The 72,089-nt window shown below is 40.2% G+C and overlaps 1 protein-coding gene, 3 long non-coding RNA genes and 1 pseudogene across 4 annotated transcripts; all 5 read left to right on the top strand.

Moving 5' to 3' along the window:
- The first annotated feature begins 39,850 nt into the window (after positions 1-39,850).
- On the top strand, positions 39,851-40,473 carry LOC145094637 (uncharacterized). The gene is made up of 3 exons (XR_013703454.1): positions 39,851-39,947; positions 40,050-40,125; positions 40,407-40,473. It is a non-coding gene; the product is annotated as an uncharacterized LOC145094637 (long non-coding RNA).
- LOC145094636 (uncharacterized) lies at positions 40,473-41,803 on the top strand. Its single transcript, XR_013703453.1, has 6 exons — positions 40,473-40,732; positions 40,946-41,164; positions 41,245-41,317; positions 41,393-41,473; positions 41,564-41,627; positions 41,717-41,803. It is a non-coding gene; the product is annotated as an uncharacterized LOC145094636 (long non-coding RNA).
- On the top strand, positions 41,064-41,808 carry LOC145095640 (uncharacterized). Its single transcript, XM_079033484.1, has 5 exons — positions 41,064-41,164; positions 41,245-41,317; positions 41,393-41,473; positions 41,564-41,627; positions 41,717-41,808. Exons 1-5 carry the CDS (start codon positions 41,064-41,066, stop codon positions 41,806-41,808), a joined length of 411 nt encoding a protein of 136 aa, XP_078889610.1.
- Positions 41,809-41,859: 51 nt separating this feature from the next.
- On the top strand, positions 41,860-44,610 carry LOC145094635 (uncharacterized). Its single transcript, XR_013703452.1, has 6 exons — positions 41,860-41,938; positions 42,390-42,469; positions 42,828-42,990; positions 43,086-43,196; positions 43,362-43,433; positions 43,708-44,610. It is a non-coding gene; the product is annotated as an uncharacterized LOC145094635 (long non-coding RNA).
- Positions 44,611-55,926: 11,316 nt separating this feature from the next.
- LOC145095639 (hypersensitive-induced response protein 4-like) lies at positions 55,927-68,682 on the top strand (annotated as a pseudogene).
- The last annotated feature ends 3,407 nt before the right edge of the window (positions 68,683-72,089 follow it).

The following is a 72,089-nucleotide window of genomic DNA, read 5'->3' as shown; positions in this document are numbered from 1 at the left end:
ATGGTCCTATGTACCTTGGACTCAGTTTGTCTCGCTTTCCAAAGTGTATCATGCCCTTCCAGGGTGAGACCTTTAACAAAACGCGGTCACCAACCTGGAATTCCAAGGGTTTTCTCCTTTTGTCAACGTAGCTTTTTTGTCTATCTCTGGAAGATTTAAGTCGCTCCCGAATTTGTACGATCCTCTCGGTAGATTCTTGAATAATTTCTAGACTAGTGAGAGCACTGTCAGGAGTTTGACCTCTAGCTAGCTGCGTGTCACCAACTTCAGCCCAACACAGAGGGGATCAGCACTTGCGGCCATAGAGGGCTTCGAATGGAGCACCTTTTATGCTGGTGAGATAACTGTTGTTATAAGAGAACTCAACAAGGGGTAAATGAATATCCCATGCATTTCGAAAGTCTATCATGCAAGCTCGTAACATATCTTCTAATGTTTGAATCGTCCTCTCACTTTGTCCGTCGGCTTGTGGATGGTAGGTCGTACTCATGTCCAGCCTAGTTCCCAAAGAGTTTTGTAAAGACTGCCAAAAACGAGAGGTGAATCCACTATCTTGGTCCGAAATAATAGATAGTGGCACACCATGCAGTCTAACAATCTCCTTGAGGTATGTTCTTGTTAGCTTCTCCATCTTGTCAGTCTCCTTGATTGGTAAGAAGTGTGCGGATTTGGTTAATATATCGACGATTAACCAAATAGTATCATAACCACTCGATGTCTTGGGTAACTTTGTTATGAAATCCATTGTAATCCGCTCCTACTTCCATTCATGGATTTCAGGTTGTTGTAATAAACCTGAAGGTTTCTGGTACTCTACCTTAACTTTGGCGCAAGTAAGGAACTTGCCCACAAAGGTAGCGATTTCAGCCTTCATGCTAGGCCACCAGTATAGTTTCTTAAGGTCCAAATACATCTTGTATGAACCTGGGTGGATGGAGTATCGAGTTTTGTGTGCTTCATTCATAACCACATCTCTGTAACCACCGAACTTTGGTGTCCAGATCCGGTTCATGAAATAATAGACTCCATCATCCCTGACTTCGAAGTTCTTATCCATTCCTCTCAGGGTTTCACTTGACATGTTTTCGGGTTTCAAGGCTTCAAGTTGAGCTTCCTTGATCTGCATGGACAGATGCGAATGGATTGTCATGGTCAACGACTTTACCCGATGTCCCAAGTATTCTTTTCTACTAAGGGCGTCAGCTACTATGTTTGCTTTACCAGGGTAATAAAGAATTTCACATTTGTAGTCATTAAGTAGCTCCATCCATCGTCGTTGTCTCATGTTCAACTCTTTTTGATCGAAGATGTGCTGGAGACTTTTATGGTCCATGAATAATGTGCATTTCATTCCATATAAGTAATGTCTCCAAATCTTCAAAGCAAACACCACTGCTCCTAGTTCAAGGTCATGTGTTGTATAGTTGACTTCATGTGTCTTTAGTTGTCTTGAGGCATAGGATATAACCTTTCCTCTTTGCATAAGAACACATCCAAGCCCTTGATTAGAAGCATCACAGTACACTACGATATCCTCTGTTCCTTCAGGGAGAGACAGGATCGGTGCACTACACAAAGCTTGCTTCAGCGTTTGGAACGCTTTTTCTTGCTTTTCTCCCCAGCTAAAGGTTACACCCTTTTGGATCAGGGTAGTAAGAGGCTTAGCTATTCGAGAGAAATCTTGAATGAATCTGCGATAATAGCCAGTAAGACCTAAAAATTGACGGGTTTCTGTAGGTGTTTTGGGTGCTGACCAGTTTTCAATTGCCTTTATTTTGGAAGGGTCGACATGTATTCCTTATGAACTAACCATGTGACCTAGGAAATCTACCTTCCTAATCCAAAATTCACACTTTGAAAACTTCGCATAGAGCTTCTCTAATCTAAGAGTTTGTAATATTTGACGAAGATGTTGGCCATGTTCCTCTTTGATTTTTGAGTAGATAAGGATGTCGTCAATGAAGACTATAACGAATTTGTCCAAGAATGGATGACACACTTTGTTCATTAGGTCCATGAACACTACAGGTGCATTCGTCAATCCAAATGGCATCACTATAAACTCCTAATGACCATAACGAGTTCTGAACGCGGTTTTGGGAACGTCTTCCTCCAAAATCCGTAACTGGTGATACCTGGATCTTAAGTCTATCTTCGAGAAGTAGATCGCACCTTGAAGTTGGTCGAACAGGTCGTCAATGCGAGGCAGAGGGTATTGATTCTTGATGGTAAGTTTATTCAGCTCGCGGTAGTCAATACACATGTGGAATGATCCATCCTTCTTCTTTACGAACAAAACCGGTGCTCCCCAAGGTGACAAGCTTGGTCTTATGAAACCTTTGCTTAGGAGTTCGTTACGCTGGCTGGATAATTCCTGCATCTCAGAAGGTGCAAGACGATAGGGGGGATTTGGCTACAGGGGTAGCTCCAGGGATTAAGTCAATTCGGAATTTGACTTGTCGTTCGGGAGGCACCCCTGGAAGATCATCGGGAAATACATTAGGAAAGTTGCAAACCTCGGGAATCCTTGCGATGTATTTCACTTCTTGCTTTTTGTCTACCACGTGAGCTAAGAATGCACAGTATTCCTTGCGAAGGTATTTATGTGCCTTGATGCAAGAAATGATCTGAAGGTTCGTTCCGGGTTTTTCGTCGTAAATAACAAGAGTTTCATTAGTTGGTAAGTTCAAGCGAATAGCTCTTTCATAGCATAGGATGTCGGCATGGTTGGGGCATAACCAATCCATTCCTATTATGACATCAAAACTTTTGATAGAGATCGGCATAAGGTTTGTTGGGAAAGACAAGTCATTTAAGGTAAGGGTACATCCTATGTATATATCATTGGTGGATTCAGATTTCCCGTTAGCCATTTCTACTGTAAAACTTTCATTTAGTGGTTGGGATTTCTGATTTAGTAGATGTTTAAAGTTATGGCTCACGAAACTCCTCTCAGCACCACAATAAAAAAGAATGCATGCATAAGTATTGTTGAGAAGGAACATACCCGTGACCACCGCAGGGTCTGCCACCGCTTCTTCGTGACCTAGTGCTAGAATTCTCCCAACCCCATCGGCATTTCCAGCTTTTGGACAATCTCTCTTGAAATTCCCCACATCACCGCATTGGTAGCATGCTCGACCTACTCCAACGGCAGGTACTTGGTTAAGGGGTTGAGGTGGTGTTCTACAGAATCGGGCGGTATGACCTTTCCTGTTGCAGTTACAGCACTACATTTCTGGGTAATTTCCGGTGTGGTGAAAATTGCACTTGTTGCATTTAGGGAGGCTACCAGCATAGGGTTAGTTGGTGTTGGGTTGTTAGGGGCAACAACAGGCAAAGCAGCAGGTGTGGTAGCAGGTACAGTAGTGGCATGGACTGCCACTATTTGTTGCTTCTTTGAAGGTTCCAGAGGAGATTTGCCCTTCCTTTTGTTCCAACCCTTCTTCTTGCTGTTGTTGTTGTTGTTGTTCTCCCTAGGTTGTTTTGGGGCAATAACCACAGAGTTTTGACGAATTCCATGGTCAATAAGTGACCGTGCCAGTTCCTTGGCACTGTCAAAGGTAACGGGCCTAGATGCAATGACACTTGCCTGTATCTGGGGCGACAGTCCCCAAATATACCTTTCAATCTTTTTGCTCTCTAGAGAAACCCTTCCTTATATGAAACCTCAAGACTCGAAATAGTTCTAACTCCCTGACAGACCACCTTTACTAAACCAATGCTAAATCCATGACACTTATCCATCAAACTATCTATTCATCTCCTGATGATAACAATTCCATGAATACAAAGAGATACATGACATAATTTTCCTTAACTGTCAGAACGATACGCGGCTGCTATAATCCTGAAAACCCCAAAACCTGCCCAACCTTCATACCGATAGAACCATCCCTGAGCACAAACGCATGAACTAACTACTGATTTTCCAGCTGATGCCTTTGATAAACCGATCCTATAACTCACATATCCCTGAATTACAGTCCTTGCATGGATACACTCATGATTCTCAACGCGAGTTCCACCATAAGCCATCCCGAAATGACCATCCATAAAATTCCACATAAGTTCTTCCCTAAGGCTGATGAGCGTCCATTCATGAATCCACCCTAGTCCCTGATTGAAGATACCACAAAACATGCAGAAAAGATCCTCAAAACAAGTCGATAGAAAACTGCTCCCAATCTGAATCCATATAATGTACCAAAACCTTAAAATAGCCTTTGACTCTCTGCCATGCCTGTACCAACCTCCGACCGGACGAGAAAAGATGATCAATCCAATAATTTCCGCATTTCATCCAATCTCTAACAACAACTTGCGAACAAAAGGAAATACGATGTATACACTGCACAGATACTTTCTCATACTGACTGATACCCCCAACAACCCTTGACCGCTCCATATCCAAACCAACTGATTTATGGGTCTTCTGATCCCCCATCAACACGTCAAAACTGAGAGTATCACAAACAGAAGAAATGAATAATCATTTCCATTAGGCCCACAACCTATTACTAGAATACCCCCACTAGGTCCTCAGCATAGATCTAGATTGCCTCCGAGCCCACAACATGAATCTAGAATGCCTACCCTGACCCTCAGCCCATGACTCGAATCCTCCCGATCACATATTGACCTTGTCGGCATCACATTGCTTGCCCAACACTTCGGGCCTAAAGATACTCACCTCTTTTCATTGCCTTGAAGGGACCTAATCAACGTCCCACACAACACCAAACGAGCACAACAATGTTGCAACCCTACAATGCATAAACACTTATAGAAAAACTGCTACCCAAGAAAAACCTTATGAAACCATGGTCGCACACGACCCGAGGATAGGGGAAAGATCGAAATCTTGATCCAATTTGAAGGCTATAACCAAACCGAACCATGCACATAAGTCGAACCAAACTTCAATTCTACCTTTCACAACCCACAGATACACACAAAGAATTACCACCATGCACATTCTTAAGGCACCACTAACCTCATGATTGGTCGAAGCAAGATCCCGTACTTGATTGAGGCTGAACTGATTCTACCAACACGAAACTAACTCGAGAAGACTTCCAAGGCGATCCCGAAAGTTGACAAAACCTAAGTCTGCTACGAATCGGAATTCCACTACACCATTGAGGGTAACATACCCAAAGACTGAGGGAACATAAACACATTGCATAGGAGGGTAGCTGACGCAGTCCATAATCTTTAACTGTCACCACTTAAATTCTTTTAAGAATTCCTGCTGAATGACGAACTCAACAACCAACGGTCTATGACACCTTGACACCTAAACCATAGAAACCACAACCCACCTGGAGCTAAACATACCCGCTTCTGGAAAGGGGTTCACCGATCAATATTCGACCAACAATCTAAAAGCAACAATCTGAACAGCGAACTTACAAAACCCTCAATGACTGAAACTCAAACAGAGAATCCTAGTTCTCCCCCACCTAGAAGTCGAACCAACACCCGCTAGTGGTGAAACCAAAACATAACCCAACCAGCCCAACCAGGCACAACCACACCTGACCATTGAATAAACTCCATACACAGAATAGTCCTCCAGATACAGATCAAAGGAACCCCAAGAGAACCTGAATTTCAGCTAAAGACCTCTGAATTTCCTAGTTATAACCACTTACAAAGCATAAGCAACTGCCGATTTACAATCCATATATACCTTCCTTGCTTGCAACCCAACTACAATCCGACACTTAGCTTTCCCATCTCCCAAGAATATGGTCCCTTGCTTGCATCGCTAAGGTACTCATGCCACATTAATCAATTTGTGCAAAACGGCGCTGACATACGGTTGTCAACCACTACGACCAACAGACCCCAAGCTGAGAGTCCAACCTAACTCGGGAGGTCACAAGCCTTCCCACTCCTTCTAACATGGAAAAATTGAAGAGCAAGATCCTTTCCATTGGTAATGACAATCCAATCTGACAATCTACCACTTAAATCCCAGATACGATTTCCAAGCCGATCATATCAACCACTTCTTCCCCGTGCCTCAAGGCCCGAGGCACGACCTCTAATAAAACCCTTGATACTTCCAACCAACATACTCATCTAGGTCTGAACCACTCAAACCACATCAATATTTCCACAGGGGCCTGGACAAACACCAAACCCATCCTCGCCTAAGTGAACCAAGCCAAAAGATCGACAAATTCGGAACCACTGCGTCGAACCATGGTATCCAACCATGCTATCTTTTTTGACCAGTCCTTAGAATCCCCAAAAATTTTCTTGAAGCGAGTATGGATCCTGTGCTTCCAGTAGTACGGGCCCAATATTACCTTCCACACCTATCTATACTTTCCTCAAGAATCATATTGGGTCCTCTAAGACATAGTCACAAAATACTCCTGAAACCTACTCAACAGCGAAACAACTGCACTAGAATACTGTCTAGGCTATATTAGGATCCCACACTTCTCTACCATCAGCTATTGAAGAGCTCCTCACAATGTCAATTAGTTATTCCATGGATACAATCACATGCAACAAAGCTCATATAATCCTTCGAGTAACAAAATCATCCCTACAACGGTTAGACTCAAACGAGAGTTGTGCAGCTGGGTCAAATCCGTTACTCTAAGATTATCCAACCTTTCTCACATGTGACTTGACATATTCACTTAATAGCAAGCTCGCATCACTTATGATTTATACAAAACACAAAGCAAGCAGCATTCGTGCTGAGGAGCCGACTGGTACTAAAATGCAATAAAATCATGAAGATCCTCATATGAAATTCTCGATATTCCACTCCACGCACCACATGTGCTCCTTTTCCCTGCTCTCACTCTCCCCGAAGTGGCTAATCATTCCTCCCACTAACTCGTTAAACACTGCACCCAATCATGAAACTTCCACTAACCCTGCAACAATCGTGTATGCTAGCCATACATAACACTAGATCATATACGCACTCGAATACCTGATCCTACCCTAAGCCTTTCATCAAACAAGAACAAGAAATAAGGCTAAACCAAACATTCACATGTTATAGAATCTTAGTTGTGTGCAACTATGATGCATACACTAAGCAACTATAGTAATGATGTCAATTTCATAAAAAACTAAAGAATCCTAGGTTATCAGGCATCATATAATCAGGCAAATCCATAATGCAATTCCTAAAGATCCCTAGCCTATCATTAGCATGTTGTTCTACCATAACATAACATAATCTCAAATAATTGTGTGGTATTTTGGGGTCAACTTATTGGCTCCGGCTGATCGTACACATCGCATCTTCCTTGATTATTTTGAAAACCATTTGAAAATTGTTTTAAAAACCTTTTTCCTTAGTTTGAGACTGGATTCACACGAGTGTTCCTCCAATTCACTCAAACCAATGCTCTAATACCAACTTGTAACATCACGTAAATCTCACAAAATTTAAACTATTTAAAACAACCCTTTTTATAAAGTAGTATTTACAAAACTATTATTTCCAAAACATCACCTTAAAATCAAAATTGCTTTCAACATAGTTTTCAAAACATTCACATTATCAGAGTTTCCTAGAATTCGTAAGTCCAAAATGTGGGGATGTATACGGTCACGCCTTCACTTTGACATGATCCACAAAAGTACCTGAAACCATAAACCAAAACTATAAGCACGAAGCTTAGTGAGTTCCCCCAAAAAACCAATCACACAAACAATCACATATATAAAATAGCAGCATGCAATGGGTCCACAACTAAAAGAATTGATTACCCCTGAGCCTAACGTATGAGTCTGGCTTGCCTATTAGGCCCATAGTTCACATTTGGCATGCTCCTGAGCCCACATCATAAGTCTTGCTTGCCCTCAGAGCCCACAACTTATGTCTAGCTTGCTCCCTGTACTGCTCCCTGTACTGATCAGTCATCGAACTGAATTATCAATGTTCAGCCCTTAATACAACTCTGCCATACCAACCAAGTACTCAACTCGTATCTGGAATGTTATTGAGCCCTCAATATGAGTCTGGTATGCCTTACCCGGCCTTCAACTCATATTAGGATTGCTCCAATACCCTCAAGCCCTTAGTACGAGTCTGGCATACCAACCAGGTCCTCAGCTTGTATCTGGAATGCTATTGAGCCCTCAGTATAAGTCTGGCATGCCCTATCCGGTCCTCAACTCATATTAGGAATGCCCCAGGGTTTGTTGTCTACAACACGAATTAGTACAACCTCAACCCAATACAATATACTGACAGATAGTAACATGCGCTGATAATCATGCAAACAGAATCATAGGTAGTCCTATAGATCTACTAGACTAGCATATCAATAACTAGCATACTCATACATATCTATTCTATACTCGGCATATCAGTAATATCAGGTTATCACACCAAAGGGGCGGACTTGGTGCCTTCGACCCGAAAGTACAGTGAGGAAAACTCACCTCACAATGCCAAATCATACTGAAAACCTCTGACTGTTGGCTCACGAAAATCCCGAACTAACACAAAAAAACAAACATCCCATTAACAATTTGATTATCATCCTTGACTAATTATCCATACTTAGGGTAAATTTCAATTTTACCCTTTCCCTATTGGTCCAAGACCTAATGCTAATTCTTGATCCAAAAGGAACAGATTATCCAAAGGTCTGATCCTCTAATTAGCCAAAAACACACTTATCCAGATAGTCCATAAGGGCCTAAGCATCAAAGCCCAACAGAGGGCCCAATACCCAAAGCTCAAAGTCTGAATCCAAACAAAAGGCGTACGTAGGGCGTACCCCTTTGGTACGATGGGCATACCTTGCATCGCATTGACCACCTATGGGGTGGTTGACTCAGTACGCGGGGCTTACATCAACCTACACGAAGCGTACCCTCACAAGGCTTAAAAATTCCATAAGTGCTTAATGGATTAAGCACTTGAGCTTAAACTTCAGATCCATGATCCAATAGCACTCTAGAACTATAAAGTCTGAAATTTAAGACTTTGGTCGACCAAAAAGGGATTAATACATGGTCTTAATCCATTAATACCTCCTAAAAAGAACAAGGGACCAAACTAGCTCAAGAGAACTCATTTTTATGCCTTAGGACCCATCCTAGGGTCATAAAGGACACCCCAACACGACCAAAACAAAGCATGCACAATATTGGGACTCTTGGGACAAGAAGAATACCAAAAAAGATCTAAACAATCCAAGCGTAAAGGTAGAAGCTTTATAGGTTCTGAAGCTTCCCAAGAAGATGATAATCCCAGATCTACAAGTGTGCTTCCTTCGTTGACTCCTTTGATGCACTAACTTCTCCTTTTAGCACACAATAATCACACTATAAGCTCAAGATGCTCACTTATCGGGTTAGGGTTTACTTAAAACGGCTTGAGGACTTGGAGGCTGAAAGAGTGGGTGAAAAAAGATCCATAATGGTGATAATGTGTACATATCTATAGTATTGATTTACTTGAGAGATAGGTAGACCTTGTATCTGAAGTAAATCGGTGTGTGTATGACGCGGTTTTTCAACTGAGCCTTTTTGTCATGATAATGCTTGGGAACGCTTCGTAGAGTAGAGGAGATGTACCGAACATAAGACATGGTAGCTAAGAAGCGTGGTCTCGTCGTCCAATCTTTGGTTCTGCTATTCGATATGGTTGTTGCGTCGATATCCGAAGTCCATAGATAAATGCAGCTTGCTTGGTCTGTGGTTGCCGCAGTCTAGTCACGGTCGAAAATTGTCCATAGAAACACTATTGGAGGAGATCCGTACGCGCATTGATGATAGGGATGAGATTCGTAGCTAGTACCGGGTAGAGGATTATATTTCTATGCCCATTGGGGGAAACTTTAGGTGGCTGGTCAGTAGTGAACACTCCACGAGTTCCCTACAATGCTCTACTGACCGAGCTTTACACCATGAGCTTATCGTCAGCGCATTCTGAGTGTCGTGGCGCTGGAGGGGTTATCTTGAAAATACGACACACTCATGTTTGATAGTTAGCATGTTTTATCGAAATCATAGATTGATTAAGATTTTGATCGCTACGAAGCGTTTCAAGGAGGAGTAGTAGTAAAGTATTGCTCTTCTCCCTTCCTGTTTTGGAAAAAAAAACATAGGGCGTTGTATCGCAACGTATATTCTGAATTCATGTTTTGTCGAGCGAAGCTTGTGGTATTTGAGTGCCGAGTAGCTGACTCTTAACTTGTAATATGGGAACTTTTGTTGTTGAGCTAACCCATTAAAAATGTAATTTAATGGGAGCGCAGAAAACTGTTGGAGCTCAAAAACTGTTGAGCTCAAAAAAAGAATTGTTCAGCCCACTTGAAAGAGCCCAAGATAAAATATAAGGAACCTAAAATGAGTTCTTAGATCCCATTTAAAATACTTGACCGAATTATTCTTTTTTTTGGAATTGTCGAGTGAAACTAGTCCACAATATGTATTCTAAAAACATATGTTGTTGATATGAGCTTGCGGCACGCGAGCATAAATGGTTTATTTTTTTGCAATATGGCTCATGTTTTTGCTAGGCTAGCCCTTTGAAAAAGTGATTTAATGGGTGTCCAGAAAACTGTTAGAGCCCAAAATGGAAATGCGTAGTCCATTTGGAGGAGCCCAAGATAAAATGTGGGGAGTCCAAAACATATTTGGTGCAGCCCATCTTATCATAACTGAAGTCCATGATGAGAGTGGCAGCCCATGATCAAATTGTGAGCCCACATGTGAATGATCAGCCCAAGTTAATATGTGGTGGCCCATTTATGACTTGTAAACCCTAGTCACTTTCCTCTTCTTTTTTCTGGTTGACCTGATCGTAGACCAAGAGATACAAAGTACAAGCATGTGGACCAAATCAAAATATTATAGTTGTACTTTACTCTCATGCTACTCCAAATGTATAACCAAAATGAAATCACTGGGAATTGGTTATTTGGGAGTTCACCACCCGTAGAGGGGATTTGGAGATGCGATTTCACCGGCGGATTGGGCCGTGATACTGAAAATGACCGGTGGCGTCATCAATGAACGCCAATGATGGAACCGTTTTTGCCATATGGTCGTCGCTGAGGGTGTTTTGTTGAAGTCGAAGGTGTCGATCGGTGGTGCTGACAACGATTGTTGAAGTTGTCGCTGCAAGGGATCGTCGGAGCCGACGTTATCGAGTATCCACGAGTAGTCTGGCGGGGTAGCAAGCTGGTACATTTGAAGGTGCTTCTTCGGAGCTCAGAAGAGATCACCGATGGTCATGCTCTAGTCGTTGGTGGTATGTTGAGATAAAGGGAAGCGGAGACCGACGAACGTTGTTTCGTTGGAATTGCTTTATTAAAGAGTTGGTTGGTGGTCGTTGTAGGTGGCGACAATAGAAGTCGTAGTTGGTCCAGCGGAGGGGAAGTCATTGACCGGTGATGTGCTAGGAGGAGGAAACATCTCTCGCCATCTTCCTTGTCGGTTTCCTCCAGTCGGACGCCGATGGAGGGAACGGTTAGTAGTGGCACCGACGGAGGAGCTTCGTCGTCGTTTGGAGGTGATCTTAGGTTCGCAGGTGCTTGGTTCGCTGGGTTGCTTCGGTCGACCAGTGACAGTGCCAACAAAATCGCCGACGAGAGATTATTGGAACAGTTGCCAATGAGGATTCGCAAAGAAGACAACTGGGATGAATCGGGTGGAGCCCTCCTTTGGTCACATGAATCAAACACCCTCGTAATTTTTTTCCTTTTTGTTTGTCGGATCAGATGAAGCACTAGTACACTAGGGATTGTATCTTCTTACACGATTTGTACAACTATCTTTAACATATGTGTAATTTTTGAGATATGATGCTCTCATTTATTTATTTATTTTGGTCGAAAAGACTTGTGTACACTATTCTTGTACATTTTATTACCCTTTGTATAACTATTGAGTTGTAAAATTGTCCAACTTTTGAGGTTGGGTTCGATCGGATGGGTTTTTCAAATATCAAAACACCATCGCTTTGTGTATAAGCAATAGTTTCAAAGAATGAGACTAGCTGCTCTCTTCTTTTTTGTTTTGCTTTTATCTATTGAAATGAGACAAACATATGAACTTTTATGGTATTCTTAATAAATTTTGTACAACATGGAAGTTGTAATTTTCGAGCTTCGTTTCTTTGAGATGCATTTTGGTGAAAATGATGAATATGAACATGGTTCTTGGGGTTTTGCTAAGTTTGATGTATTTACAAGCTTTAGAGATGTGTGTACAAATAACAACTTCAATGAATGAAGTTTTACACAGAAAATCACCAGCTAAAAAGGATTTTCTTAGTAAAATTGTCACACCTGAACCAGACGGCGGAAACATCCGACGGCTATTGTGACTCAATTGAATACCATCACAATGATTATACATGAATCATAACATCATTCATCACCATGCATTGAAATATATAACTGATATTGTTTACATATAGTACATTGTTTTAAACATTACATTTCCATAACATAAACCGTTCGACACTAATTTAAACAAAACACCATGACATCACTGGATACATATTCTTCGATTTACCTGTTACCTGAGAATACAAGTATTTTGGAAAAACGTCAACATATGAAATGTTGGTGAGTTCATAAGTAATGTTTGAAAAAAAATGATTTTTGTGAAGTTTGAAAACCCAGAAAATCCGATATTTTCTGAAACGAGTATTTTATATAAGAAAAAGTGTGAAGATCCGTAGTATGCTTGTCGATTTTTGTAAACGTGTATAATTGTTAAACTTTGTATACATCACATAGGTGAAAGTGTTGAACTTCCCGGGAAAACCCGATGTTTTCCCAATACATAAAATTACATGTCTTATTTATTGTTATACCGATACGACATTTGTTTATGATTACCCAGGTGACATTGGATTAATTATGGGTAGTGAGTTATAATCACGCATTAATGAAAATCACTATTTTATAACTACCAAATACAACCGATCCCTTAGGCGTCGTCCGTACTACTCACTTAATCCAACCACCCTGACTTCTCATAGCCCCACAACCGAGGAGAAAGGAGGGTACGAAGCCCCCGTTATTTCCATAAGTCGTTCAAGGCTATCGGGAATGCGAAAGGCACTTGGCCCGACTCGCATTTGACTTCTCGACTTTGCTAGCAGTACCAATGCACCCTTGGGGCCTAACAACACAATAAAGCTATTGAAAGTCCTTTTACATGGAATTAGGTCATAGAAGGCCCAATGACATGTAAGCGTGTTCCCTTCGGGCCTAAAGATCATGTTATTGGGCTAGCTAGGCCCAACAAGCACGATTTGAAACTTTCAAGCCCAAAGATTGAATATTGACTTCTCGTAAATTTCGTGTGTTTATTGAAGTACTATTGTTTATTGAATTTTGATTCGTTATTGATTCGAGACCGAATCAATTCGTTTGGTAACGATATTGGTGTTGAAAGTGTATTTGTTATTACGTTTTGCCGGTAGTCGTGGTGCTCGTATTTTATCTTAAGGGATTTATTTGTTTAAAAGTAAGAGTTTACCTTCTTATGACCCTTCTTGGATAAAATTTACACTTTCAGTCCTTTATATCAAAGAATTTCTATTTTAGTCCTCAAACCATTTTTCTTGACACTTTAGTATCAAAACTTATTGAAAAGACATTTTCAGCCCAGATTTACTTGATAAACAGCTTAAGTCCTTCAAAAATGAAGTTTTCTCGGTTGGAACCCCCATTTTCGCAAACTTTACAGTTTTGGCCCAAAATGGAAAATTTTTGCATTTTTGATCCCTTTTGACTTTGAAAAACATTTTTGACCTTTGAAATGGTTTTAATACACTTCTAATCCTCTGTTTTACAGAAAGTTGCTTTTCCAGCCCCTCAATTTCAAAAATCTCGCAATTTGGGGCTTATTGGGCCGAAAAGCCCATTTTAGCCCATTATGTTCAAAATTTACATTTTAAGCCCCTCAAAAATGTTGATATTCAGAAAAAATATTTTAGAAACTGTTTGGACCCTTTTCAACCTCCATAAATTATCATTTGTTGTTTTGGGCCCTTAGTTTTGTATTTTTGACAATTTGAGCCCAAAAATGGGTTTTATGGCCAAATATGTTATTCCTAACCAAATGAACTATTTTTCTTGACTTGATTAGTATGAAATGGTATAAGTTATGTTTATTTCATTCCTCATGTTATAGATCTCGGTTTTTAGGTACTTTTTGGCTAACATATTCATCACAAAACACATAAAATCATACATACAAGCATAAAAATCACACATGACATACATTTACTCATAGATATACACATTTGCTTGTATTCTCCCCCATAAAAACTCATAAAAACCGAAAAAGAGGGGGTATGAAGCTCACGTTGAGTTGTAGTTTCGGTTTTGAAGAAGATTGGAAAGAGTTTGATGTTGTTTTCGGCCCTAACAAACCTTCCTTTGTTGATTTCGAACTTAGAGGGTTTCTAAGAGAGAGATCATGATTTTACATGGATTAGAAGGAGATTGTTGATCAAACAAAGAACCTAGATCATAGATCCAAGCATGATCTTACCTTAGATGAAGAATTTGTGGAAATATCTTCTTGAAAGCTCCTTAGATCTCGAAAGTTTTGGAGAGGAATGGAGAGAGTTTATTTGAGAGATTTTTGTGTGAAGTGTGTGTGTGGGTGTTGTTTCGGCCGAGAGAAAGAAAGAGAGGGGAGAAGAGAGTGAATGATTGGATGTGCATGGAAGTATGAGTCATCTTGCATGGAAATCCCTTGAATAATTGTGAGGTGGCATCGAAAAGTCAACTCCTCTTCTTGGGTTGGGCTTGGGCCGAAAATGGAGAGGGAAGAAAGAATATTTGGGCCTTGAATGCTTAAGCCCAATTTGGAGTTAAGTTAGTTGATTTTTGGCCCAAATAAAAAAATATAATTTTTATGACCTATTAGGGCTAACTTAGGCTAGTTATGGCCCAATAAGGTCCATTTAGGTATTTTATTTCATTCTAGACCCAATATGGCCCAAAATGTTAAAATAAATGAAAGTGGGTCCAATTAGAGCCCATTTAAGAGTTTTAAGCCCAAGATAGTCAAATTAGAAGCTTATTGGTCCATTGGGCCCAATAAGGAAGTCCTAGTCCAAAATGGACTTAAACAAGAACTTTTAGGGTTTCCAATTGCTTATTGACTACTTGAATTGTTTGCATGGGGTGTTTGATTGAAATTTTGTTGTCATAGAGTATGCATCATACATGCTCTTATGTCTTTGATTCATAATTTGGCTTAAGTGTTGTAGTTACAAGGAACAAAAATTTCTAGTTGTGACATCATCCCCCCGTTAGAGGGAATTTCATCCCAAAATTCTTTTGAAAGCTAGATTTGAGAATGCTAGAATAGGTGAGGGTACTTTTGCTTCATTTGGTCTTCGCGTACCCATGTGAATTCTGGCCCACACTTTGCGTTCCACCGTACTTTCACGATCGGGATGCGACTTTGTTTAGTACGCTTCACCTCCCTATCCATGATTTCGACTGGTTCCTCAACGAACAGAAGATTCTCGTTGATTTCAATCTCGTCAGGGGGAATGACGAGAGTTTCATCTGATAGGCACTTCTTTAGATTGGAAACATGGAACACGGGGTGTACACTGTTTAGCTCAGCGGGTAGCTGCAGTTTGTACGCCATTGGACCTATTCGGGCAACGATCTCGAAAGGTCCAATGTATCGTGGGTTCAGTTTTCCCCGTTTTCCGAAACGAATGACCCCTTTCCAATGTGAAACCTTTAACAGCACTCGATCCCCGACCTGAAACTCTAAGGGCTTTCGCCGTTTATCAGTGTAGCTCTTTTGTCGGTCGCGCGATGCTTGTAGTCGAGCTCTGATTTGAACTATCTTTTCTGTGGTTTCACGAATGATCTCCGGTCCCGTTAACGCCTTGTCTGATGCCAGTTTCTTTGCTAGCTGGGTGTTGCCCACCTCAGCCCAACACAACGGTGATCTACACTTACGTCCATATGGTGCTTCGAAAAGAGCGACTTTGATGCTCGAATGGTAACTGTTGTTATACGAGAATTCACCTAAGGGTAAGTGGGTATCCCAAGACTTCCCAAAGTCTATCACACATGCGCGAAGCATGTCTTCGAGCGTCTGGATGGTTCGTTCGCTTTGGCCGTCCGTTTGTGGGTGATAAGCGGTGCTCATGTCGAGATGGGTTCCAAGTGCTTTCTGAAGTGATTGCCAAAAACGTGAAATGAATCTACTGTCTCTATCTGAGATGATAGACACTGGTACTCCGTGAAGTCTCACGATTTCTCGAATGTATAATCGTGTCAGTCTCTCCATCTTGTAGGATTCTTTTATTGGCAGGAAATGGGCGGATTTTGTCAGGCGGTCAACCATTACCCATATAGTGTCTAATCCGTCCGACGTCTTGGGTAGCTTGGTCACAAAGTCCATGGAAATCCCTTCCCATTTCCACTCGGGGATCACCGGTTGCTGTAATAACCCCGAGGGCTTCTGGTACTCCACCTTTACTTTGGCGCAAGTAAGGCATTTGCTGACACATGTGGCAATTTCTGCCTTCATGTTAGGCCACCAATAATGTTGTTTAATATGTAACGACCAAAAATTTCAACCAATTTAAAATTTTCGAAAACAATCCGATTCCATTAAAGTTATTAAAAAAGGTTTTCAATACAATTTATTTTAAGTGTTCCCAGAATCACTTCACGACAAAAACATGAGGAGCGGTACGATCACGCCTTCGCCTTGCCACGGTCTCCTGAAGAACCTGAAAAACATTAAACCACAACTGTAAGCCCGAAAGCTTAGTGAGATACCCCCAATATACCAACCACATATACCATACACGCATAACATGCCATAACATATCTGATCACAGAACAACCATGCACTTCGGGTCTACTGTGGGACTTGTCCGCCGCACCGGCCAACAGTCCACCTGGTCCACCCTCCGAGTCTAGCCATATACCTCGAGTCTAAAGTGTGATTGGTCCGCCCGCACCGGGCCTTCAATCCACCTGGTCCACTCTCCGAATCTAACCACATACATCGAGTCTGCAGTGTGATTGGTCCGCCCGCACTGGGCCTTCAATCCACCTGGTCCACTCTCTGAGTCTACAGTATGACTGGTCCGCCCGCATCGGGCCTTCAGTCGGCCTGGTCCACTCTCCGAGCCTCGGCACGTCTGGTCCGCCCTCTTGGGGCCTACAGCCTATCCGGACCGCTCGCTGGGCCTTCGGGACAACCGGTCCGCCCTGGGTATCTTAGCCTACAACACAAAGCAGGACCCGCCTCAACCCAACTCCAGTCCAAACAACCTTGTGCACATAAACATACAATCATATAGCAATTCACAGTCAACAAGCCGATCAAACAAATCACATAACATATTATCATCCTGACAGGATACCGACCTAACCGGTCACTAGCATAGCATCACCCTACATCTCAGGATACCTATCTCAACTAGGTCTCTAACATATAGCATTCTAGCTACCAGGATGCAAACATATCAAAGCAATAACACAACAACAAATACCCGGATCTCAATCCGATAAGGTACGGCCTTGGTGCCTTAGACCCTGTTGATATAGTGAGGATAACTCACCTCGAAACTGCCGACTGAACAGATAACCCAAGCTGCTCCGATTACTGATACGACCTCCACCATTGGACAACCACCAAGGCACTGAACTCAAAACAATATCCAACAATTACCAAAATGCCCCTGGAAATCACTGGTCAACCCTTGGTCAAAGTCAAAGTCAAAGTCAACCCCTGACTGACTCTACTCGCCGAGTCAACCCGATGACTCACCGAGTCCCCATGCTCAGAAATTCCCCAATCCGCGACTCAACTCGCCGAGTCACCCCGAGACTCGTCGAGTCCAACAACTCTGAGTCCACTCACACACAACTCACTGAGTCATCCCTTGACTCACCGATTCATGGCTCAACCAGAAAAGATTGGGACTCTTCGACAAGACTCGCCAAGTCCAAGAATAGACTCGTCGAGTCTAAGGCTATCTTCAACCTACTCGCCGAGTTGTTCTTCCAACTCGCTGAGTTCCAGGCCATCTTCATCCAATTCGCCGAGTTGTTCTTCCAACTCGTTGAGTTCCAGCCTATCTTCAAGCAACTCGCCGAGTCCACCCATGTGACTCGCCGAGTACCACTGGGTCTGAATCCATACAGAGGCTTTCCAAGCCATGCAGATGATCCAAACCATAGATCTACCCTTCCTAAGGCCATCCATCACGTAAAGTGGCAAACTTTACGTGAATCCAAGGAGATCTAGGCACTTAACACTCTAGGGCTAGGGTTTGGGACAAGATAACTCCTTCAATCACTCACAAACTGGGACTTTTATGCATTCTAGCCCTTCTCCATTCCAGATCTAAGGTAGCAACCTCAGATCTAACCTCTAAACTCCAATACACCAAAGATATGATCTCTAACACCCCCAAAATGATGAATCTAAACAATAGTAGCTCAAACAATGAAATAATACCTCAAAAGGAGGCTCCAAGAGAAGATTAATCCGGATCCTTGCAAAGCCCTTTGATCCAAGTCTCTTCTCCTTCAAGATTTCTTCAATCAACCACTTCTTCAAGCCTCCAAATGCACTTTGATCCTCTCACACATGACAACTAGGTTTTCTAGACTTAAGAGAGAGTAGAGAGGCTGGGGGAAAGGATGTTATGTTCTTTATATAGGGATCAACCTCCAGATTTAAGGTTTTCTCTACTCAGCACCAACTCGCTGAGTCCACCCATGCTACTCGCCGAGTTGGTCATTTAACACGCGACTAGAGTCGCGACCCTACTCGCCGAGTTGCTCTTTCCCATTTTACCCTTTTAGCCCTTCAACTTTACTCTTGCTATTCCGGGATGTTACAATTCTCCCCCACTTACATTAGGCTTCGTCCTCGAAGCCCGCGGCAATTCAACTCTAGAACCACTTCCGCAATGCACCACCTGGCATTAACCGGGCCAGGCTCCTTAACGCACAACCATCGAGACCGGAACTCACTTTCTCCTTTCTTGCGGTGTCCTGACCATCGTCTCAAGTCGGCCACCGGCTTTACCCTCTGATAACTCCACTTAACAACTGAGTACTACTCATGATGCAACACTGCTCCAAATCACAACCATCACTTGACCCATATGAGCTAGAAATAACCATGCACCACTGGATTCCCGATCCGAGTCCAATTCTAATCATTCTGCTGACAGAAAGACACATTCTCCAGAGCAACTCCCATGAGTTATCCTCTTGCAATCACATACACATGCTGAACTAGCCCTAGCACCCTCGGTTTGAAAAATTCGTTACACTGACGACATATCCAAACATCCCCCATGATGAACCACTACTACATACGCACTTCCCTAATCATAATTACACTGAGAGCTTGAGACTCCCTCCCTGCATCCCTTCCGAGCTTCTTGGCTCTGTACCTGCGGAATTCCTTCCGCGACCTCATCAGACATCCCAAACCGGATGTGATTCCATCCCACTGCCGCAAACACGCTGCTCAATGACAATACTCGGATCACTCTAATCATAACTCTGCTCTGCCGCTTTCACTTCCGTGAACTTGCACTCCCTCTCGGAGTTATACTCCTCTCTCATTCCTTTACCAAGGAATCCACTTGGCCGCTTTGTCACTCCGACAAGTGCCACGGTGCTCGCCCAACGCTACACCACTCCTTCATAGTGTAACCGTTATCCATCCAACACACATGCTCTGACTCTGATCGCAGGGACTCTTAAGCCCATGCACTATCTCAACTAATCAAGATCACTACCCGAGGCCAGACCTTCTAATGCTGTCACACCGCAACATACACAATCCATATCCTCGAACCGATCCAACAATACCTGCAAAGTCTTCAGCATGACTGGACTGCCTCACCAGGCCTTCAGCCAATCTGGACCACTCTCAGAACCTTCAGCCAATCTGGACCGCTCTCAGTGCCTTCAGTCTGGCTGGACCGTCCTCCGAGCCTTCGGCCTGACTGGTACGCCTACCGGCCTTCAGTCTATCCGGACCACTCAACTAGCATTCATTATTCCGAGCTATCTCTCCGGGAAATCTTCTCATGCATACTGTTCTATCCCTATAGGGGTCCGAACGCTATCTCCATCACACAACTCAATCCCGGCCTGATCCCAGACCCTCCGCAAATAAGTACCCTTGGTCTGTATTCCGCCCCGCATGCCTGCCACTTACTCATGCCAGCCTACGCTGTTGGCTGACAGAACACTGCTGAATCCCAGACAGCTCAACAATCTCACATACTCATCGATCATCCGGAGAATTTTACAATTCTCCCCCACTTAAGGCACCGACTATCAACCACCGGTCGCTATCACCGACCTCCTAAAACAACCCTGCACAACTTCACACTTACAGGTGGACTGATTTCCCACTAGCACTAGCAGCCTTCACAAAATCACATTTCCACACTGATCATCCCGCTCGAAAGAAACTCAATCTGCAGCTAACCACTCCTCAGAAGGTAGATGCTACCCGGCCTTCAGACCAATGCCAGGTTTCCACTAACAACCCCTCATAAATGATAATCACGGAATTCCCAAAACTAAACCCTTAGCCATACCATAACTCTCAAAAACAACAAATACCACACCAAGAACCACACAAAGATACTAGCACATAAATAATACTCCATAATAATCATAAGATAACAAGACATCAAGGAAGAAACATACCCGCAGCTGCATCCGTCACTGCTCTGACCTCCTCTGCTGTAAGCTGAAAAGCACGACCCTGAGCCCTTGGGGGCTCCGCTCCACCCTGACCTCCACCTGTGATCCTCAAAGTGGCCGGTGCTGGAGCCTGCACCGGTCCTGCAGCGAGCTGTGGACAGTTGACCCTCAAATGTCCAACCTAATGATAATGGTAACAAATCCTCAAATCCCTAACTGGCGCTGACTGCCGACAATCCCTCGCATAGTGCCCCTCCTTTCCGCACTTGCGGCATGCACCACCGGACCTACAGAATCCGGTGTGACCCCTCCCACACTTCCCATAAGTGTGGCTGCTCAGATCCCCCACTCTAGAATCAACGGTCTTGGACCGTTTTGGCGTTGGCTGCAACTGCACTGGAGCCTGCCTCAACTCACGCATCTGCAACTCAATCTCTAACTCGCGCCGCCTGGCGGCCTCCTGTAACTACAACAAGGTCTCGCACCTCTGCGTAGACACAAACTGTCTGATATCCCTCTTGAGCATGCTCAGATATCGAGACATCTGAGCCTGCTCCGAACCGAACTCAGGGCAGAACATTGCCCTCTCAGTGAACATCCTGGTGATCTCAGTCACCGACTCCGAATCCTGCTTCAGCTCAAGGAACTCCTGAGCCAATCTCTCCCTCTCAACTCGCGGAACATAGCGAGTGCTGAACATCTCCCTGAACTGATCCCATGAAACCGCAGACCTCTGCGCATCCGAATATGACCCCGTGGTCAATCTCCACCAATCCTTCGCCCCGAGCCTCAACAGGTTCAGAGCACACCTCACCCTCTGCTCAGCAGGGCATGAACACGTGAAGAAACATCCCTCCACGTCCAATAACCACCTCATAGAAACAATCGGGTCCTGAACTCCATCGAAGGTGGGAGGCTTCGTATGATCGAAGTCCCGATACTGAAAACCCCGACCAACTCCTCCCCCTGCCGCTGCTACAGCTGTTGTAGCCGCCGTGGCAGTCGTCTCTGTGAGAGCTGCATAGCGCTCATCAAAATACTCAACCATGGCGGTCTTGATCGACCCAAACAGCTCCGGCAACTCAGCCCGGAACAACTCAACAATCTCATCACGCAGGATCTCACGAATCCTCGCATCCAACTCGCACGTGATCATCTGACCGATAACCTCGGGCGGTACTGACCCGCCCGGAACTCCCTCTCCTGCTCCCGATCCTGATCCGGATCCACTCCCAGCATGCCTCGGAATCTCCATACTGAAAAACACCACACAAAACCTCAGACACTTCCCATTATCCCGGGAACCAACTCTCTCAAGCCAACCCTAGAGGTCATGGTTTCCCTGATATGCGTATGGGTCCTGTGCTTTCAATAGTACGGGCCCATACTACCTTCCACATGTAACCATATTTGTATGAAGTACTACCACAACACCCTAGTGAAAACATGCATAACAACGCTCAACCCTCACAATTAGAGGAACACTGGAAATCTCTCATAAGGAAACCCTAGGCTACAGGCAGCATTATCATGAAATCCTGAAGATCCCTAGCCTAGCACTAGCATGCTGTTCTAACAAAGCTCAAAAACAATATCATGTATGGTATTTTGGGGTTACTTACTGGCTCTGGCTGATCGTACCTCCGCGTCCTCCTTTACTCAGTTTGAAAACCATTTTAATTTCACTTTTGAAAACTCTCCTTGATTTGAGACTGGAGTCACACGAGTGTTCCTCCAATTCACTCAAACCAAGGCTCTGATACCAACTTGTAACGACCAAAAATTTCAACCAATTTAAAATTTTCGAAAACAATCCGATTCCATTAAAGTTATTACAAAAAGGTTTTCAATACAATTTATTTTAAGTGTTCCCAGAATCACTTCACTACAAAAACATGAGGAGCGGTACGATCACGCCTTCGCCTTGCCACGGTCTCCTAAAGAACCTGAAAAACATTAAACCACAACTGTAAGCCCGAAAGCTTAGTGAGATACCCCCAATATACCAACCACATATACCATACACGCATAACATGCCATAACATATCTGATCACAGAACAGCCATGCACTTCGGGTCTACTGTGGGACTGGTCCGCCGCACCGGCCAACAGTCCACCTGGTCCACCCTCCGAGTCTAGCCATATACCTCGAGTCTACAGTGTGATTGGTCCGCCCGCACCGGGCCTTCAATCCAGCTGGTCCACTCTCCGAATCTAACCACATACATCGAGTCTGCAGTGTGATTGGTCCACCCGCACCGGGCCTTCAATCCACCTGGTCCACTCTCTGAGTCTACAGTATGACTGGTCCGCCCGCACCGGGCCTTCAGTCGGCCTGGTCCACTCTCCGAGCCTCGGCACGTCTGGTCCGCCCTCTTGGGGCCTACAGCCTATTCGGACCGCTCGTTGGGCCTTTGGGACAACCGGTCCGCCCTGGGTATCTTGGCCTACAGCACAAAGCAGGACCCGCCTCAACCCAACTCCAGTCCAAACAACCATGTGCACATAAACATACAATCATATATCAATTCACAGTCAACAAGCTGATCAAACAGATCACATAACATATCATCATCCTGACAGGATACCGACCTAACCGGTCACTAGCATAGCATCACCCTACATCTCAGGATACCTATCTCACCTCGAAAATGCCGACTGAACAGATAACCCAAGTTGCTCCGATTACTGATACGACCTCCACCACTGGACAACCACCAAGGCACTGAACTCAAAACAATATCCAACAATTACCAAAATGCCCCTAGAAATCACTGGTCAACCCTTGGTCAAAGTCAAAGTCAAAGTCAACCCCTGACTGACTCTACTTGCCGACTCAACCCGATGACTCGCCGAGTCCCCATGCTCAGAAATTCCCCAATCCGCGACTCAACTTGCCGAGTCACCCCGAGACTCGCCGAGTCCACAACTCTGAGTCCACTCACACACAACTCACCGAGTCATCCCTTGACTCACCGATTCACGGCTCAACCAGAAAAGATTGGGACTCTTCGACAAGACTCGCCGAGTCCAAGAATAGACTCGTCGAGTCTAAGGCTATCTTCAACCTACTCGCTGAGTTGTTCTTCCAACTCGCCGAGTTCCAGGCCATCTTCATCCAACTCGCCGAGTTGTTCTTCCAACTCGTCGACTTCCATCCTATCTTCAAGCAACTCGCCGAGTCCACCCATGTGACTCGCCGAGTACCACCGAGTCTGAATCCATACAGAGGATTTCCAAGCCATGCAGATGATCCAAACCATAGATCTACCCTTCCTAAGGCCATCCATCACGTAAAGTGGCAAACTTTACGTGAATCCAAGGAGATCTAGGCACTTAACACTCTAGGGCTAGGGTTTGGGTCAAGATAACTCCTTCAATCACTCATAAACTGGGACTTTTATGCATTCTAGCCCTTCTCCATTCCAGATCTGAGGTAGCAACCTCAGATCTAACCTCTAAACTCCAATACACCAAAGATATGATCTCTAACACCCCCAAAATGATGAATCTAAACAATATCAGCTCAAACAATGAAATAATACCTCAAAAGGAGGCTCCAAGAGAAGATTAATCCAGATCCTTGCAAAGCCCTTTGACTCAAGTCTCTTCTCCTTCAAGATTTCTTCAATCAACCACTTCTTCAAGCCTCCAAATGCACTTTGATCCTCTCACACATGACAACTAGGGTTTCTGGACTTAAGAGAGAGTAGAGAGGCTGGGGGAAAGGATGTTATGTTCTTTATATAGGGATCAACCTCCGGATTTAGGGTTTTCTCCACTCAGCACCAACTCGCCGAGTCCACCCATGCTACTCGCCGAGTTGGTCATTTAACACGCGACTAGAGTCGCGACCCTACTCGCCGAGTCCACCCATGGACTCGCCGAGTTGCTCTTACCCATTTTACCATTTTAGCCCTTCAACTTTACTCTTGCTATTTCAGGATGTTACATAATATCCAAGTACATCTTGTCCGAACCTAGATGGATGGAGTATTGCGTCTTGTGAGCTTCATTCATGACTACCTCCCTAAATCCTCCGAGTTTAGGGACACAATTATGGTTGATGAAATAGTATACTTCATTCTCCTTTACCTCTAGATTCTTCTCCATTCTGCGTAATGCTTCGCTTGCTCTGTTTTCCGTCTTCATGGCATCTGACTGGGCTACCCCAATCTGAGTGGTTAGGTGAGATTGGATGGTTATTGAGAGAGTTTTCGCACGACGATTAGAGTACTCCTTCCGGATCAAGGCATCAGCTACCACGTTGGCCTTGCTTGGGTGGTACTTGATTTCACACTCGTAATCGTTTAATAGTTCAACCCATCTTCGTTGCCTCATAATCATCTCTTTCTGATTCAAGATATGCTGGAGACTTTTGTGGTCCGTGAAGATGGTGCACTTCGTACCATAAAGGTAATGCCTCCAAATCTTCAGAGCAAAGACCATTGCTCCCAATTCCAGATCATGGGTTGTATAATTCACTTCGTGTGTCTTTAGTTGGCGGGATGCGTAAGCTATCACTCTTCCACGCTGCATGAGAACACAAACTAAACCCTGATTTGACGCGTCACAGTAGACCACGAAATCTTCCATTCCCTCTGGTAGAGATAGTACCGGGGCACTGCAAAGGGCTTGCTTCAGAGTTCAGAATGCAACTTCTTGTTTTTCAGTCCATTTGAATGGTACGCCCTTTTGTGTAAGCGAGGTAAGTGGCTTGGCGATCTTAAAGAAGTTTTGAATGAACCTCCTATAGTAGCCTGCTAGGCCTAAGAATTGGCGAATTTTTGTGGGTGTCGTCGGGACTGCCCATCCTTCGACGGATTTGACCTTAGAAGGATCCACATGAATTCCTTCTCGACTAACAACATGACCTAGGAAGTTCACGCTACGGAGCTAGAACTCACACTTGGAGAGTTTTGCGTATAGCTTTTCCGTTCGCAGGGTTTCCAGGATTTGTCGGAGATGTTGGCCTTGCTCTTCTTCGCTTCGGGAATAGACTAGAATGTCGTCAATGAAGACGATGAAAAAGTTGTCGAGGAATAGTCGACAGATTCGGTTTATCAGGTCCATGAATGTGGCAGGGGCATTTGTTAGACCGAAGGGCATTACGACAAATTCATAATGTCCGTAACGAGTTCGGAAAGCGGTTTTGGGAATATCCTCTTCCCGGACCTTGAGCTGATGGTACCCGGACCGTAGATCTATCTTAGAGAAGTAACTAACCCCTTGGAGCTGGTCAAATAGATCGTCGATTCGTGGAAGTGGATAGCGATTTTTGACAGTAAGTTTGTTTAACTCTCTGTAATCGATGCACATTCTAAAAGATATGTCCTTCTTTTTGACAAAGAGGACCGGAGCTCCCCATGGCGAGTAGCTGGGTCGGATGAATCCCTTGCCCAGGAGTTCGCTGAGTTGGCTGGACAATTCCTGCATTTCAGCAGGAGCTAGCCGGTAAGGCGATTTAGCGAGAGGGGTTGCTCCTGGAACGAGGTCAATTCGGAACTCAACTTGTCTCTCTGGGGGTACTCCAGGAAGATCTTCAGGAAATACGTCTGGGAATTCACGTGCTACTGGAATGTCTTGAATGTTAACCTCTTCCTTGGTTTTATCCACTATGTGAGCCAAAAACGTCAAATCTTTCTTCCGTAGATGCTTCTGTGCCTGGACGCATGAGATGAGGCGAAGGCTCGTGCTAGGTTTGTCTCCGTAAATAACTAGGGTTTTGTGATTGGGAAGGCGAAGGTGAACGGCCTTCTCGTGACACATAATTTCAGCATGGTAGGGGCTTAACCAGTCCATGCCAATAATCACATCGAAACTCCTAATGGAAACATGCATTAAGTCTATTCGAAAGACGTGTTGGTTCAGGGTTAGGGTACATCCGATGTTGATTTCCCCAGTGGATTCGGTTTTCCCATTGGCCATTTCCACCGTAAAGGTTTCATTAAGCTTCTGGGGTTGTTGTTTTAATAAATGTTTAAACCTATTGCTCTGCTCCAGTGTCAAATAAAATGCATGCATAAGTGTGGTTTAGGGGAAACGTACCGGTAACAACAGCGGGATCCTGAATCGCCTCCCCCTGACCCATGGCCAGCACCCTTCTTGTTCCTCCATTTTCGGGATTGTTGTTGTTAGGGTAATCTCGACGGAAATGCCTAGTCCTTCCACACCCATAGTAGGTGTGGCTAGGTCATGCATTGTTGCCGCCGGTGTGGGTGTTGCTATTGTTGCGGTTGTTGTTGTTGTTACTTCCCTATTGTTGATTCTGAGGAGGGTTAGTCCTGCAATACCTTGCCGTGTGCCCTTTCCGATTGCAACTGGTGCACTGCATCTCCCTGCATTCTCCATTGTGATGGAGACCGCACTTGTTACACTTGGGAAGATTACCAGAATAAGGTCTAGGAGCATTTGGAGCAGCTGAGGCTGGAGCATGTGGTGTGGACAGAACTTGTGCGGTTGCAGCATTAACCGCCACTGTCTGCTGCTTCTTGGAAGTCTCGGAGCCTTGACGCCCCTTTCTCTTGTTGTTCTTCCCCTTCTTGCCATCATTTTCCTTCTTGGCCTCGGTCTCCGCTGGTTTCTCACCCTTCTTGTTGTTGTGGTCATACAGCTTCTTGGCCAATCTCTTGGCACTGTCGAAAGTTTCGGGATTTGCAGCTATCACGTTTCCTTGGATCGGGGAGGTTAGTCCCCAGATGAATCGCTCGATTTTCTTTCCTTCTGAGCTGATCATGCCAGGACATAACAGAGACAGTTCGCTAAACCTTGATATGTAGGCATCTATATCAGCATTCCGGATAGTGAGGTTCCACAGCTCTTGCTCCATTTTCTGAATTTCACCGCGAGGGCAGTATTCGGCCATCAACATTTCTTTCATTTCTGTCCATGGCATGGAATTGGCTACGGGGAGTGTCATGGCTTCCACGTGTCCATTCCACCAAGTGAGCGCTTGTTCAACAAAAGTGCATGTAGCAAACTTCACCTTCATCTCTTCAGGGCAATCGCATATCTCGAACACCGATTCCACCTTCTCGATCCATCATTTCAGGGTGATCACTCCTCCAGTGCCGTTAAAGGTTCGTGGTTTGGCGTTTGTGAAGTATTTGTAGGAACATGTTTTGGTGGGTCCTTGATTCATTCTGTTGTTCGAACTCCCGGCCCCTTGTCCGTTGATTCCTCCGTTGTTCCCTTGGTGAATTTGTGTCATTGCTGTGGTGACCGCAGCATATACGGCTTCCTGGAATGCAGTTGAGTCAACTTTGGGTGGGGTTGGTCCAGGGTTTCCGCGAGTAGGTCGTCGAGGCATCTTTCTGTCATGAAACGGAAAGATGTTGAGTGTATGTGGTTTCTGTGAGGTTGTGATCCGATCGACTAGGTGCATGGCACAAACTTAAGTACTTCTACAATTTAGCATACAATCATGGATTCGCAACACATAGCAGATTATAACGTCATAATAAAACATATAATTTTTTTTTAATATTATCCGCATTTGATACATGAAAATTTTGCTCGTAAGAGCATACATGAGTGATATTAGTTCGACAACATAACGGATCTATGAGTAGTGTGGTCACTTAAACATAGAGTCGGGGTACATAGCATAGATCCTAATGACATAGTACTAAATACTGATACTGTTATCCCTAGTACTCCACAGAGTATCCTAAGATAGGGGGGGGGGGTGAGATCATATTCCGAAGTGTTGAGCCAACAACTGAGCCATCTCCTCCATGTCTCCAATGACCTCATCCCTCTCATGCTCAGCTCGCACTGCATGTGCTTCCATGGCGAACAGTTGTTGCCGCAGGGCGGCAATCTCAGCTTCGGGGGAGCGATTTTCCCTTGTGGGGTTCACTGGTGGGGCGGGGTGGTCCTGCTGTGCCTCGCTAACAAACGACGTGGCGTGATCTTTGCCCGAGTCTTTCCCTTCCTCTATGTCATCATCGGCCTCCTCGAACTCGTAGTCGGTGTCCGTGTATTTGTCAGGTCCGATGCCGTGTGCTCCCTCTTGATTCCCTTCTGGTTCATCTTCAAGCATCCCGTGAGCCACTAGGACTTGATGAAACTGGATACCCTGCTGCTCTCCCTCCATGAAGACTGGGGGAAGGTATAAACTATCGTTACTCCTATGACTCTATAACTATGGTATAGACTAAACAGATGTTCTCTTTTTGGTGATAAAGGGATATGTTTTTTGGTTCCCTAGCTATCACGATCTCCTCAGGACGTGTGATAGTTATACCTTGGAGGGAATGTAGTTGATCAGGCTACACCCACTCCGTGATATGACTAGAACAGTTCTGGCTTAACCGAGATACTAGCATTATCTTGTTTGGTTCAGTATTATGTTCTTGTTCCTAATGCAAGCAAGGGTGTTTTATTGTTATGTTTTACTTGTTTTGTTCAGAGTTGTGTTAGTCCCTCTTTTGGTTTATAGTTGCATATCAATGTGTGGTTAGATATGCTAGTTCACTATAAACAGAGCTCTGATACCAACCTGTCACACCCCCGAACCAGACGGCGGAAACATCCGACAGCTATTGTGACTCAATTGAATACCATCACAATGATTATACATGAATCATAACATCATTCATCACCATGCATTGAAATATATAACTGATATTGTTTACATATAGTACATTGTTTTAAACATTACATTTCCATAACATAAACCGTTCGACACTAATTTAAACAAAACACCATGACATCACTGGATACATATTCTTCGATTTACCTGTTACCTGAGAATACAAGTATTTTGGAAAAACGTCAACATATGAAATGTTGGTGAGTTCATAAGTAATGTTTGAAAAAAAAATGATTTTTGTGAAGTTTGAAAACCTAGAAAATCCGATATTTTCTGAAACGAGTATTTTATATAAGAAAAAGTGTGAAGATCCGTAGTATGCTTGTCGATTTTTGTAAACGTGTATAATTGTTAAACTTTGTATACATCACATAGGTGAAAGTGTTGAACTTCCCGGGAAAACCCGATGTTTTCCCAATACATAAAATTACATGTCTTATTTATTGTTATACCGATACGACATTTGTTTATGATTACCCAGGTGACATTGGATTAATTATGGGTAGTGAGTCGTTATAATCACGCATTAATGAAAATCACTATTTTATAACTACCAAATACAACCGATCCCTTAGGCGTCGTCCGTACTACTCACTTAATCCAACCACCCTGACTTCTCATAGCCCCACAACCGAGGAGAAAGGAGGGTACGAAGCCCCCGTTATTTCTAGGTATGAGCATACGACCCGTGGGACCGGACCGGACTGGAAAAAAACCGGGACCGGACCCGGACCGAACCGGATTATCATATTAATGGGCCGGTTTTCGGGTTTGGTTTTTATCAATAATCGGGTTTCGGGTTTGGACCGGACCGTACCCGAATTAAATGATTTAACCCGGACCGGACCGGAAAACCAAAAATTATTTTCTTTTTTTGATCGACAAACAGTAAGTGAGAATTACCAAAATAAAAAAAATGCTGTCCGATTGAATTGATTCGGTCTCGATCACATTATAGTGTCAATTTTTTTGGTTTCGACCTCTTCTCTTGATCGTATTATAGTGCCGATTTTTTTTTCTTGAAAAACCAAAAGTTATTTCCTACTACATTTTTTATTAATAAAAATAATGCAGTTTTTTTTTAAATAATGCAGTATTTTTTAATAAAAATAATGTTGTTAAGTGTAATTTTTTTTATAAAAATAGTGCAGTTTTTTTATAGAAAAATAGTGATGTTAAGTGCAAATTTTTTATATATAAATAGTGTAGGTTTTTTTTTAATAAAATAGTGTGAATTTTTTACTAACGTTTTTATTTGTTTGCATCCACCTCATTTGTACGTATTCATCATCTTTTATGTATTTTTTTAGTTGAATTGTGCAAACAACAAAGATAGGAATGATGAATGTTACGTAATAAGATTATAATTTGAAATACTATGCTAGAGAGTGACATGACAAACAAAACCTGAAACTGTAAACAACAAACATACGAAACCTAGTTTGGTACAGGATTTGACCGAAACCGTAAACAACACTACTAAAGTCTAATTCGGTCCAAAACCCGAAACCGGTTTAGTATCCGGAACCGGACCGGACCAAACCCGGACCCGCTACACCCAAAAACAGTCCGGTTTTTGGGTAAGGTAATTCATGATTTTCGGTCTTCGGGTCGGTCCGGTCTGGGTTCGGCCTGTTGCTCATCCCTAGTTATTTCCATAAGTCGTTCAAGGCTATCGGGAATGCGAAAGGCACTTGGCTCGACTCGCATTTGACTTCTCGACTTTGCTAGCAGTACTAATGCACCCTTGGGGCCCAACAACACAATAAAGCTATTGAAAGTCCTTTTACATGGAATTAGGTCATAGAAGGCCCAATGACATGTAAGCGTGTTCCCTTCGGGCCTAAAGATCATGTTATTGGGCTAGCTAGGCCCAACAAGCACGATTTGAAAATTTCAAGCCCAAAGATTGAATATTGACTTCTCGTAAATTTCGTGTGTTTATTGAAGTACTATTGTTTATTGAATTTTGATTCGTTATTGATTCGAGACCGAATCAATTCGTTTGGTAACGATATTGGTGTTGAAAGTGTATTTGTTATTACGTTTCGCCGGTAGTCGTGGTGCTCGTATTTTATCTTAAGGGATTTATTTGTTTAAAAGTAAGAGTTTACCTTCTTATGACCCTTCTTGGATAAAATTTACACTTTCAGTCCTTTATATAAAAGAATTTCTATTTTAGTCCTCAAACCATTTTTCTTGACACTTTAGTATCAAAACTTATTGAAAAGACATTTTCAGCCCAGATTTACTTGATAAACAGCTTAAGTCCTTCAAAAATGAAGTTTTCTCGGTTGGAACCCCCATTTTCGCAAACTTTACAGTTTTGGCCCAAAATGGAAAATTTTTGCATTTTTGATCCCTTTTGACTTTGAAAAACATTTTTGACCTTTGAAATGGTTTTAATACACTTCTAATCCTCTGTTTTACAGAAAGTTGCTTTTCCAGCCCCTCAATTTCAAAAATCTCGCAATTTGGGGCTTATTGGGCCGAAAAGCCCATTTTAGCCCATTATGTTCAAAATTTACATTTTAAGCCCCTCAAAAATGTTGATATTTAGAAAAATTATTTTAGAAACTGTTTGGACCCTTTTCAACCTCCATAAATTATCATTTGTTGTTTTGGGCCCTTAGTTTTGTATTTTTGACAATTTGAGCCCAAAAATGGGTTTTATGGCCAAATATGTTATTCCTAACCAAATGAACTATTTTTCTTGACTTTATTAGTATGAAATGGTGTAAGTTATGTTTATTTCATTCCTCATGTTATAGATCTCGGTTTTTAGGTACTTTTTGGCTAACATATTCATCACAAAACACATAAAATCATACATACAAGCATAAAAATCACACAAGGCATACATTTACTCATAGATCTACATATTTTCTTGTATTCTCCCCCATAAAAACTCATAAAAACCGAAAAAGGGGGTATGAAGCTCACCTTGAGTTGTAGTTTCGGTTTTGAAGAAGATTGGAAAGAGTTTGATGTTGTTTTCGGCCCTAACAAGCCTTCCTTTGTTGATTTCGAACTTAGAGGGTTTCTAAGAGAGTGATCATGATTTTACATGGATTAGAAGGAGATTGTTGATCAAACAAAGAACCTAGATCATAGATCCAAGTGTGATCTTACCTTAGATGAAGAATTTGTGGAAATATCTTCTTGAAAGCTCCTTAGATCTCGAAAGTTTTGGAGAGGAATGGAGAGAGTTTATTTGAGAGATTTTTGTGTGAAGTGTGTGTGTGTGTGGGTGTTGTTTCGGCCGAGAGAAAGAAAGAGAGGGGATAAGAGAGTGAGTGATTGGATGGTGCATGGAAGTATGAGTCATCTTGCATGGAAATCCATTGAATAATTGTGAGGTGGCATCCAAAAGTCAACTCCGCTTCTTGGGTTGGGCTTGGGCCGAAAATGGAGAGGGAAGAAATAATATTTGGGCCTTGAATGCTTAAGCCCATTTTGAAGTTAGGTGATTTTTGGCCCAAATAAAAAAAATATAATTTTTATGACCTATTAGGGCTAACTTAGGCTAGTTATGGCCCAATAAGGTCCATTTAGGTATTTTATTTCATTCTAGACCCAATATGGCCCAAAATGTTAACAGAAATGAAAGTGGGTCCAATTAGAGCCCATTTAAGAGTTTTAAGCCCAAGATAGTCAAATTGGAAGCTTATTGGTCCATTGGGCCCAATAAGGAAGTCCTAGTCCAAAATGGACTTAAACAAGAACTTTTAGGGTTTCCAATTGCTTATTGACTACTTGAATTCTTTGCATGGGGAGTTTGATTGAAATTTTGTTGTCATAGAGTATGCATCATACATGCTCTTATGTCTTTGATTCATAATTTGGCTTAAGTGTTGTAGTTACAAGGCACAAAAATTTCTAGTTGTGACAAAAATGAGTTGATAAAGGCATAAGAACTCATGAAACTTCCTTTCTTCCCTAACTTTCTAAACATATCACCTTTTTTTTTTTGAACGACAAATACAATATAATCATACACCACTCCTAAATCCACCTATGTCTCCGATGAGACTTGAACCCTCAACCTCAAGAAGGGAGGGCAACACCTGATACCGCTGGGCTAGAAGCCTTTTGGTCAGATCACCTTAATTAATGCAAACGACAATAGATCTGAGAGACTTTTCTTATGCTTGAAAACGTTTTCATGAGCTATAGACGGATTCTGTTGATCATATTAAACGTAAAATGGTGTAAGAACTTATTTTGAAAACTTTCTAAATGTTTTTCTGCTTGAAAACTTTTGTTCTTCTTAAGTTGTTGGATAAAACACTAAAATATAGAAAACGAATGGGTAAAAGCTCGTAGAAACTTACCCATCTTGTTGAACAACCCACCAAAGCATAAACAAAAATGAATCTGAGAAGATCTTTTCCAGCTTGTAAAATGTTTAAATAAGTAAGAAATGGAGTAGATCTAGAGATCTGAGGTAAGGAACGAAACGATCTAGAGATTTGAATGTTTAGGGAGCATATATGAACAGATCTTGGTGAGAGCCGAACGGATCTGAACAAATAATGGTTGAAACGAATAGATCTGAGCAAAGAACAATATATCTAAATGGATCGGAGATGAAACTGAGGTTGAGACCAAGAGACGATAGTTATTCGTTCTTGGTCCCATGGATGGGGCCAAATGTTTCGACATCTCAATAGGTGTTTGGGTCTAGGATTCTTGGATCTGGATCGGAGATCCGGGTATGATGTAATATGTGTATTCTCAGCTTGATACCTAGCAAGAACCACAACATATCATTAGAGTTTCCCCAGGGAGTGTACCCTGGGAGCAAGCTCTGACGATCAAGTTAGGTCGGTGTTAGGGATGAACGAGTTTCTCCTAACCGGAGAGAACCACTTTATTGTGTGGGGTGTGTGTTTGGCCATGGAGGCTCTAAGGTTGAGATCTCTGGAAAGGGTCTCCCTCTATGGGGGAGATTATTTTCTATCTATGGATGAAAATTAGGTCTAGGGAGAGTTAGGTTAGACCTTGGGACGGCCCAATTAGCAAGGAGCTGGGTAAGACCTCATGGGGTCGCTAGGTGAGCGCCAGGAGTGGGCGTTAGGAGAGCGTCAAGTATGGGTGCTAGACAACACTGGCAGGACAAGTCTTGACGTCTGGACCATATGTTAACAAACATAGAGATGCAATCCATGAGAGAAAACAAAGTCTAGGATTTGGTTGAACTTTCTCCCTAATGTAAAACTGTATGGAGTAAGTGGGTCTTCAAGAAGAAGAATAACATGGATGTCAATTTACACACATGCAAAGCAAGAGTTGTTGCTAAAGGATTCACTCAAACCCAAGGGGTTAATTATCATGAAACCTTTTCACTAGTTTTTATGATTAAATCTATTAGGACACTACTTGCCATATCCACATATCATGACTATGATATATGGCAAATGGATGTCAAAACCACTTTTCTAAATGGAAACTTGGAAGAATATGTCAATATGCTTCAGCCCGAAGGTTTTGTTGACCAAATACATCCTAATAAAGTGTGTAAGATCAAGAGATGCATTTACGAGTTAAAGAAAGCCTCTCGAAACTGGAATCATCGTTTTGATAATGAAATCACAAAGTATGGTTTTGTTAGAAATGAAGATGAATCTTGTGTTTAAATGAAAAATACTGGGAGCTCGGTGACCTTCTTGGTCCTGTATGTGGATGAGATACTTATCATTGGAAATCACATTCCAACTTTACGAGGTGTAAAGGATTGGTTAGGAAAGTGCTTCTCAATGAAGTATCTAGGTGAGGCTCAATATATTCTTGGATCCAAAATCTATAGAGATAGATTAAAATGATTAATAGGTCTAAGCCAGAATACATAAACTGACAAAGTCTTGAAATGGTTCAAGATAAAAACATCTAAGAGGGAGTTGTACCCATGACATATGGCATAGTACTAAGTTCATCCCAATGTCCTAACACAAAGGTTGAGCTATACAAGATGAAGGATATTCCAGATCCTTTGGAAGTTGGATCTATCATGTATGCCATGAATTTTACTATACCTAATCTTGCTTATGCTATGAGCATGACAAGCAAGTTCTAACAAAATCCAGGGCAAAGTCATTAGATATCTATGAATAACATCCTGAAGTAATTGCATAGAACTAAAGATATGTTCCTCGTCTATGAGATGTTAATGAAAGCTTAAGTGTAAAGTGTTACACTGATGCTTCATTCATAACAGATCGAGATGATTGTAGGTTACATTCAGGATAGGTGTTCACTGTCAATGGGGGTGCAGTGTCTTGGAAGAGCTCTAAGCAAAGTGTTGTAACACAATCCACTACCGAGTCAAAATACATTGTTGCTTCTGTCACAACTAGCATTTTAGCTAGGAAATTCTATTCTCATATAAACATCATCCATTGTAAAAGCCTGTACTCTAAGTGAATACAATACTCTATCCTTGTTCAAAATACATTTCATATGTTCAACTAAGGGTTGGAAACCTTAGAAATCCCGGTTCAAGTTCCTTATGAACTAAAATTCTCTTATTGGGCCTAATGGACCAATAAACCTTCAACTTGACTACTTTGGGCCATGATGGGCCATAAAGGGATTTAATTACCCCTAATGGGCCCTAAACCCATTTCTTTTACCATTTTGGGCCGTGAGCCTCCTTAAGAGCCCAATGGGCCGAAAAATGATTTTTGGGCCTCATAAATTAGATCAAGACCAACAATGGGCAAAATCACCTCATCCTCATTTAGCTTAGCCCAATCTCGGCCCAAGATCATTCCAAAACAAAAAAAAAGAAATAAACAAATGGAAGGAGGTTGATTTAAACTTTGCCAACACATAATTATCTAGCATATATCTAGATAATCACATACATCTAGACACTTATTACCCTCCATGCAATACTCCTTATCTCTTCTCTTTCTCTTCTTATTGCTCTTGGCCGAGAAGAGCACACACACACACACACACTTCACTTGCAAAAATTTCTCTTAAGCTCTCAAGAACAACTCCTACATCATCCCCCAAAATTTTTGAGATTTAGGGTGTTTACAAGAGGATTTTTCACCACAAACTCCATATTTGGGTAAGTTATTATCAAACACCAACATCTCCTTTCAATGTAACCTTAAGAACTCCTTCTTACATAACTTTATTCCATGATCACACCTTAGAAACTTCATATGCTCGAAAACTACTTCAAGGTGTTGCTAGGACTAAAAATCTCCTCATATCTTCTTCAAAACCGAAACATCAAAGCAAAGGTGAGCTTCATACCCCCTATTTTTTGGTTTTTATAAGTTTTGTGTGGGGGGGGGGATACAAGCAAATGTGTAGATCTATGAGTATATGTATGCTTTGTGTGATTTCTATGTTTATTCACATGTTCTTATGTGATTATGGTGTTGGATCTAGTCAAAAAGAACTGAAAAACCGAGATCTACCTTAGGTTGAATGAAATAAGTATAAATCATATTATTTCATACAAATCAACTCTAGAAAAATAACCAAGTTGGTTAATATGAACTCTTTGGGCTAAAAATCCCATTTTTGGACTCAAAATGTTAAAAATATAAGGTTAAAGGGCCCAAAATGACAAAATACAAATTCTGATGGTTGAGATGAGTCAAAACAGTTTCAACAATGTATTTTCTAGAAATATACTCTTTTGAAGGATCAAAATGTGAAATTTTAAGCATAATGGGCCAAAAATGAACTTTTCGGCCCAATAAGGCCCAAAATGCGAGATGTTCAAATTAGAGGGGCTGAAACTGTATCTTTCTGCAAAACAGGGGACTACTAGTGCTCCAAGTCCTTTTCAAGGGTTAAAAATACTTTTCATATTTAAAAGGGACCAAAGATGCAAAAAATTTCTATTTTGGGCCAAAAGTGTAAAAATTGCGAAAATAAAGGTTCCAGCCGAGAAAATTTCATTTTGAGGGACTAAAACTGTTTTTCAAATAATTTTGAGCTGAAAAATACCTTTTCTACAAAGTTTTGATACTAAAGTGTCAAGAAAAATGGTTTAAGGACTAAAATAGAAATTCTTTTATACAAAGGGTCAAAAGTGTAAATTGATCCAAAAGAAAGGGGCTGCAAAAAGTAAAACTCTAATGTTTTAAACAGTAAATCCGACATGATGAAATACCAGTACCTCGACTATCGGCGAAATATAATACACCTTCAACACCAAAATTCGTTATCAAACGAATTGATTCGGTCTCGAATCAATAACGAATCCGAAATTAATAACACGACGATACTTCAATACACACGTGGAAACCTCGGGAATTCAATACACACGCGGAAATTTCGGGAAGCCAATACACACGTGGGAATACACCAGACGTCGATACACCGTCTTTGGGCCCGAAAGTTTCAAATCGTGCTTGTTGGGCCTAGCTAGCCCAATGACATGATCTTTAGGCCCGAAGGAAACTCGCTTACATGTAGTTGGGCCTTATATGACCTAATTCCGTGTAAAAGGACTTTTAATGGCTTATGTGCTGTTGGGCCCCAAGGGTCCTCTGGTACTACTAGTAAAGTCGAGAATTCACCAGATGTGAGTCGGGCTAAGGGCCCTTCGCATTCACGATAGCCTTGAACGACTTATGGAAATATCGGGGGCTTCGCACCCTCTTTTTCTCCTCGGTTGTGGGGCTATGAGAAGTCAGGGTGGTTGGATTAAGTGAATAGTACGAACGACGCCTAAGGGATCGTTTGTATAGTTGTAAACTAGTCGTTTTCATTAATGCGTGTTTATAACAATTCACAATCCATAATTAATCCAATGTCACCTGGACTTATCACTACAAGAAAAAAGGCCTTTTACGATGCGCAAAATACGACACTCATTGGTCTATGTTATGCAAAGGAGAGTGACATTAGAAAAATGTCATCTCTTCAAAAAAATTTAGGATAAAAGACACGCATTATTGCGCGCCCTTAAATTAGTGTCTAAAAAAACACGGAGGGCACCTATAATAAAATGCGCGTCGTCTAAGGATGTCGCTTTACATTTGTTAATGGAACGCGCGTTCCATCCTTTAATAGTGGGGGAAAGGGGGAAATGAAATTCTGAAAAAATTAAAAACCCCGCCAAGCTCTCCTCTACCTTCTTTCAATTGTTCTTCTTCTCTCTCTCTCTCTCAATCAAATACCAAAAATCGACTATTGTTGGAACTAGGGTTCCGGTTCTTAGTGAAATCGAAGGTTTTTTGGTCACCAGGCCATGAAATTGATCAAAGGGGTACAGTTTTTGGAACCATGACTATTGTTGGAACTACGGTTTCAGTTCAAAAACCCTTCATCTACTTCCCTCGATCTTTAGTTCCTCAAGTACTTTCTTATCCTCTCAATCAATAGAAGAGCTGTATTACAACTACAAATTTAGAGTGATTTCCATATCAAGTAGAACAATAGCTCCATTAAAGTCAAGGTCTCGAAACTCCATGGTCAATCACCATCGTTGGTTACTAACACCACCATTTGTATAAAAACCCTAGAACCACCAGGCCACCCTTTTCCTCCATCCATGTCCCACCTTTTTGTCTATCTCTAACAGACCACTGCAACATCACATTCACTTCTCCTGGCATGCGACTGCGACTCCCAAAAGATTTAGTGTTATGCTCGATGCTTCTCAACAAAATCGATCGAGGTGTCAGCGCTCCTATCTCATAGAGATTTAGGGATTTCTTGGTTCAAGGTATCGAATCTCAGACATCAACGAATTTTTTTGATGACCCGGTCAGATAAAGACGTTTGATGAACTAAATTTGTGTATCTGACTCGGAAAGCTTAATCTAATCGGGTAAGATGGAAAAAATCGACTGACTGAGAAAGGAGGAAGAAAGGGAGAAGGGTTTCCAATTATACCCTTGCCCTACCAAAGGAAGAAATCAGCGACTCCATCGTTTCTTCTCCTACTTCAACGCCAATTTTCTTCTCCCGCAACAACCAATCGTCGACGATTCTCTTCTCATTTGTTCCAATTTTTTGAAGTCTCCTTCCCCTTCTCATCAGGTACGCTTCTTCCTTTTTCCTCTTCTCATCAGGTCCGATTTTTTGATAATATATAGGTTTTGATTTATGATTTTTCTATTGAACATGTATGGTTCTTCATTGAATTCTGAAAATTTCTCAAAGAATTTAGGCCCTGTGTTCAATTTCATCATATTTCTTTTGTTTTAGACTTGTGCTCAATTTCAAGGAGGGAGAGAAACCTGCGATATTTGTTGCTCTTATTTTCTTGATTTGCACTTAGGAACCATTGGTGTTACCAGATAGCAGGTTACCATGTTCTGCTGTTAAACTTTTCACCATTCCTAATGAATTAAAGAATACTAAGAATAAATGACAGTATCCGTAAGGTCGGGGTGTCACATATAAAATATCAGGATATGAAAGTCACATAACTTATTCTCTTTGCAATAAATGAAAAAGCAACAGTCAATATATATATATATATATATATATATATATATATATATATATATATATATATATATATATATAAGAATCAGTATAGAATATTAATGCAGGAGTGTTTGTAGCTTTTTGGGTGTGCATATCTTGGACCATTTGGGCATTTCTACCACTTATTGTTGGATAAGTTGTTCAAGGGCAAAAAAGACACAACAACAGTTGCCAAAAAGGTATCCTAAGAACCTTTGATAATAAGGATAACAATGGAAATTTACAATCTTACAACTGAATTATATGACACCTAATTCGCAATTTGATCTATATATTTGTAGGTGTTGCTTGAACAAGTGACATCTTCTCCATGGAACAACTTGATTTTTATGCTTTACTATGGGCTTGTTATCGAGGGTAAGGTCTTTTTGGTTCCTTGTTTGAATAAATATGTTGACTATAATTATTTTAGTAGATAAACGATTATGAATTGGTTTAATGCTAATGGGGGTGTTTGGATGTATGATTTGAAAGTTATTATTTTGTTTTGAAAAATAACAAAATCATGAGTAATGATAGAAATAAGTTTTTCTATATAATCTGTAAATAAGTTTTCTTGCATTTAACCTTTTTAAAGTTGATATCATTTTTCAACTTTAAAGTCATATAATAATTTATGGTCATGTATATATATGCAGGAAGATCATGGATCCAAGTGAAATCTAAAATCAAGAAGGAATACCCCACAGTACAATACGCAGCTGCCATGGCTTTGCCACCTTTATCTATTCGAGGTGATTTGGGAGTTGTTTCTACTGCTGGAGTTAGATATGCATATCCACTCCTAAAATAATTTGCAAAAATGGGACCTCAAGGTGTTCTTGGTGCCACAAAGCTTTTACGCCCTTTTTCAGAAATAGTTGATTCATTGGGACTCAAAGATCCTTTCATTAGAAATTGGGTGGATCTTTTGTCTTTCTTACTTGCTGGAGTGAAATCCGATGGTGTTCTTTCAGCAGAAATGGTACATAATCATATCATACATTAAAAAGTTTCTTTTAAGGTAGTTTTACTTTTTGGTATGATGGAATTGAGGAAGGAATGGAATGGGCTATTCCATTACCACATGTCCTCATCCATTCCATTCCAACCAAACAGAATCCATTCTATTCCTTCATATTTTATAGTTCTCTAAATGTCTAATCTTTTGCCTGTATATATATCCACATATTTGCAGATTTATATGTTTGCAGAATGGTATAAACCAGGTTGTAGTTTAGAATACCCTGTTGGTGGAACTGGAGCACTTGTTGAGGCTCTTGTTCTCAGATTTTCCTTCTGATAAACTTCCAAAAATGTCAGAACCTTCACAACTTATGACAGAAAATACACGTTCTGATCTTCATGTTGCACTCCCTGTTCTCAGTCAAGGAAAGAAATGGGTCTTACTATACAGGTAAAATTTCATCTTCATCATATTTTCAGTTTCACATTATTCTTGAATCTTGATATATCATTATCTTTTTTATATGTTAGTACATGGAGGCATGGCATATCTCTTTCAACCTTATATAGAAGAAGCAATCTTTGCCCTGGGTTAAGTCTACTGGTAATGTCTTGTCTTCAGTAACTATGCAAAATGTCAACTTTACCCTTTAACTGAAACTTGATTAAACATTTTCAGGTTGTTGGAGATCGTAAAGGTGCAGTGTTTGGTGGTTTAGTTGAGGCACCTTTGAAACCATCAACAAAGAAAAGATACCAGGTTTGTAATTGTTTAATTAAGTTCGTTTCTCTATATGTTGACAAAAGACTTTTCTACCCTTTTTCACTATGATGAGTAAATACTATACAGGGATCGAATGATACATTTGTGTTTACAAATACACCAGGGCGTCCTGTTATATATCGCCCCACAGGTACTGCATTTTCTTGATAATATATAAAAAAATCTTTTATAATTTTAATATTTATTTGGGATTTATTATGTTAATTGTGCATTTATTAGGGGTGAATCGGTATTTTACTCTTTGTTCAACTGAGTATTTAGCGCTTGGTGGGGGAAATCATTTTGCATTGTATCTCGATAGTGACTCTTGAGGGATAATATGGTAATTTGGCAATTTGCATATTTTTTTTCCCCGGATTGAATGGGTCAAGTTTGGCCTTAGAAACTTATGGTAACTCTTGTTTGTCACACACCCAAGAATTTGAAGTGAAGGAAATTGAGGTGCTTTCTCTCACTTATTTTTGCAAAAATTACATTTTTGGTCCTCGAGTATGGCTGATTTTGTTCAATTTGGGTCCTACAAAATTCTCTTGCAAATTTGATCGTTATTTGAGGTTTTTGTAACGTTTTTACTCTTCGTTCCAAGTAAAATGAGTTGGGACTAAAATTGAAAAGATCAGCAATACTCAGGGACCAAAAATGGTCATCTTACTTAGAACAAGGACTGAAACTCTACAAGAAATTTCAAAGGACCAAAATTGTAAGAGAATTTTTGGGGACCAAAATTGAAAAAATGGTTCGGGACCAAAAATAGTCAAATAAGGACTAAAGTTGCAAGAGAAAACTTTTTGGGACCAAAATCAGAAAAATTAGAGATTCTCAGGGACCAAAAGTGTAATTTAATATAAATAGTTTGCATAAGTTGAGTTGATATGAATGTCAATGTGTGCAGCTGTGGGGGTTTGTATATGCTTCAGAGTATGAAGAGGCGATATCAATGTTGAGGACAGAAGCACCTGGGATATGTCGATGGTAGATTGACGATTATGCCCTTCATCTTGTATATATTTTAACATGGGTGTTCCATTTCCATTGCTATGTTTGTTGAAACTTGGTTTGTTGGGTTTCAACGTAGATAACTTTTTGGATTTATGATATACGTATAAAAGATTGATAAAGCGAGGGGTTTGTGTTAACAAGTTAACGGAAATATATTTTCTGATTTTGTCAATCTTTTTAAAGAGCTACTCTTTCCACTTTTCATCCTTAATAGATAACACTTTTTATCTTTTTCTTGTTTTCTCTTTCAAATGGTGTACCTTTTAACTTTTATGGATGACCTATATAATAGTGATAACTACAATTAAACAAAGTAGCATCCACTTCTCAGGTTTATACTGCCCCTGATTCTGCCTGGTATAAAATGCCTAAGTCTACAAGGTGAGCTTTGTGGTTGGACATGCTTTTACATTGGTGTGGCTGCTGTTGCTTTTGGATGCTCTTATTATCACCTCAAACCAAATGATGGTCACCTTGTTTGGGATCGTTTGCCTGTAAGTTATATCATTCCTCATATTTAACAAATTTCAATATATAAATGATTAAATTCTCATGTTTTCTGTACTTTTTTACTTATTTACAATCACAGGGACAACAGATGCAAATGAGGAATCTTCACGATCACATGCCATTCTTCATTCATAAATCTTGCAGGAAATGAAAGAGGTGCAGATACAACTGATAATGATAAGAAAACAAGGTAAAGATTGGAATATATAATGGAATGGAATGGAATGAGTCATTCCATTCCATTTCTTCCCTCTCTATTTCTCTCTCTCTCTCTTTTATTCTAATGATCAAAGTTCTTGTTTTTAATATCAATTTCCTTGTTCTCTTTTATACTTGATGCACCTTTTATTTGCAGGCTTGGCCTGTGCGTACTCCAAGGCCTGTTGCTTTCAAGCTTGTTGCTGATACCCCTCTTCTTACTGGACAGGTAAGTTTCAAATCTTTTTGTTGTGGATTTCTTATAGTTTCTTTTTGTTGTGGATTTCTTATAGTTTACTTAGCTTCTTAAATCAAAGAGTATAAAGCTTTCCTAATGTGTTCTAATAATTAAGAAAATGGTGTTTTTTTGAAAAATACTGATGGACTTTGCTATTTTGTTGTATGGTGTATTACCTTGGATATAATTTGTTTTTACAGTTTTCTATTTTTATTTAATTTAAATTTGGATATAAGTTTGTAACACATGGGATTTATGATTGCAGCAAACAATCTTTCTTTTCTTTCTAGACATGATTAAAGGCATGTTTTTGGCTGTAGTTATTGGACCACCTGTTGTGGTTGCCATCATTTTAATAGTACAGGTATTATTCTATCTCTGAGAAATTTCATTTGCCATGTCATCAAAAGCTGCCAGATGGACTATTATCTTTCATGTTTGAGTTGGTTCTCAACTTGTAGAAGAATAACATAAAATATTTTGGCATCTGAGTGTAAAAAATAATATTTGAACTCATAAGTTCCTTAATAATACTTTATTGTGTTACATGTACTTTATTACTTACTCATAATATATAATTCAATCTGATTATTGATTATATATTATGAGTAAGGAGAGCATTCTAAACATTCTGGAAACTTTAAAAGAAGAGGGAAATAGGGTCTTGTTCAATGCTTTAGCTGTGTTTGCTCTAAGGGAGATCAACTTATCACAAGTAAGTTACTGTTTCACCCTTTTATTTAATATTTTTGTGATTGAATGAAAGTCTTAATGAAAGTAATTGACAACCTTTCTCTGTAAATGATGTTGTGATTGTGGGAGAGGTGTTGTGTTTTTCTCTGTTGCTAGGTAACCTTCTCAACAACAACATTCTACTTAAGCAGGTGAGTAATCAAGATTAAGGGAGACTTGTAATCATGTTTGACATTCCTTTCCAGTAAGAAAAAGAGTTGTATGATTATTTGTTAGTTTTATAGGAATGTATAACCCATGTTAGCAATGTTTTATTTTTGTTTAACATTTGAATGATTCTTTGTATGACATTACAATTTGTGTAATTTATTTTATTTTTTGAGTATGAAATTTTATTTTATATTATGCAATGGATTGTATTTTTTGTATATGGTATTTTATTTCTATTATGAGAAATTAAATGCAAATTTAATTTAAAAATTAATAAATATATAAATTTATTTTTTTTAAACATTTAAATTTACGATACGCAAAAATGTGTGTCATCTTCATTTATGACATGGCCTTTCTTGACAGGGGCTTTCTTGATACGCATTGCGTGTCATTAACACGCGCGTCGTAAGGTTACGACACGCGAATGTGTGTCATCTTCCTTTATCACAGGGCCTTCCTTGATACGCATTGCGTGTCGTAAACGCGCGTCGTAAATGAGCGTCGTAAATGCGCGTCGTCTCTCTTTATGACAGGGCCTTCCTTGACACGCATTTGCGCATCGTCTGAGCCTTTTACGACGCGCAATGAGCGTCGTAAAAGGCCTTTTTTCTTGTAGTGTATCGAATACACACGTCGTAACGGTATAACAAAATATAAAATGCGTAATTCAAAGTATTAGGAAAACATCGGGTTTTCCTAGGGTTTTCAGTTCATACACCTACGAGATGCATACCAAGTTCAACCATTTTTTTTACATTTATAGAAACAAACAAGCATACTTGCGGATCTTCACACCTTTTATACTATACTATTTTCAGAAAATATCGGATTTTCTGGTGGTTTTCATAACGATACAAAACATTGTATTTCAAACATTACTTATGAACTCACCAACATTTCATATGTTGACGTTTTTCAAAATACTTGTATTCTCAGGTAACAGCTAAATCGAAGGGAAAAATGTACTCAGTGATGTCTTGTTGTTTGTTTAACTAGTATCGAACAATTTACTTTTGGGAATGTAATGTTTTGAAACAATGTACTAAATGTAAACACTACCAATTGTAATATTTCAATGATGGTGATGAATGATGTTATGTTTCATGTATATTCATTGTGATGGTATTCAATTGAGTCACAATAGCCCTCGGACATTTCCGTCGTCTGGTTCGGGGGTGTGACAACTTCAGATGCTGCATAAGAGGCTGCTTGGATGATGAAATTCCGTGGAGATCTAGGCATGGTTCCTTCCATTCAGGACCCCTAGAAGTCTTATGTGACAATGAGGATGCAATTGCTTTGGCAAAAGAACCCAGATCACATAAGAAGACCAAGCATATAAGCTGGAGATTCAACTTCATTCGGTATAAAAGTTAAAGATGGTGAAATCAGTATTCAAAAAGTTCACACAGATCAAAATTTAGCGGACCCTTTAAAGAAGGCCCTTCATTAAGCAAAGTTTGAAGGACATGCTTTATGGATTAGACTTTTTTATTCTAGTGATTGGATTTGATCTATGTATTAGTATTGAATATTGGAACATTTTTGTAGCATCATCTATTGTAATGACTATGATATATATGGCATATGATCTTTTCATTAAATATTTGTTGAGTTCTTTATTAATATGTTTAATCCTTGAGTAAATTTATTCACTCTAAATCCATAGTCGGTTATTATTGAGAGAGAAATAATGAAATAAGGGTAATATGAATTGGAATGGTTGACAAAGTGTTGTAACCAGTTTCATAGGTACTTGATAGAGATTAAGTATTGGATTGACCCATTCAAGATCACTTCATGGATCGTTGTCATGAATGATACTTGATAACATGTATTATTTGTGTATCCTTAACACCTGAGATACATATATGGGTCTTAAGTGTGGGAAATGTTATTCTTAGATATAGTCACACGTTGTTCTTTAACCAGACAGTTATAAAATCTATTTACATGTATGATGTGAACAATGCAAGAGGCGCATGTAGTCAAGATGGCATTTGTTCTGCTTATTCATTAAGAGTTAGACATCAAAGGCCTGATGTAAAGTTGGCACTTATATGACATTGCTTGCGATCTATATCTCATGTTCAACATGCATTGTTTCCGATCTATAAGTCTTGCACAAGTGGGATTAAAAGATCTAATATGCTCAACAGTCATATTAGAATGATATTGCTAATTAACATATGACACTAAGGGTCACACTAACAACAACTTGATAGAGTTGATTATTTATTAGAAATTAATTTTAATAAATATTCATAAACTCTTATAATAAATTCATAAAATATTGATTTCATGGAAATAATTGTTTTACAATACAAGTAACACATTATTTCATAAGGTATGAATTAATAAGTCATGAACAACTTTTTTGGACTAGTTGAATACTTTTGTCTTTTACCTAAAGATAAAGTTTATATTTTATAAAACTTTGGTTTATAAAACTTAAAATCTTTCTCTATTATTTTAGTCAAAACTGTGGATTCTGACTAGAGTAAGAAGTCATGGTTTTTTTTAATTAAAATAAGGAAAAGAATGCATGGGTTGTAAAGCATGGGAGACAAGTAGGCTTAGGTGCATGGAGAGCTTAATGGGTTAAGGACTTGTGGGTAAAAATTTGGCTTTATGAAGGCTTGAAAAGGCTTTCATTTTGGCCTTAGAAAAACCATAACCCTAACTTTCCCTGTCTCTGCCTTTCTTTCCTAGTCCCGAGTTTTTCTTCTTGACTATTGCGGGTTTGACACTATTCATTACTAAATATCTACTCGTGGAGGGAGGGGAGGCAATAGATTCATCTTAGGCGGTAAGCGAAGGAACTGTAGGGCTTAGGGCAACCTTGGATTTTTCTTCAATAGGCTCTAGGGGAGGTGAGAAAAGAGCCAATAGCTATTATAGAAGGACTTAACAATTCATGGCATGAATTAAAGTTGAAGGAAGAAAGACATGAAATTCTAGAAAGATGGAATCTATGAATGAGCTCTTTCGTCTAAGCCTAGAATGAAAAGACAACTTCGTATTTTGGTAACTCTCTAGGAGTCATGTTTAACCTTGAATGCTATTAATAGATTCTATAGCAATAGTCCCTCAGACTCGAAAAGTAATAACGAAAATGGCTAACCCAATAGCAGATTCTGTAGCTGCCACCGTTGGAACCAATGAAGCAAATGATTGACCCATCATATCATTCGAAGAAACGGAAAATACGAAAAAGTTCGAATTCACAGCTAATAAGATTGATTCAATTGGCATTGACATAATAGGAATATTTCGTCTATTAAGGAGGATTCCCCGAATACCTGAAATAGACATGATCATAGAAAATGTGAAATATTTGATAGGATCCGTTTCGGGAACGTAGAATGTAAGAGAAATTCAAAATTTAGAACTCCAGAACCTCATTAGAAAACATAGTTGATTAAATCGAGGAGATTGTAAATCTCTTCCCATAACCAACTATGAGTTCCATTTGATTGTGCTCCCTATCCTATTACTCATCTATAGGGCTATCACCCTAGATTTCCCTGTCTCTGTCTTTCTTTCCTAGTCTTGAGTTTTTCTTCTTGACTATTGCGGGTTTGACACTATTCAATACTAAATATCTACTCGTGGAGGGAGAGGAGGCAATAGATTCATCTTAGGCGGTAAGAGAAGGAACTGTAGGGCTTAGGACAGCCTCGGATTTTTCTTCAATAGGCTCTAGGGGAGGTGAGAAGAGATCCAATAGCTAGTATAGAAGGACTTAACAATTCATGGCATGAATTAGAGTTGAAGGAAGAAAGACATGAAATGCTAGAAAGATGGAATCTATGAATGAGCTCTTTCGTCTAAGCCTAGAACTAGGCAAGAGCAAGGAATGGACTTTAAGTGAGTGAAAACCGGAAGGAGGGAACATCCTCTATCTTTATCTCTAGAATTGTTCCTGCAAAAAGGCATAAAGAGTTCTTACGTGGTGCATGCTATCTTGAAGATAAAACCTGGGTTTTCTTCTTCAAGCTTAAGAGTTGATCAAAGAACTAGCATTCTCTTCAAGTTGATCAATTTTTGGGGTCTGAAAGTTCATCCATCTTCTTCACCATCCAAGCCTCCCAAAGATGACCCAAAGTTTGTCAAAGGTTGTTGTTACTTCTTCCTTCTATGGTTGTGTTTTTATCTTTCCAATTCTTGCAAGAAGACCCTTGGTGGGTTGTGATCTGTCATTAAGTTCAAAATTTTAAAGACTTCCGTTGCTAATATTATGAGTTTTTGGAAATAATTTTTGAACTAAAACCCAACAATCCAATGAAAACCTGTCTCGTATCGATCTCAAACTAAAATCACCATTTTTGTAAGTCTTCCACATCCATGAGTAAAAAAATTATGAAAGCTGTACACTAGCCACCAAGCTATTTAGGGCAGTTAACTATCTTAATTCCTTACAATTTCATTCTTTCCTCTACCGACACCAAGTTCCAACAGAGTAGGAGCCATTAATCCTATCATTAATTTTACAATTTTTTTGAAGCTTCATATACAGCTTTGCGACAACATCTTTAAGCACCATATTATTGAACCACACAACCTTCCAAAAGTAAGCTTTATCTCTAGCCCCCAAGTTTTCTTTCAAAAAAGTTATCAATGGAAATGCTCCAATTTTCCAACTCCAAACTACTTTTAACAATTGATAACCAAATACCCAGAAGGCCTTGTTTTGCTAATGGTTTGGCATCAATTCCAGATAACACATAGGTAATACAAAAAGTCCAAATACTATTAGATTCACATTTAGACACCATCAGCATTTGGTAAGAAGAACAACATTCATCATTTTAAGGTAACCAATTGTAACGCCCGTAGATCCGGGCTAGTCAATTTAGAGATAATAGGGGTCGAAAATGGCTTTTAGACAGAAGATTATTTAGAAAAAATAATCTTAACCAAGTTGTAGAATACGTCTCAAGGTTTCCATACAAATAAAGAACGCTGAAATCCGAGTTATAACGAAGAAGTTATGGCCCGTCGAAGTTTTACGGCAAAACCGGCACGACAACGGGAGACGTAAATAGTGAATTTACGATGGAGGACTTTTTAGCCTTAGAAATATAAACAAAAGTTTTAGTATACGTTAAACCAAGAACATAAAAAAAAGAACGCTCAAATCTGACTTCGTATGAGGAAGTTATGAATTTTCTAAGATTTGGCTAAGCAGTGCACAACCCGAAACTCGAATTTTAGATCGAGCGGTTTTTGGCCTACGCGACCTAAATGAGAATTGAAGATCTCATTAATAGGAACTCAACGGTAAAAATACAGACGAAAACAGAGTCTATATGTAGAAGTTATGAATTTTACACGGACATTTAACAGTATAATCTTCTCGTACTATTAAATTTAAGATCGGTCAAGAATTAGCCGATGGAGTCAAAATGAAAGTTGTAGATATTATTTTTACCTACGCGTGCATATAAAGAATCTTATTTTTATATACGGAGCTCGTATGTGAAAGCTATGGATTTTAGAAGTCGGAAGTGTGCTGTGCGAAAATGGGTGATGTGACACAATCTTAGCCATTGGTTTCTCCCCAAGTCTTGCCACCAGATGGTGACATGTGACACCAAGTTCAGCCATATTTCACCCTATAAAAAGAACCTCCCCCACCCTCATTTTCTTCACACCTTTCTCATTATTTCTTCTCTTTACTCTCTCTCTCTCTCTCTCTCTAAAACCTCTCTCTAGCCTCGAACCCCCCCCCCCCCCCCCCGAAAAGCCCAGGGAACCTCCGTAGCACAAGGCGGAAGCCCCAAAGTGCTCGACGACTCCGAGAAGAAGAGATTTTGAGCTTGGGAACGCTTCTCCAAGCAAAGCCTGGTTTTCTATAAAACTCGTTGTAAGTGAGCTACGCCTACGCTATTTTTAATATAGCTTTTATTTAATTATAGTAACGTTATTAGGAACATATAATAAGTACTTGTGCTATTATTATGGGTTATATAAATATTGTTTAATGCATATATAATAGTAATAATAGCTAGACTATTAATTAGTCCCGACGAATAATAGACTAAACTCTAGTGGTAATAGTACTAGGTTTCGTCGAAGAAAATTATTTTTATGAAGCGAAGCGTTGTCTGAGTTCGGAATCACTGCCTTTTCAAGTGAGTGCATAGTTACTTTCATCTTAGACATAGATATGAAGTATTTTATATAAATTACGTGCTATGTTTGCATATTATCTGAGTACTTGCTGTCTATGCTAGATGAACGATTTTATAACATGTTTTAAATGATTTAAACTGTATATGTATTTTATATCTACGAAAATGTTGGGGGTAAAACATGGGTAGATGTAATAGATGAAATATGAGTTGGTTGATGAGGTGAGAGGTGAAATAGACCATGAGGTGAGGGTGAGAGGTGGACGATGTGAGAAGCCTTGTACCCAAATGCTGGCCCCGTCATCTAGCAGAGTATAGATGACAACCACGAACTATTTTAGACAGTCCAGTGGAACACTAGCAGGCTCTTAACCTGTAGGTGTTGTGAACGATGTGTTCACCGGTGTACTCTAAAAACCCATTGACATGTATTGCGAGTGGATTCTCGGAAACGATACTGTCGATAAACGAGATAACCCTGGCAGCTACGCATAAAGGACAATACTGACAAATGCGCCTTATAGAGAATGTCACAATTATGGTAGCTGCGCCTAAGTGATAGAACTAGTAGTTGTGCTTGACAGCTGTGTCATTGACAACGATGGACTTCGTACCTATTCCTTAGGATAATCCTTAGGAATGAATGAATGAGAAATAGCTGATTCTTAGGGTAGATCGTTAAGACTAAAGAAGATAATGGGGATGGGTAATTGGGTTAACTGTTTGATGATTAAACATAATAATTATATTATTGTGGGTTGAAAACCCTATGTACTCACCAGGTTTCCCAACCTGGCCCACTCAGTTTATTTATATCACAGGTGTTGATATAAAGTCACATTACACTGAGAGATTAAGGAGATATAAATCACTAGTGTAAATGAATGTAAGTTCTGTTTATGCTTATGTTTCTGTATTTACCATGACATCCCAAATGTTTTAAAATGAATAAAAATACTTTTCTTCGGAAATGCTTTTATAACGTATTTATCATGTTTTATTGGGAACAAATTCCGCAACATTTTTATTAAAAGAGGTACTCCGATTTTTATAAAGGATAAACAAACTCAATCTTTTCTGGCCGTGAAAATGAGGATGTCACAGTTGGTATCAGAGCATTAGTTTAAGTGAACTAGGAATAAGGATTTATTTCTAGACTTAAACTTGGAATTCTAAGCGATGAACGTGAGGAGTGTGTCTAATATATTTTAGGAAGTACACCTGAATAGACACAAGCACTAGCTTAATTAGGGAAGATGCTTAAAATGCTTTTATGTGCTAAATGATTTGTGATGCTCTATGCTATCGTTTTATCAGATCTATGGTCTGTTGCCGATCAGATCTGGAAATTTTATGTGCTCAGGTTTCTAAACATTTAATTATGATATTAGAACTAACATGTAACTTTTTGGAGTAATATGGAGGAATACGCGTCTAAATCTTCCTCTATCTATATTCTCGTCTCAATACACCGAACGCCTACTTTGGTGTATAGAATGTCATGATAAGGACTCATAGCAGACTGAGCAAATGAAGGAAATGAGAAGGCTTACGATAGTGAATGGTACCTATCGGAAGATATTTTAAGAGTGATATCTTGCCTTTAGAATGTATCTAACAAATAATACGTCTAGTACCGGAGAAGTACACTTTCGATTTGCAGAAAGAAAGATTTTTGGTATAATCCACGAAGTTATCCCATCGTCTAACATTTCCATTACCAATCGAGTTTTTGTGATAATAACTTGGAGAACTTCAAGATAATACTTGGGACGAGTATGAGTAGGTGTGAATGGTAGTAGAGGCCTATACTACTGGAAGCAAATGACTCACACTTGGATCAGGGAAAGTCACAAGGTTACCAAGAAGCTAGTAATTGATTCCGTTTTATTCAGGTATGTCATTACCATCATTTCGGTAATGACTAAGAAGATGATTGTTATTCCAACCCTAGTGTTCATACCAAATTGAGTTTGACTATGACGAGTATGTTACGTGGTTTAGAGAACCAAGTTTGATGTAGCATCTGACTTAAGCCGGAAGATTGAAATGAAAGATAATCAAAGTGATCGGTAGAGGTATCGCTATAGTTGCTTGTAGCTAGAAATGCTACCTTTTAAGATGTGATTAGAACATGAAGAAATGTATAGTCTATTCTGGAAGACTCTAAGAGACTTGAGTCTAAGCGTGGGAACATACAATGATAAGTCATTAGAATATGACACATCAGTCCATTGTAGTAATAAAATAACTTATCTTAAGTTTGATAAGAAGAAGGTGCAGTCTCCAATAAGGATCAAGATTTTGACTTGAGGTCATAATTTGGAGTCTAACGTGAGATAGGGAGCAAGTGCAAGATCGAGCACCACCTGTAATCAGGAAGTCTTAGAGTTAGATATTCAATCGAAGAAAAATCAAAGTTACTATTATTACTTTGGATGAAGAGATAACGTATGTAGTCATCAATTGAGCCCTGTTTCGTTGATGATTCCGGGACGTAATCATCCTTAGGAGAGATAATTGTAATGCCCGTAGATCCAGGCTAGTCAATTTAGAGATAATAGGGGTCGAAAATGACTTTTACACAAAAGATTATTTAGAATAAATAATATTAACCAAGTTTTAGAATATGTCTCAAGGTTTCCGTACATATAAAGAACACCGAAATCCGAGTTATAACGAAGAAGTTATGGCCCTTCGAAGTTTTACCGCAAAAACGGCACGACACCGGGAAACGTAAATAGTGAATTTACAATGGATGACTTTTTAGCCTTAGAAATATAAACAAAAGTTTTAGTATACATTAAACCAAGAACATAAAAAAAAGAACACCAAAATCTGACTTCGTATAAGGAAGTTATGAATTTTCTATGATTTGGCTAAGCAGTGCACAACCCGAAACTCGAATTTTAGATCAAGCGATTTTTCGCCTACGTGACCTAAATGAGAATTGAAGATCTCATTAATAGGAACTCAACGGTAAAAATACAGACGAAAACAGAGTCTGTATGTAGAAGTTATGAATTTTACACGGACATTTAACAGTATAATCTTCTCATACTGTTAAATTTAAGATCGGTCGAGAATTAGCCGACGGAAATAAAATGAAAGTTGTAGATCTTAATTTTACCTACGCGTGGATATAAAGAATGTCAACAAATGAGCTCGTATGTGAAAGTTATGAATTTTAGAAGTCGGAAGTGTGCTGTGCGAAAATGGGTGATGTGGCACAATCTTGGTCATTGCTTTCTCCCCAAGTCTTGGCACCAGATGGTGACATGTGGCACCAAGTTCAGCCATATTTCACCCTATAAATAGAACCTCTCCCACACTCATTTTCTTCAAACCTTTCCCATTCTTTCTTCTCTTTACTCTCTCTCTTTCTCTCTCTCTCTAGCCCCGAAACCCCCCGAAAAGCCTAGGGAACCTCCCTAGCACGAGGCAGAAGCCCCGGAGTGCTCGACGGCTATGAGAAGAAGAGATTTTCAGCTTGGGAACGCTTCTCCAAGAGAAGCCCGGTTTTCTATAAAACTCGTTGTAAGTGAGCTACGCCTACGCTATTTTTAATATAGCTTTTATTTAATTATAGTAACGTTATTAGGAACTTATAATAAGTACTTGGGCTATTATTATGGGTTATATAAGTATTGTTTAACACTTATGTAGTAATAATAATAGCTAGACTATTACTTAGTTCCAACGAATAATCGACTAAAATCTAGTGGTAATAATACTAGGTTTCGGCGAAGGAAATTAATTTTAAGAAGCGGAGCGCTGTCTGAGTTCGGAATCACCACCTTTTCAGGTGAGTGCATAGTTACTTTCATCTTACACATAGATATGAAGTATTTTATATAAATTATGTGCTATGTCTGCATATTATCTGAGTACTTGCTGTCTATGCTAGATGAACGATTGTATAATATGTTTTAAATGATTTAAACTGTATATGTATTTTATATCTATGAAAATGTTGGGGTAAAACATGGGTAGATGTAATAGATGAAATATGAGTTGGATGATGAGGTGAGAGGTGAAATAGACAATGAGGTGAGGGTGAGAGGTGGACGATGTGAGAAGCCTTGTACCCAAATGCTAACCCCGTCATCTAGCAGAGTATAGATGACAACCACGGACTATTTTAGACAGTCCAGTGGAACACTAGCAAGCTCGCAACCTGTAGGTGTTGTGAACGATGTGTTCACCGGTGTACTCTAAAAACCCATTAACATGTATTGCGAGTGGATTCTCGGAAACGATACTGTTGAAAAACAAGATAACCCTGGCAGTTGCGCCTAAAGGACAATACCGATAGATGCGCCTCATAGAGAATGTCACAATTACGGCAGCTGTGCCTAAGTGATAGAACTAGTAGCTGTGCTTGATAGTTGTGTCATTGACAACGATGGACTTCATACCGATTCCTTAGGATAATACTTAGGAATGAATGAATGAGAAACAACTGATTCTTAGGGTAGATCGTTAAGAGTAAAAATATAATGGGGATGGGTAATTCGCTTAACTGTTTATTGATTAAACATAATAATTATATTATTGTGGGTTGAAAACCCTATGTACTCACCAGGTTTCCCAACCTGACGCACTCAATTTATTTATATCACAGGTGTTGATATGAAGTCACATTACACTGGGAGATTAAGGAGATAGAAATCACTAGTGTAAATGAATGTAAGTTCTGTTTATGCTTATGTTTTTGTATTGACCATGACATCTCAAATGTTTTAAAATGAGTAAAAATACTTTTCTTCGGAAATGCTATGATAACGTATTTATCATGTTTTACTGGGAACAAATTTCGCAACATTTTTATTAAAAGAGGTACTCTGAATTTTATAAAGAATATATATACTATTAATCGTTAAAAACTTGAGGAACAGTAACTTTTTTTCTCCTTCATATTTGGACACGAAAATCTTCGTTTTCGTTATTTTGACACTGAAAAGTTCCGTTTATCGTTGTTTCGCACACACCGCCATACCTTTTTCCCATATTTATCTTCTCTTCCTCAAAGCTGGTTGCTGCCTCCACCGACTCCATTACACCGACTCCAATATTTTTGCCCTCGACACCGTTTTCCCTCTTAATTTTCATTCTCACCTCCATCAACACACCCTTGCCAACCTTGCTTCCCTCAGCCTTCCTCCAACAGCCTTCCAATCGAACGATGAGGTCGACTACAAAAATTAGAAGGAAAATCTTTAATGTAATATATCTGATACACCCCATTAATATCATCATCGGCGACTTCTTCACGCGTCACACCGCACAACACTCGTTTTGGTGGTTTCAGATGTGTCTACGTTGACGTTCATATAGATATAATCACGTAACGAAGTATCTCTCCAGATATTTTCAGAGAAAGTAATTCAGATATATTTAGATACAGATAGAGTGGGTGAGAATTGAGATTACAGCAGGTGATGGGGAACGCATCGTGTATTCTTGTGGGTTGCATAGACCAAGCAAGTGTAGGGGTTGTTGAAAAATGGAGTCGATTCGAGAAATTGGCTGAGCTAGGTCTCAATTTCTTCAACCCTTGCTTCGGTTAATGTAACATCCCGAGTTCAGGAGTGCAAATTCAGGGTTCAAAGTGTAAATGTGAAAGAGCAACTCGGCGAGTCCATGGGTGGACTCAGCGAGTAGGGTCGCGATTCTGGTCACGTGTTAAGTGGCCAACTCGGCGAGTCGGCGGCTAGACTCGGCGAGTTGTTGTTGTGTGGAGAAAACCCTAATTTTGGAGGATGAGCCCTATATAAAGGACATTATGCCCTCTCCCCAGCCTCTTTACCCTCTCTTGAAGTCCAGAAAACCCTAGGGAGCGTTTGTAAGTGGTTTGAGACAATTTAAACCTAGGAGAAGAGATTTTGGAAGAGATCTTGGAGAGTTAAGAGGCTTGGAGCAAGGGGCTTTCCTAGGATTCAAATTTCTCTTCTCTTGAAGTTTCCTTTTGAGGTATTATTTCGTTGCTTGTGCTTTTATTCTTCATTTTGAGGTTTTTGGAAAAGATAGCATGTGGTGTTTTGAGTTGGAGGTTAGATCTGAGGTTGCTACCTTAGATCTAGAATGGAGAAGGTCTAGAGTGCATTAAAGTCCCTGTTCTTGAGTGATTGGTGAAGCCATCTTGTCCCAAACCCTAACCCTAGAGTGTTATATGCTTATATCTCTTTGGATTCACGTAAAGTTTGCCACTTTACGTGATGGATGGGTTGTAGAAGGGTAGATCTATGGGTTGGATCATTTGCATGGCCTGGAAAGCTTCTGTATGGATTAAGATCTAGAGGTACTCGGCGAGTCACAAAGGTGTACTCGGCGAGTTGCTTAAAGATGGGCAAGAACTCGGCGAGTTGGAAGAACAACTTGGCGAGTTGGTTAAAGATAGCCTTGGACTCGGCGAGTCTGTTCTTGGACTCGGCGAGTCTGGTCGTGAGGTCCTAACCTTCTTCTGGTTGAGCCGTGAATCGGTGAGTCAAGGGAGGGCTCGGTGAGTTGAGTGCGAGGTGACTCAGAGTTGTGGGACTCGGCGAGTCTCGGGGTGACTCGGCGAGTTGAGTCGTGGTGTGGGGAAGTTCTAAGCATGGGGACTCGACGAGTCGATGGGTTGACTCGGCGAGTAGGGTCAACCAGGAGGGTTGAATTTGACGAGGACTTTGACTTTGACCAAGAGTTGACCAGTTAACTTCCAGGAGTATTTTGGTTGTTATTGGTGATTATTAGTTTCGGTGATTCAGTGGTGGAGTTCGTGATGCTGGTCGGAGCAGCGTGGACTGTTCTTCAGTCGGCAGTAGCAGGTGAGTCTTCTCACTATACTTTACCTAGAGTGGTAACAGAGTTATGTGATAGAGATATTATATGCTATCTATGTGATGTGTGGCACTGCATTATTTCTATGTGATTTATGTTGTGTGTATATTAGAGTGAGGACCGGAAGGTCCACAGAGCTAGGACCAGAGGGTCCGCAGAGTTAGGGCCCAAGGGCCCATAGAGTTATAGCCTTGAGTGGCTAATATATGTTATATGTGGTATTTTTAGAATTATGTGCCAGTGTAATTGTATGTTGTTTATGTGTTGAGATTTATTGTGATATGTGATTCAGAGTTCTCAGAGTTAGGACGTTTGGGTCCATAGAGTTAGGGTCAGAGGGCCCACCGAGAATTGGGATTGGAGGGTCTCATTGAGACAGACTGATCAAAAGGTCAACAGAGTTATAGCCTTGAGTGGCTAATATGTGTTAGAGTGGTATTTTGGAAACTCACTAAGCTTCATGCTTACAGTGTTTTGTGTTATGTGTTTCAGGTTTGTTCCGGATCACGGGATGACACCGGCTCGATTGTACACACCAGAGGAAGCGGTTGTTTTGAAGATCCTGATTTATTAATTGTTTGAACAAAAGAGTCATGTATTGTAATTTATACAAAATGGGATTTTTATGAAAAGTATTAAGGAGAAATGTAATTTTAAATGAAAATTTTGTTTTGAAAAATTTCGGCGTTACAAGTTGGTATCAGAGCCTTGGTTTGAGGGATTCGGATGCACCTTCGGGTAAATATGAACTCAAACTGAGGAAGTAAGAAAAGTTTTCAAAGAAATGAAATTCTAAAAGTGAATAAGATTTCAAAGAGAAAGCAAGAAAGAGCAGTGTGTAGAATCAGCCAGAGCCCGAACGGTGATTTGCCAAAATACCCTTACTTTTGTGTTATGAGATATTTATGATACATTTTATGAGATATTATGCATGCTAGAGGCTGGCTAGGTATTTCATATCTTAGGACTAGAGTGGCCTGACTTGTGATGCCTTAGCCTAGGAGTTGCTGTTATATGTGTTGTGCTTTTGAGTTTGAGTAAGAGTATTCGGTTGGAATCCTCTTAGGGGATTTGAGTAGAGGAGTAACCTATAAGAGACGCCTAGATGAGTATTGTGGTGCTTATCGAAAGAATAGTTAGAACCCACGAGGGGTAGAGTTGTAGAGTTCAGTGGTGCTTTTGAGAATGAGCAGAGCAGGCGGAGTCATCACCCAGGGTAAGTTCTATGTATTCGTCGATGCCTGAATGTTGCTTGCTTCGTGCTTTGTGGAACTCTCGATGATGGGACTCATCTACCAAGTGAATATGACGATATTCAGGAGGTAGATGGCTAGCATCATTAGGAGCTCTTCAGCAGCTGATGGCGGAGAAGTGGGAGTGACCTTAGCCAGATGAGTACGCTGGCGGAGTAGAGCATTTCGCTGAGGAGTAAGCACGCGTGGCAGAATTAGTGAATGAGAAGGTTGAGCAGCTACTTAGGGACTCTGGAATGGTCCGTTTGTAAAGTATGGGTAGATGTGGCAGGTAGTATGGGCCCGTACTACCGAAAGCAGAGGACCCATACTCGATACAAGGAGTATTCTGAAGGTTCTAAGTGGCAGACTGAGGAGTGATGTTATGGTTCGAGTACCATACATCGGAGCAGATTGGGGAGTAATGTCATGGATCGGGTTCCATGATTGGTATCTGATTGAGAGGTAATTTCATGGTTTGAATACCATGATTTGCATCAGATCGAGAGGTGATGTCGTGGTTCGAGTACCAGGACCCGTGACAGTTAGTGTTATTGGTTCTACCAGTTACCCGTGGTAATTGGTTAGACCGAGATCGGTGGTGAAAGAGTATGGGGCTAGAGGGCCATGATGGACGAGTTTTAGTGAAGTATCCCTTAATGAGGAAATCGAGTTAGCCCCGAGGGATTGTTGATGAGATGCCAATTGGAGTCGCAAGACTCAGGAAGGAGTAGAGATGGCAGTTATAGAGGATTACAGCCTGAGTTAAGCAACCATCCGATAGAAGAGATGTCACCTTCTGTGATCTAAGTGGTGCTATTTCCGTTTCTAGTGAGAAACATAAGAGGTGTGAGATTTCGGTTTGGGGGTTTAGGAGTAAAACCTTGCGGATTGACATATATGTCGATTTTCCTCCAGTGTATCAGGCAGCATGTCTACCGCGAGGTAAGGATATATCGTGGGCATGTAGTCGGTTGGGACTGAGGTGGTTAAGGACCACGTTGCACCCTATTTGAGCATAGTAGGGCATGTGGTAGCAGTATCAGTGGGCAATCCAGTTGAGTATATCAGGGCGGAAACTCTTCTGTCTATGATGGATATTGAGTATGGAAGTGGAGTCCTAGTTCTTGTGAGGATTCAAGTGATGGAACTTGGGTAGAGTAGTTGAGGGCGAGGAGTACGCTGAATTATGGTTTCAGTCTAAGAGTTAGTGATCTTACAGGACAGTTGAGGTATTCAGTATTGGAATGGTATGAGGCTTCGAATGGCTAGAGACAGTCGCAATGAGAATCCCTGAGGATTTCTTTGGAGATTTAGGGTATTTGAAGTTTCTTGATCTCTAAGTGGGGGAGAACCGGGTATTTTATTGAGGGAACCAGAGATTGTGCAAGAGAGGTTAGGGGTTGGATACAGGAATCTGGTGGTGACCAGGGCCGTTTCAAGGGGAAGACTCGTAATGGTGGTGCGGGCAGTCAAGAACTTCTGGGTCGAAGTATGGGTTGCATATATCCCTTTTTGGATGGGTAGGGGATTATCGAGCGGCCAATTTCCGGGCCGGTGTGTGTATTTCTTGCGTGGATTTTGAGCAGTAGGGGAAAAGGGTTTCGGAGGATCACCAACGTATTCTGAAGCGTTAGCGCTTTCTTTGTTTCCAATTGAGTGTTTGGGTACACTGAGGTTGCACACTGGGTAACGGAGAATTATTTATGGAATTCAGAGGAAATGAATTGTTGTATCTGTATGGTGCTGGGAGTAGGAGAGCAGTGTTTGAGGCAGGATATCGTGATGTCCGTAATGGTGATCCGTGGTGACCGGGAATAATGTCCCAATTTTGGAGTTATTTAGAGCCTTGATTTTGAGACGACCAATGGTATATCATGTATCTACGGTTCCAGTGGGAGCCCTTCGAGTATTGACAGCAAGAGGGATTATTTTAGAAGATGGATCTCCGCAAAGGTAAGTAATTTTGTTATAGTGGTTGCCGCCAGAGTCTGTGATGCATAGGTAGGACAAGTGTGTGTAGCTATCTATGATAGTCTACGGGCATGAGTGAGTGGACATAATGTGGCGTTGGGATGAGTTGAGAGGATGGGGTGAAGCTACGGGGAGCCGTAGTATTCATTAGTCAGATGGTGTTGTGATGCTACGGGGAGCCGTAGTATTCACAAGTCAGAGAGAGGGAGTCGCGGTACTACGGAGAGCCGTAGTACCCAGTTGACAGTTGGTGTTGTGGTGCTACGGGGAGCCGTAGTACTCACTATTCAGAAGTCGTCGTGTTATTTCGGGGAGCCATAATACTCACTAGACGGCAAGAGAGTGTGATGTTGGGGTGTTCCTCTATCGGTGTTTGATGCAGAAGAGTTGTAGGCTTGAGCTGCCTTAGTATAGAGTTTTGGAGCCTGGTGGTTGAACCAAAGGCGGAACTGGGGGTCAGAGTTGAGTCGATCCTCGGTTGGATTGTATTTTTTGTATGAGGAAAAGAGAATTTCGTGACTTGTGAGTCACTAGGCCAGGATTGTGGTCACGGGGAGGAAGCTAGTGAGATATTTTGGATCACGTTATAGGTGATCTTTGGGGGTCCAGCTGTGGAATCAAAAGCTGAACTGGTACTCAGTATCGAAGTGGGATATGAGAAATGAGCTAGAGTTTGTCATGGTGATATCTGAGGACACTTCAGAGCGAGTGGACGATTCAGACGCTCGAGGACATGCTTCGGGCATGTGTATTAAATTCAGAGGGAGTTGGGGCACGTATTTGCTCTTGGCTGAGTTTTATATACAATAGACTTCATTCGAGCATTGGTATGCCACCTTTTGAGCTGTTGTATAGGTGGAGGTGTCGGACCCCCTCCCCATTTGCTGGGGTGAGGTAGCGAATGGACCCGAGAGTCCTTACGAGCAGATCCAGAACATGTGCGATACATGGAGTAGTGGCGAGGTTGACAAGTGGATTTCCTTGGGTAAGGAAAGAGAAAGGTATGTAACCCCGGGAGGGAGTGTTGGTTCACAGAAGTGAAAGCAGTAGTGAGAATGGATGATTTGGAGTATGGTGGTTGAACATTGTGTCTGTGCCAGTGGTATGGAAGCACATCCGGGTTGGGTGTCTGTTGAGGTTGCGGAAAAATCTCCGGTGATTTAGAAACAGAGGAGTTCGGAAGGAGATGCAAGAATAGAGCCTTGGATTTAAGTATGGTTGTGATCTGGAGGTTATGTTTATAGTGGTAATTCATCCTGGGGATGTCTGATGGTATCGTCAGTGTGTCGGGTTTTTCCAAACTGAGGATGTAGAGCAGGCCAGCATGTGTATGCGATTTTAATGGAGAGCTCATGTGAGTTGCTCAAGGACTGCAAGGTGTGTCATCCTGTCAGCACGGAAGGAAAAGAGTTACATTTTGAAAGGAAGCGGGATAAGTCCCAGCAGTCAGCACCGGGTCAGGATCCGGTGGTTCAGGGTGATATCTAGCTTGGTAAGGGCTTAATGATTGTTGTGATTTGGAGTGATGAAAGTATCATCAGGTGATCATTTGACTAATAAGGGTTGTAATCAGAGAAAGAAGCTGATGGCCGGCTTGATTCGATTGTCGCGACTCTGTGAGAAGGAGTCAGACCTTATAGGGGTTTGGTAACAATGTTTGAAGGAACCTGGTCTGGTTAATGTCAGGAGGTGCATTGCGAGAGTAGTTCTGGAGTTGTGTGCCGCAGGCTCCGAAAACAAAGCTTAATTTAAGTGGGGGAGAATTGTAACATCCCGAGTTCAGGAGTGCAAATTCAGGGTTCAAAGTGTAAATGTGAAAGAGCAACTCGACGAGTCCATGGGTGGACTCAGCGAGTAGGGTCGCGATTCTGGTCGCGTGTTAACTGGCCAACTCGGCGAGTCGGCGGCTGGACTCGGCGAGTTGGTGTTGTGTGGAGAAAACCCTAATTTTGGAGGATGAGCCCTATATAAAGGGCATTATGCCCTCTCCCCAGCCTCTTTACCCTCTCTTGAAGTCCAGAAAACCCTAAGGAGCGTTTGTGAGTGGTTTGAGAGCATTTGAACCTTGGAGAAGAGATTTTGGAAGAGATCTTGGATAGTTAAGAGGCTTGGAGCAAGGGGCTTTGCTAGGATTCAAATTTCTCTTCTCTTAGAGTTTCCTTTTGAGGTATTATTTCGTTGCTTGGGCTTTTACTCTTCATTTTGAGGTTTTTGGAAAAGATAGCATGTGGTGTTTTGAGTTGGAGGTTAGATCTGAGGTTGCTACCTTAGATCTAGAATGGAGAAGGTCTAGAGTGCATTAAAGTCCCTATTCTTGAGTGATTGGTGAATCCATCTTGTCCCAAACCCTAACCCTAGAGTTTTATATGCTTATATCTCTTTGGATTCACGTAAAGTTTGCCACTTTACGTGATGGATGGGTTGTAGAAGGGTAGATCTATGGGTTGGATCATTTGCATGGCATGGAAAGCTTCTGTATGGATTAAGATCTAGAGGTACTCGGCGAGTCACAAAGGTGTACTCGGCGAGCTGCTTAAAGATGGGCAGGAACTTGGCGAGTTGGAAGAACAACTCGGCGAGTTGGTTGAAGATAGCCTTGGACTCGACGAGTCTGTTCTTGGACTCGGTGAGTCTGGTCGTGAGGTCCTAACCTTCTTCTGGTTGAGCCGTGAATCGGTGAGTCAAGGGAGGACTCGGTGAGTTGAGTGCGAGGGGACTCAGAGTTGTGGGACTCGGCGAGTCTCGGGGTGACTCGGCGAGTTGAGTCGCGGTGTGGGGAAGTTCTGAGCATGGGGACTCTACGAGTCGATGGGTTGACTCGGCGAGTAGGGTCAACCAGGAGGGTTGAATTTGACGAGGACTTTGACTTTGACCAAGAGTTGACCAGTTAACTTCCAGGAGTATTTTGGTTGTTATTGGTGATTATTAGTTTCGGTGATTCAGTGGTGGAGTTCGTGACGCTGGTCGGAGCAGCGTGGACTGTTCTTCAGTCGGCAGTAGCAGGTGAGTCTTCTCACTATACTTTACCTAGAGTGGTAACAGAGTTATGTGATAGAGATATTATATGCTATCTATGTGATGTGTGGCACTGCATTATTTCTATGTGATTTATGTTGTGTGTATATCAGAGTGAGGACCGGAAGGTCCACAGAGCTAGGACCAGAGGGTCCGCAGAGTTAGGGCCCAAGGGCCCATAGAGTTATAGCCTCGAGTGGCTAATATATGTTATATGTGGTATTTTTAGAATTATGTGCCAGTGTAATTGTATGTTGTTTATGTGTTGAGATTTATTGTGATATGTGATTCAGAGTTCTCAGAGTTAGGACCTTTGGGTCCATAGAGTTAGGGTCAGAGGGCCCACCGAGAGTTGGGACTGGAGGGTCTCATTGAGACACACTGACCAGAAGGTCAACAGAGTTATAGCCTTGAGTGGCTAATATGTGTTAGAGTGGTATTTTGGGGAACTCACTAAGCTTCATGCTTACAGTGTTTTGTGTTATGTGTTTCAGGTTTGCTCTGGATCACGGGACGACACCGGCTCGATTGTACACACCAGAGGAAGCGGTTGTTTTGAAGATCCTGGTTTATTAATTGATTGAACAAAAGAGTCATGTATTGTAATTTATACAAAATGGTATTTTTATGAAAAGTATTAAGGTGAAAAGTAATTTTAAATGAAAAAATTTGTTTTGAAAAATTTCGGCGTTACAGTTAATATCTCGTCAGTGTTCTCTCCACCAAGATCAACTCGCTTGAAGTCAAAATCGAGACCAAAACCAAGGTTTTCTTTTCTGTTCCTTATAACTCACATGATCTATGAAATTACCTTCTCATGTATCGATTGTTATTTTTTGACCTATGTTGTGAGTTTAAACCCTTGATAATCATATGATCTGCGATAGATTATCATGTAACTATCATATGAATTGCTAGGTTGTATATTATGATTTAGATCATACAAAGCTAGAGTTAGGGTTCGTTTTCTTGGAGTTGGCAAGCATAGTGAATTATTTCAAATGTTGAACTTCAAGTATCTTTCTCTTTTGCAGGACAACATGTTTGTTCAAATAATTTCTTCAATTCCATACCGAGTAGTAAAGCAAAACGCTAATGATGCATTTGGACATCCCCATTTTTGGCGCCAGAAAAAACCGATTTTGTTTATGTTTTTTTGAAAATCAGAGTAACATTTTAAATAAAAGTGTTGCGGAATTTGTCCCAAAACAAATTATGATAAAGATTTATAAAAAGCATTTCCAATGAAATGTTTTTCATTAAAAGACTCGGGATGTCATGTTCAATACAGATCAAAAGCATAAACAATACAATATAAGCCTTACTACATTATTTCATATCTACATGCCTATATCCGTAATCCTTCATCCAAAACATCACATCTATGCTTGAGCGCCACTACCTATAATACATGAAACTGAGTGGGTCAGGCTCCCAAGCCTGGTGAGCACATAGGGTTTTCAACCCACAATAAATAAGTTTATTAATTTCATCAATCAACAATAACCCGATTACCCGTTCCCGTTATCCTCACTTTACGTCCCTAAAAACCTATCATAAGGGACCTAGCCTAAGGATCATCATCGGGATCGATACTACTGCTAAAGGGGTTCCTCAACAATAAATGTCCTACGGGAAACCATGAGGGGGATGGAGTACACCGGTGAACACATCGTTCACAAACACCTACAGGTTGCGATCCTGTTAGTGTTCCATTGGACTGTCTAGAAGAGTCCATGGTTGTCATTCATACTCCGCTAGATGACAGAATCAACAACAACAACATCGAGGCCTCTCATCATTTTTTCACACATCGTCTATTACATCTACCCATGTTTTACCCCAACATTTTTGTAGATATAAAATACATATATAGTTTAAATCATTTAAAACATGTATAAAATCGTTCATCCAACATAGATAGCAAGTATACAGATAATATGCACAAACAGCACGTAATTTATATAAAATACTTCATATCTATGTGTAAGCTGAAAGTAACTATGCACTCACCTGATATGGTGGTGACTCGGTACTTGGATAACGCTTCGTTACTCTTAAAACAATTTCCCTCGACAAAACCTAGTATCATTACCACTAGGGTTTAGTTCAATATTCACTGAGACTAATTTAATAGTCTAGCTATTATTATTATTATATAAGCGTTAAACAACACTATATAACTCATAATAATAGCCCAAATAATTATTTTAAGGTCCTAATAATGTTACTATAATTAATTAGAATCTATACTAAAAATAGCGTAGGCATAACACACTTGCAACGGGTTTTATAGAAAATCAGGCTTCTCTGGAGCAGCGTTCCTGAGCCGAAAATCTCTTTTTCTCGGAGCCTTCTGGCACTCCAGGACTCACCTCTAGCACTTGGAAGTTGCTAGGGATTGGGGAGGAGAGGTTTGGAGTATTGAGAGAGAAAGAATGGTGAAGGTGTGATTTTTGGGAGTGATTTACGCCTCTATTTATAGGCTGAGTTTGGTGCGAACGCATCGTGTTCTTGAATGCGGCGTGTTCCCTAGACGAACGCAGCACATTCGTTTCCATGTGTCGCCATCTTGTTCCAAGCCGTGCGGAAGAAGGTGTGGCCCAGATTGCGCCACATGCCACTCACAGATTACCCCAAAAACTAATTATCTTCTACAATCTGTAACTTTCGCATACGAGCTCCATTTTTGACGTTCTTTATATCCACGCGTAGGCGGAAACGTACTCTACAACTTTTGTTTAGACTCCGTCGGCTAATATTGATTTAATTTAAAAGTTATATTATTAACAAGTCGGGATAGGATTGGTCCGTTAAAAATTCATAACTTCTTCATCCGACATTAGTTTTCGTCTGTCTTTTTATTGTTATGCTACTATTAACGAGATCTTCGATTCTCGTTTAGGTTGTGTCAGCTAAAAACCGCTCGATCTAATATTCGAACTTCGGGCTGTACACTACTAAGCCGAAATTTCGAAAAATCATAACTTCCTCATACAAAGTCAGATTTGGGCTTTCTTTTTATGGACACTCTCAGTTTAACGTATTCTACGACTTTAATTTAGATCACTAAGGCTAAAACTCGCTCTATCGTAAATTCACTATTTACGCTTCCCGGTATCGCGCCGGTTTCGTCGCGAAACTTCGACGGGTCATAACTTCTTCGTTATAATTCGGATTTCGGCATTCTTTATATCTTCGGAATCCTTGTTTCGACCACTACAACTTTATGTAAATATATCGGGTTTATATCACACTTTAATTTTGACACTTATTTTTATCCTTTATTAGTTATACATTTATAATTAAGTTATAAACACACAAATACATATAATCCACATAGTATTCAAATATTTCATCTTTATTACTTCAAAAAGAGTTACAATAGTTGACCTATACTATTACATTGTCTAAAAATGCTTAGCCCTGAAACCCGGGCGTTATATGCATTCTACGAGTTACAGAACCCTCGTGAACAAATTCAATCCTATGTTTTCGATGGTGATCTTATTAGTTCTTACACTCATGTCCATTTTGCTTCTACAAAAATTCCTCCATGGTTTCTATCTCATAAACCAGTGGTATTTTTTCAGTTGTACGATCTCAGGTTCCAAGGATTACTTTATATCAACTCTTTGAACAGAAAGATGAAGTCGCAAAAACCGTATTGCAGGAACTCGAGAAGGTAAATTCATATCTTGTATTAGGTTTTCTATTTTTTTTAAAATGATATATGATTTTGTGGGATCATTGTTATTAGGTTATCGAAGAATACGGATACAACATAGAGCACATAGTGATGATGGACATTATACCTGATCCTTCTGTGCGTAGAGCAAAGAATGAAATCAATGCAGGTCTTGCTTTTTTACTATGCACTATGCACTATCACATTCTTTTCTTTTTTCCATTAATTTTGTATGGGTAAAGTGGTTGAATGGGTAATCATGATTGTGTTGTGTATACATGAGGTATTTTTCTTTTCTAGACTGAATGAATGAGACTATATGACCGACACTGATTTATGTTCCACCACCGATTTATGTTCCTCAACTTGGGTTTTTCTAATTGACTAATTCTCCAACACGCAAATGGGAAACTTAATTTTTGGCTGGGATCAAAATCTACCATCGGAAAAGCTATCCACCGTCCCGACGCCCCTCCAAGGGTAGGGTTTATACAGATGATAATGTTGTCCTGTTTATGCAAATATTCCACTATTATTGGTTGAAATCAGTTATCCTAAAAAAGACAATAACACTTTTGTAGTTATTGGTTTACAGAAAAATCTTGCATTCCTCCTCGATTTGGAATAGTCGATTGGTCATTTGTGATATACAGAGAGATGAAGGAAGATTCAAAAAAGTATTTGGAGAAAAGCTATTTCGATGTGTTGGGTCTATGCTGTTCATTGGAGGTGCCACTGATCGAGAACATTCTTAATCCATCTCAAACGAGAACAACAAGTAAAATTCCCAAGTTTTTCTTCTTTCTCTTTCTAATTGAAATTCATACTAATCCGCAATTGCTGATTGGTTCTGTATAGGCGAGGGCAGCACTTGCAGCAGCATCAAATCGTTATCGATATGTGGAAAAACTAAAACCCGTAACGATCCTCAGGTAGGATTAATTGTTAACCTTAATTCAAGAATTTATTTTGCCTCACTTTACCTGTTCAAATTCAATACCAATTTCGACTTTCTAGATTATGCACCATGAATTCATTGAATTCCTCGATTATGTACGAAATTGGGCATATTTATGGTAAGAAAAAGAAGTAACAAAAAGAAACTCAAAGATCATAACAAGTGATTTGTGGTCTATTTCAAATTTAGCTTTTGATCAAATCAAATATGTTGGGAACTAAGGGGATTTATGTTTTATTTAGGAGTGGGTCTGAGTAGAACATCAATTCATATTAAGACTCAATCATATTTCCATTTCTAACTTTCATCTTCAAATTAGGGGGTTACGTTTTTTCTTAGCATTACAGATACGAAATATGTGTATTTTACTTCCCAAAAGCAATTCTGATCAGATTTGTGTTTTACTTAATAATCTAATGATTATCTTATTTAAACATGGTATCAGGTGGTAAAGGCGTTAATGGATCTTCTTCCTAAAAAACAAGAATTGCAGAAAATGGAGATTTAAAGACACCCAAAATGGATACCACCAGTAATGTTAATATCTCAGGTTGAATAAAAATGTTGAAGATTAGTTGTTATTCGCCTCACTTTTTTTTTATTCCAAGTCTCATCATGTTTATGAAATCTCTACGCATAAATTGGAGCTAACTTGAAACAAGTAGCTTAATCAAGGTTAGTCTTATTTACTTGAATTTGGTAAATTGGTGAATATAGTCACAGTCAGGCAGCTTAATTTTTGCACTTGATTGGTAAATTTTAACATGAGGTGAAACAAAATCTTTCCCACTTACATTTCCAAATTCATGGAAACAAGAAGATCTACGTGGACTTCCTTGTCAATTTACAGTAAGCCCCCTCCTCTTACAAATTATGTTAATAATCTACACAAATATTAATTTTCTTGCAAATATATCACTAGGTTGAATGTAAATAACTCTTCTATAGAGAATTACCAGAGATGAATGACTCCATTGCTGATAAGCTTCTTACTGGATGCACCACTATCGATCAGGTTATATACTTTGTTTATTAATCATGTTTTGACTTTTTACACAATTTCATTCGTGCTTTTGACTAAATGTTGTTTACTTATGTTTTTTTGGTTAGGGAGTCATTGTTGGAGAGGTGTGTGGAACTTGAGCGAACAGCTAAAGATCAACCAACAAATAATGCAATACTTGATTAAGCTACTTGAAACAAGTAGCTTAATCAAGGTTAGTCTTATTTACTTGAATTTGGTAAATTGGTGAATATAGTCACAGTCAGGCAGCTTAATTTCTGCACTTGATTGGTAAATTTTAACATGAGGTGAAACAAAATCTTTCCCACTTACATTTCCAGATTCATGGAAACAAGAAGATCTACGTGGACTTCCTTGTCAATTTACAGTAAGCCCCCATCCTCTTACAAATTATGTTAATAATCTACACAAATATTAATTTTCTTGCAAATATATCACTAGGTTGAATGTAAATAACTCTTCTATAGAGAATTACCAGAGATGAATGACTCCATTGCTGATAAGCTTCTTACTGGATGCACCACTATCGATCAAGTTATATACTTTGTTTATTAATCATGTTTTGACTTTTTACACAATTTCATTCGTGCTTTTGACTAAATGTTGTTTACTTATGTTTTTTTGTTTAGGGAGTCATTGTTGGAGAGGTGTGTGGAACTTGAGCGAACAGCTAAAGATCAACCAACAAATAATGCAATACTTGATCAGCTTCGAAAGGAATTTAGACAGGGGTAATGTTATTATGATATCAAAGTCTACTGTTTTTTTTCGTTTATGCGTACAACAATTACTGTTTGTATACAATTCGATTTTACTAAATGAAAATGTTGTCTTTACCTTCCACAATCTTTAAATTTTCAGGGAACATTCGGTTTACTACAGAATTAGATCTGCATTGCATTTAGAACTGACACAAATAACGTGATTGATTACATTGGAGAAGATGGGTCATTAGTGATTTTAGATCCTTTAAAACCTCATAAAGATTGAAAAAAGTTGTTTCAATTCAACCATGTTTTTTATTCAACTGACACTCAAGGTAATAATAAAATTAAAACATTTTTCCACAATTCTAGAACCTTTTATTGACAGAGGAGGTTTTTGCTGACAAGAGAAAAAAAATAACATAGCGCCAACGGCGCGCATGATTCCCCCTAGTTATAATTATTAACCAAAACATCGAAAACTTTACTTTTTTGGAGATAATATGCTTCCTATATTTACTTCTCTATGATTACGACTGATATAATAAAAATTACCTTTCTTGATTGTGGCTTAATACATTATATCTTATAGAAAAAATAGTTGGCTATTGATTTACAACATTAACTCTATATTCAAATATCCAATAAATAAACGAATAACTTACTACAATGTTTTTGAAATTAAATTTGGCATTAAATATATGTTGTTGGAAAGGGAAACGTTGCTTGGGCCGACAACAAACGCCGACAATGGGCCAACGAAAGGATTTGGCGGATTGTTGTCTGTTGTTCCTTTAAAGCCCATTATTTTCATTTCTCTGGGGTCCAATTAGCCCAATACTAGCTTTAGTCAATGTCATATGTGTTGATTTACTTCGTTGTCACACATTACATCGTTTTTATTGTGGTGTTTAACATAGGCCTACTACTAAAGTTATGTGTTTGCATCAATATCAATATGCAACTTTATTTAGCTAAATTCGAATTTAAGTTACTTTATTGAATATAGTTTTACATATGTTTTTAAGCTTTCTACTCAAACTTGTTTTGTAAAACATAGTTTTGATTAATGTTTTTGAGTTATACAAGTCTGTGAATGAAACTTAAATCTCTTTTGAGTTGAGCAATATTGGACATAGGGATTTTCACCATATTTTTAAAGAAAATGTCACCATATATCGTGAAATATCCAAGAGCTTCGAAACGGTTAATCCTCCACCAAAATACTCAATAGAAAATGTATTGGGGTTATCACTCAGTATTATAGACAGATCTAATAGTACAAGTTAAGTTTATATACCTCTACAATTCGATATCACGTATATAATTTCTAATGATATTAAAAAAAAAAAAACATTAAGATGTATTAGATTATATCAAAAGCATTTGGTTAAAACGATTTTGAAAAATGATTTAGATCATATAATATAAGTCAAAACAATCTCAATATCTCATGGTTTTAAGTAGTAATTGATGTGAACATAGTGGGTGGCGAATTTATGGTTATTCGGATGAGGCAAGATTTTAGTAAAAATATCCACATATTGAGTCGAGGATGGAACATGCAAGACCCGAACTGGACCCAAAGCAACTTGTTCTTGAGCAAAATGTATATCAATCTCGATATGTTTTGTTCGTTGATCTTAAACTGGATTAGAAGCAAATATAAAATGGCTGATGTTTTCACAATAAACAATAGTAGCCTTTTTAGGAGAATGAGACAACTCACAAAGGAGATTGCGTAACCAACAGGTTTCAGCAACAACATTAGCAACATCTCTATATTCAGCTTCAACACTTGATTGGGAGGTGGTCCTTTGACGTTTGGAGGACCAAGATAGTAACTGGTTATTGAGAAACACACAATATCCAGAGGTAGAATGCCTGGTAGAAGGGCAACCAGTCCAGTCTACATCAAAGTATGCAGTAAGAGATGTGGACGAGTAGGAGTACAACTAAAGACCATAAGACGTTGTACCTTGAATGTAGCACGACACTCTCTTAAGGGAGGCCACTCCTTGGGATCATGCATAAAGAAACATAACTATTGAACTGCATAGGTAAGATCTAGACGAGTAAAAGTAAGATATTGGAGAGCTCCAGCAAGACTGCGATATGAAGTTGGGTCTTGCACTCTTGGTCCTGTACCATTGAGTTTGGTGGATAAGCCTATAGGTGTAGTGGCAG

This window comes from Lactuca serriola, chromosome 3, assembly GCF_051521515.1.
Source record: "Lactuca serriola cultivar US96UC23 chromosome 3, Lser_US96UC23_V15, whole genome shotgun sequence".
In the NCBI taxonomy this organism is placed as follows: Eukaryota; Viridiplantae; Streptophyta; class Magnoliopsida; order Asterales; family Asteraceae; genus Lactuca; species Lactuca serriola.
The sequence above is the reverse complement of the archived record's forward strand: the minus strand, read 5'-3'. Positions and strand labels throughout refer to the sequence as shown.

What these genes read in the sequence shown, in the direction of transcription:
- LOC145095640 (XM_079033484.1), top strand. Translation starts at nt 41,064, where the DNA reads ATGTCAGAACCTTCACAACTTATGACAGAAAATACACGTTCTGATCTT. An exon ending in GCCCTGGGTTAAGTCTACTG is followed by an intron (nt 41,318 to 41,392) that starts GTAATGTCTTGT and finishes AAACATTTTCAG; the next exon opens with GTTGTTGGAGATCGTAAAGG. An exon ending in TGTTATATATCGCCCCACAG is followed by an intron (nt 41,628 to 41,716) that starts GTACTGCATTTT and finishes TGCATTTATTAG; the next exon opens with GGGTGAATCGGTATTTTACT.